Source organism: Blennius ocellaris (assembly GCF_963422515.1).
Source record: "Blennius ocellaris genome assembly, chromosome: 7".
NCBI lineage: Eukaryota > Metazoa > Chordata > Actinopteri > Blenniiformes > Blenniidae > Blennius > Blennius ocellaris.
The window spans coordinates 29,250,924-29,322,623 of NC_137656.1; the positions used below are offsets into that span (position 1 = coordinate 29,250,924).

Below are 71,700 nucleotides of genomic sequence, written 5' to 3' on the forward strand. Positions count from 1 at the left end.
TGTATATAACTAACTTATAAATAACTATATTTAAACTACAGTTTAAATATAGTATATTAAATTATAATTTGCTGAATACTTATTCTAATGTTTATGTTATTGTTTTCCTTAGTGATTCGCCAAGAGCAGAGGCAATGACAAGATGCGTGGAAGAAATTGTTTTGAAAGATGAGCTTTTATTTTTTTTTAATAAAAAAATACAGACATTCCAATATGTGGGACAAAATTGATTTCTTACTGTTTGAACACAAACATTTTTATCATGATAAAGTATTTTCTGTTTACCTGTAAACTCCAACTCTGTCCTAGGTTTTAACTCATCAATAAAGCAAAGGAAGTATTTTAAAGAAATATAAAGGTGTTACAGTGCGACTTCGGAGGTTCAGGTGTGAATAAACCAGCAGGAGACAGACGTGTACTCTGGTAAGAGTTTATTTAAAGGTCCCATATTCTACTAAATGGACTTTTCTGGTCTTTAAACATGATAAAAGTGCTATTTGGGGTTCATATAATCCCCAAAGTGTTTTTTCATTGATTCCCTCCAGCTTGAGTTCACAGTGATCTTTCTCTGTTCTACCTGGTGGGGGAGCTCAACACCTTGATTCTATTTGATGACGTCACAGAGCTGGAGAAGCCCCGCCTCCAGGAAGATTGACATGAGGAGAAACCAAAACAAGACACGCCCACATCTCAGTCTCTGCTGCTTCACATTGAACTGCTGTTTTTGTTGTTCCACATCTGTTTTCACCTTCATGTCCACTGGAGAAAATGTGTTTTCACCTTCATGTCCACTGGAGAAAATGTGTTTTCACCTTCATGTCCACTGGAGAAAATGTGTTTTCACCTTCATGTCCACTGGAGAAAATGTGTTTTCACCTTCATGTCCACTGGAGAAAATGTGTTTTCACCTTCATGTCCACTGGAGAAAATGTGTTTTCACCTTCATGTCCACTGGAGAAAATGTGTTTTCACCTTCATGTCCACTGGAGAAAATGTGTTTTCACCTTCATGTCCACTGGAGAAAATGTGTTTTCACCTTCATGTCCACTGGAGAAAATGTGTTTTCACCTTCATGTCCACTGGAGAACATGTGTTTTCACCATCATGTCCACTGGAGAAAATGTGTTTTCACCTTCATGTCCACTGGAGAAAATGTGTTTTCACCTTCATGTCCACTGGAGAAAATGTGTTTTCACCTTCATGTCCACTGGAGAAAATGTGTTTTCACCTTCATGTCCACTGGAGAAAATGTGTTTTCACCTTCATGTCCACTGGAGAAAATGTGTTTTCACCATCATGTCCACTGGAGAAAATGTGTTTTCACCATCATGTCCACTAGAGAAAATGTGTTTTCACCATCATGTCCACTTGGAGAAAATGTGTTTTCACCTTCATGTCCACTGGAGAAAATGTGTTTTCACCTTCATGTCCACTGGAGAAAATGTGTTTTCACCATCATGTCCACTGGAGAAAATGTGTTTTCACCATCATGTCCACTGGAGAAAATGTGTTTTCACCATCATGTCCACTAGAGAAAATGTGTTTTCACCTTCATCTCCACTGGAGAAAATGTGTTTTCACCTTCATGTCCACTGGAGAAAATGTGTTTTCACCTTCATGTCCACTGGAGAAAATGTGTTTTCACCATCATGTCCACTTGGAGAAAATGTGTTTTCACCATCATGTCCACTTGGAGAAAATGTGTTTTCACCTTCATGTCCACTGGAGAAAATGTGTTTTCACCATCATGTCCACTGGAGAAAATGTGTTTTCACCATCATGTCCACTAGAGAAAATGTGTTTTCACCTTCATCTCCACTGGAGAAAATGTGTTTTCACCTTCATGTCCACTGGAGAGAATGTGTTTTCACCTTCATGTCCACTGGAGAAAATGTGTTTTCACCTTCATGTCCACTGGAGAAAATGTGTTTTCACCATCATGTCCACTGGAGAAAATGTGTTTTCACCATCATGTCCACTAGAGAAAATGTGTTTTCACCTTCATCTCCACTGGAGAAAATGTGTTTTCACCTTCATGTCCACTGGAGAGAATGTGTTTTCACCTTCATGTCCACTGGAGAAAATGTGTTTTCACCTTCATGTCCACTGGAGAAAATGTGTTTTCACCATCATGTCCACTGGAGAAAATGTGTTGTCCACTGGAGAAAATGTGTTTTCACCTTCATGTCCACTGGAGAGAATGTGTTTTCACCTTCATGTCCACTGGAGAAAATGTGTTTTCACCTACATGTCCACTGGAGAAAATGTGTTTTCACCTTCATGTCCACTGGAGAAAATGTGTTTTCACCATCATGTCCACTGGAGAAAATGTGTTTTCACCATCATGTCCACTGGAGAAAATGTGTTTTCACCTTCATGTCCACTGGAGAAAATGTGTTTTCACCTTCATGTCCACTGGAGAAAATGTGTTTTCACCTTCATGTCCACTGGAGAAAATGTGTTTTCACCTTCATGTCCACTGGAGAAAATGTGTTTTCACCTTCATGTCCACTGGAGAAAATGTGTTTTCACCTTCATGTCCACTGGAGAAAATGTGTTTTCACTTTCATGTCCACTGGAGAAAATGTGTTTTCGCCTTCATGTCCACTGGAGAAAATGTGTTTTCACCTTCATGTCCACAGGAGAAAATGTGTTTTCACCTTCATGTCTACTGGAGAAAATGTGTTTTCACCTTCATGTCCACTGGAGAAAATGTGTTTTCACCTTCATGTCCACTGGAGAAAATGTGTTTTCACCTTCATGTCCACTGGAGAAAATGTGTTTTCACCTTCATGTCCACTGGAGAAAATGTGTTCTATTTCATCCCTGCTGACCGCCAGAGGCGGTGCTTAAGCACTGAATATTCTCCTTCGCGCATGCGCAGTGCGAGCATGTATACCAACAATGTCACCTGTGACCCCTGGATGACCCGGAGGAAGTTTATATCTTCAGGTGTCACTCCAGGGCACTTTCCTTTTTTTCTTCTCGCGAGCAGTTTTGCTGGAAGATTGTACAGCTGCCGTTGCTTGGAGCTCCGTGACCGTGGTAGGTCGGAGCAGCGATCATTCGCCCTCCAGGAGCTGCGACGGTGAGTGTTTGTGTAGCAGTAGCTTCACTCATTAGCAACCTCTGTTGGCATAGGCCGCGTTAGCGCCGCCTCCCCCCAGCATACGGTTTGTGTCTGGTCCTGCCGACGTGCGCTGGACGAGGTAAGTAGGTTCTTATTCGGCAGACCGGCGGTTTGTTTAAAAAAAAAAAAAAAAAAAAAGAGGGAGAGAGAGAGATTGTCGGCCGCGTTTGCACAGCCTCCTCCCGACGCTTAAGTTAGCGACTTTGTTTGCTGGTGGGCCGTGTGCGCACGCCCAGAACCCAGCGTGCGTTTTTTGTTTACATTAGCTTCACCGGCTGTAAGCTAGTGACATCCTCTGTTGGAAAGCCCGGTTCGGGTGAGGACCACGGTACGGTGGTTGTTTTTTGTTTGTTTTATTTGGGCTTCTACTGTGCAGGCAGCGTGCGCGCTCCCTTCCCCAGTATACTGTCCTTATACTCGCCCGCTCTGCGGCGGTCGCGCTCAGCTAAGCTGAGAAGTGTGTGGTATCACCGGACAGGCGGCGTACGCGCCCCCTCCCTCTGTTTAACGAGGACAGCTGTGAGTAGCGTCCTGTCAGTGCAGCTACAATGGATGGCTCTCACGGCTGCACATCCTGTGGGGCTTCTTTACAGCCAGAGGATGGCCACGACCTGTGCCCCGCATGTCTCGGTTCTGAGCATCTGCGGGAGGCGCTGTCGGCCAAACCCTGCATGAACTGCAGCTTTTTGCCTTGGGCAGTAAGAGTTGCCAGGTTGGCGGGGGTGGAAGGCTCAGTAGCTGAAGTCGACATCCCCCCGGGCCAGCCACCTCCGGCCCGTCGGACATGCTCTAAGCGGCGGGCAGAGGCTACGGCGGCTGCCCCCTCCAGGAGGAAAGCGAAGTCTGACCGTGATGGGTTATCCTCTAAAGTAGAGCAACTGTCTGCTGAATTGGCCCACATGAGATCGCTGCTGGCTGACAGCCAGCCAGTTGTCCCCCTGGTGGCTGAAGTGGCACTCTCGCCCGCAATGCCAGTGCTGCTGCCCGAGGAGGATACACTCTCTTTGGCAGCCTCGGCTAGCCATTTCTGCGATTATGGGGAGGATTTGGATGCTGGACCCCAGATGTCTGAGCAGGGCTCCCACTCCTCAGATCAGAGTTCAGGGGCTGAGGGGGAAGACAACTCCATGCGCGCCATCATGCGCCTGGCTCTACAGCAGTTGCACACAGCTGTCCCACAGCAGGCAGAGGCTGCACCGGCCAGCGCCTTCTTCAGACGCAGGCCCGCCCCCACAGCCTTCGCAATTCCACATTCAGAGGATTATCTGAAGGAGTTACAAGCCTGTTGGAGGGACAGTAAGGCTTGCTCCCGTCTCTCTGCAGACGGGCGGACCCTGGCCGCCATGCATGATGCAGCAGGGGCTGGCCTGGATCGTGCTCCGGCCATCGAGCCTGCCATTGCTTCTCTTATTGTTTCTCCAGATGAAGCACTGCGAAGGGATGCTCGGTGCCCTCGACCCCAGTGTCGAATAACTGATGACCTTCTTACGAGGGCTTATGATGCTGGAGCACGTGCTGGTCGCATGGGGAACTCCCTATCACACCTCATGTTGGCCCTCTCGGCATCACTGCAGGAGGGCAATGTAACTGCAGATGCGGCCGCCTTTTGTGATGCTTCATTGGAAGCTTTTGGGCTCATGTCTAGAGAGCTTGGTAGAATGATGTCCATTTTGGTCCAAACTCGTCGGCAGGTTTGGCTGTCCCAGTCGAACTTGACCGAGGCAGCCAGAAAAATGCTGCGCAGCCTTCCAGTAGAACCGGGGCAGATGTTTGGTTCTGCGGCCCAGGAAGCACTGGAACGGACCATCCAGGCGGGGCAGACCAGGCAGCAGCTTGCTGGGCTTAGCCGGATGCCTCCTCCTGATAGACCCCCGGCCAGCAGGCTTCGGGGTCCCCCGGCTGCTTTTCGCCCCCACGTGCTGCCGACAACCCGCTCCACTGGTCGTCGTGATGTCCAGCGTCCCGCACAGCGGCCAACCCGGGACTTTCGGGGCTCCGCTCGCTTGCCCCCCAGACGATTTCGAGCTCCGGAGCCGGTCCGACCCCCCGCTAGGGCCCCACGGGGCCGGGGGAATGGGGATTGAGGCCTTGGGGCCGGCGGTGGGGTATTTTTCGCATCAGCAGCTCCGACAGTGGGCTGCTCATGCTTCAGACCCATGGGTGGTTGCCACCCTGACCCACGGGTACAAACTTCAATTCCGCCGCCGGCCCCCCACATCCGGCCGGGTCAGAATGACATCCATCAGCGACCCGGCAAAGGCTCTCGCATTAGACCGGGAGTTGTCCTCCCTCCAGGCCAAAGGCGCCATCGAGCCTGTGGACCCTCGGTCTTATCACAGAGGGTTCTACTCAACGTATTTTCTGGTGGTGAAAAAAACTGGTGGGTTCCGCCCAATCCTGGACCTCAGAGGGTTGAACAAATTTATGAAGGTCATACCTTTCCACATGCTGACCACAGCAGATGTCCTGAGCACGGTGGCGCATGGGGACTGGTTCACGTCGATCGACCTCAAGGACGCGTACTTTCACGTACCAATAGCTTGGCATCACAGGCAGTTTCTGCGCTTCGCATACCGCGGCCGCCACTGGCAGTTCAGGGTGCTGCCCTTCGGGCTCTCTCTCTCCCCAAGGGTCTTCACAAGATGTGTGTCTGCAGCTCTTGCACCTCTACAGTCTCAGGGTTTGAAGGTTCTCCCGTACCTGGACGACTGGCTGATCTGTGCTCCATCCCGTGCCCAGGCGTCCCGGGACACGGAGCGTCTCCTGTCCCATGTGGCTCGACTCGGCCTCAAGGTGAATGTGGGGAAGAGTTGCCTGGTGCCTTCCCGGGTCACAGATTTTATTGGGGTTTCATTGAACAGCATAACAATGACAGCGAGACCCTCCCCCCACCGTGTAGACGATATTTATCACCAGCTGGCCTTATTCAGAGAGGACCGCTGGCTGACTTATGTCACATTCCTCCGTCTTCTGGGCAAGCTAACGTCAGTCTCGGGGGTAGTTCCTCTGGGCATGCTGTCGCTGCGCCCGCTACAGAGGTGGCTGAACAGCTTCCGCTTAGATGCCAAGCTGCACAGGCACAGAAAAATCAGGGTGTCACGGCGGTGTCTCTGCGCCCTGGCTCCGTGGAGGGACAGGGCTTACATGCTCAAGGGTGTCCCTATGGGCTCTGTTCCATCTCGCAGGGAGGTGATTACCACAGACGCGTGCCCCTCGGGATGGGGTGCGGTGTGGCAGAGCAGGACGGCCCATGGGCGATGGCCTGTGGAAGACCAAAATGCACACATCAATGTGTTGGAGCTGCGTGCAGTTCACCTGGCTCTCAGGAACTTCTTACCACACCTGAGGGACAAGCATGTCCTAGTGAGGTCGGACAACACGGCGACGGTGTATCACATAAACCATCAAGGTGGTACGAAGTCTGCACAGCTGCTGAAAGTGGCGAGGGAGCTCCTCACATGGGCGGCCCCCCGCTTAATCAGCATAAGGGCAATGCATATACCGGGGGAGCAGAACCACCTGGCAGACTTCCTCTCCCGGCAGAAACCTCCGTCAGGGGAGTGGCGCCTCCACCCGGAGGTAACACACATTATATGGAGCCTATTCGGCAGGGCAGAGGTGGACCTCTTCGCTTCGGAGCAGTCAACCCACTGCCCCCTGTGGTTCTCCTTGGCCGAGACAACCAGTCCCTTAGGCCAGGACGCGTTGGCTCATCCTTGGCCAGATGGCCTCTTGTATGCCTTCCCTCCGTTTCCTCTGATTCGGTTGGTACTCCACAGGGCCCTTCAGGGTGGCCACAGCATCCTACTTATAGCTCCCTTCTGGCCAGGAAGGAGCTGGTTTCCGCTGCTGCACAGCCTCTGTCGAGGCACGCCTTGGCGCCTTCCCGACAGGAGGGATCTCCTGTCCCAACTGGCAGGGCAGATATGGCACCCCAATCCGCAACGCCTTCAACTGTGCGTTTGGCTGCTGGGGGCCCCGAGGCGCTCCTGAGCGTCTGTGCCGACCCAGTTAGGAACACTATTATGAATGCAAGAGCGCCATCCACTCGCCTCCAGTATGAGAACAGATGGAAACTGTTTTCCGACTGGTGTGTGAGGCGGGATGAGGACCCAGTGCGCTGCTCTGTGCCAACTATTCTGGACTTCCTCCAGTCCCTTCTGGACAAAGGGCTTTCACATTCAACACTAAGAGTCTATGTCGCTGCAATATCTGGTCGACATATGATGGTTGACAATGGCGCTATTGGTAGCCACAAGCTGGTTTCCCTTTTCTTGAGAGGGGCTTGGAGGTTGCATCCTCCGAGAGCCATGAGGTCCCCGGCATGGGATCTTCCCCTGGTGCTGGAGACGCTACGCCTTCCGCCATTTGAGCCCTTGGCACAGGTAGCGCTGAAGTGGGTTACTCTGAAGTCAGCTTTCCTTCTGGCCATTTCCTCCGCAAAGCGTGTCAGTGAGCTGCACGCCCTGTCAATCAGCGACACATGTCTGAGGTGGAATTCGGATGGCTCAGGAGTCACTCTGTGGCCAAACACAGCTTTTCTTCCAAAGGTGCTGTCCCGTACCCACCTCAACCAGCCCATTCGGCTGGCACGGTTCGACCCTTCATCCGGGGAGCCAGAGGTTCAGCCTGAACTGTTGTGTCCAGTGCGAGCACTGAAGGCCTACATTGCAGCTACTGCGAAATTTCGGCGGTCTGATCAGCTCTTTCTCTGTTATGGTGGTCCTAACAGAGGCAATGCTGTCTCCAAACAGCGCCTGTCCCACTGGGTTGTCGACGTAATTGGCCATGCATATCGGGCAAGTAATCGTCACCTCCCATCTGGTGTGCGGTGTCACTCTACCAGGAGTGTGGCTACGTCATGGGCTTCCCTGAGGGGAGTGCCCCTGGAGGATATCTGTGCCGCGGCCTCATGGGCATCGCCGGGCACCTTCTCCAGATTCTACAGGGTGAATGTGGCCACACCCCATCCATTGGCTGTGGTCCTTCAGCCAGAGTCCTGTTAACCTACACACTGAGGAGTGGTGAGCAGAATTCTTCGTGACTTTTCTGGTATTAGTCATTCAGTGCTTAAGCACCGCCTCTGGCGGTCAGCAGGGATGAAATAGAACGAAGAGTTACGGATGTAACTATGGTTCTATGAATCCCGAATGACCGCCAGAGCTCTTTGTCACTCAGAATCCTCGTGTGCTTGCGAGAAGATTCTGTAGGAAAGTGCCCTGGAGTGACACCTGAAGATATAAACTTCCTCCGGGTCATCCAGGGGTCACAGGTGACATTGTTGGTATACATGCTCGCACTGCGCATGCGCGAAGGAGAATATTCAGTGCTTAAGCACCGCCTCTGGCGGTCATTCGGGATTCATAGAACCATAGTTACATCCGTAACTCTTCGTTTTCACCTTCATGTCCACTGGAGAAAATGTGTTTTCACCATCATGTCCACTGGAGAAAATGTGTTTTCACCTTCATGTCCACTGGAGAAAATGTGTTTTCACCATCATGTCCACTGGAGAAAATGTGTTTTCACCTTCATGTCCACTGGAGAAAATGTGTTTTCACCTTCATGTCCACTGGAGAAAATGTGTTTTCACCTTCATGTCCACTGGAGAAAATGTGTTTTCACCATCATGTCCACTGGAGAAAATGTGTTTTCACCTTCATGTCCACTGGAGAAAATGTGTTTTCACCATCATGTCCACTGGAGAAAATGTGTTTTCACCATCATGTCCACTGGAGAAAATGTGTTTTCACCTTCATGTCCACTGGAGAAAATGTGTTTTCACCTTCATGTCCACTGGAGAAAATGTGTTTTCACCTTCATGTCCACTGGAGAAAATGTGTTTTCACCTTCATGTCCACTGGAGAAAATGTGTTTTCACCTTCATGTCCACTGGAGAAAATGTGTTTTCACCTTCATGTCCACTGGAGAAAATGTGTTTTCACCTTCATGTCCACTGGAGAAAATGTGTTTTCACCTTCATGTCCACTGGAGAAAATGTGTTTTCACCTTCATGTCCACAGGAGAAAATGTGTTTTCAGGTACCAGTATGGTTCCTCACTATTTGTCTTGTGGAAGAAGAAGCACAGCGGCCAATGTGACTGGACTTGTTGTTGTTTTCCACAAACAATGTTTGTTTGTGAGCGACTCTTCACCAAAGAAGCTCCCAGAACTACGGTACTTTGAAACTGGACTTCCTCAGAAGCTCCTCTTGAAACCTGCTGCTATTCCCACAATAAAGACTAAGGAGGGCCGAGATGTGTCAGTACATTACTACAACTACCAGCTGAGCTGCTGGCTACGTCACCCAGGGGGTGGAGGAGGCGGCTGTGGGCTGGGCTGCAGTCTCCGTGAGGGTGGAGGAGGTGGAGGAGCTGAGAACCACCATCATGAGGTGACGTCAGCTCAGTCCAAGAAATACTAGAATTTCACTAGTTGTGAGTGTTTCTACTGGATCACCTACATTATTATCCACATGAGCAGAGGAGGGACTGTGAAACATGGAATATACACAATATGGTCCTTTAAGGGCAGACTTGAAGCTACGCGCTCGTCCTTGGATCCAGTCGATAGACCAAATAAAACCAGATTTATGAATAAAACAAGACGTGATGTTGTTGGCCGCGCTCTGTGAGCAGTTACTAACTGTTTTTTTTTTATTCTTATTAATTTGAGCACGATCGATGATCAATCACACTTTCAATTCATTCTACCAACATATCTCTGTCTACTCTACAGCTCTATGCTCCCCACTCCCTCAGAATCACATGACACCCACATCCAGCCAATCGACAAGGGAAAATGGCAGTCATTTCAGGAAATAAACAAAAGTTTACAAGTCTGAGTATTTCAGACGATGAACATTATCACGTAGATAACGACTTTAGAAGTGATCGAAGCAACTCCTCTTTGATTGTCCAGTTCATTCATTTTTGTAATCAGTTGGCGGAGTCATGCTGGTGGCAGAGTTAGATTTCTGATGGTGGCAGGGTTAGTACATGTACCTGCTGGGAGCTGAGCAAGCTGTCACTAAACCCTACTGATGAAAATCTGTTCTGCTCCTGGAATGGAGGTTCTCCCCCCTCGCTAGGGGAGGAGTTGACCTTACTCTGAGGGAGTAAACGGATTGAGTGGCTCTGCAGTGCAGGCCATGACAACACGGACCTCTTCTGGCTGGTCCAGAAGGTGCAGTGTAAGGTCATTTCTCTACCAGTCATTCTTTTGGAGGGAGTGGAACCTGTGGAGTGGTGTATGGTGGACCGATTGGTCACCAACACCCGTTGGAGGCTCCCATCTCCATCTGTACCACCACTGTTGCCATACCGGAGTATGTGGGTGGTGCTGTGGTTTACTCGGTCTACCTGGGAAGATCACTGGGAGTGGTATGGTGAATGGAGGTTGGCCTCCATTACCAAAATGTTGTACAGGGCAGCCATGACACTGGGTGTGGCATGTGTGCCTGTCTGAGTCGACAGAAGGGGGGAGGCTCCAGTGGCTAAACTCTTGGTCCAGAAGAAGGACAGCAGCTGGGGTGGCTGTGTCAAGATGGAACTGGAAGTCGTCGACATGAATGTTAAGTGCACCCTGACAGACATGTTCATCATGATTATGATGACGAGATGGAATGGTCTGAGTCGTGGCGAAGGCTTTCTCGCAGTGGGAGATCTGTGTCTCCTCACTGTTAAGCGGTCTGCTGGTGTGAGCCACAACTGTGTCTGGGTCATGTGACTGCGTGGGGGTAGCACTGAGACAATGAGTGGGAAATTCTGTCTCAAGGAGGAACTCTTTGTCCTGGTCTAGGTGGGCCAGACAGGATGCTGAGCAGAGTTTCTCTTGTGTGAGACAGAGAGATGTTTTTGTCTGAGTTTCTGACTCCCAGGGCCTATATTCACTAAAGAGCTCTTTGGGGGGGGGTCCATCACTCACTGCACAGTCCCTGGTGGATTGTGAGGAGTGGCTGCAGACCACATGGAGGCTCCCAAGTTCTGACACGTTAGTCGGGGCTCTGAGGTTTTGAATGGCGGGAACTCTCCCTGCTGGGGTTCAGTCCCATCAGCGCCACCTATGAGCCCGATGTATTCAACTTTGGTGCGGCGCCCCCGAACTGTGCTGAGAACATGTTTGGTTCCTGCTTCCAGAGGTTGATAAAGGACGTGTCGTGTTCCGGCTAAATGTTCCTTAAATGTGCAGTGAGGAAGTCATCTACATAGATGAGGTTGCTGTGAGCAGCAATGTTACTCATCATTGTGTGGAGAAGGATGGTAGACACTGATGATGGGTCTAAGTAGCCGAACTGGCACCGGTTCCAGGTGGACTGGTGGTTGCCAAAGCAAGAAACTAGCTGATACTTGAATGGGGACCACCTTCGTGGTCCAGAACCACTTTACCGTGTATGAAGCTAGAAGGAGTATGTACTGGTGTACAGAAGATGGTGATGCCACTAGGTCAGTGGGGACTCGTACCAGGTGGAGGTCTGTGACCCCCCCCTTTCATGCGAGTCCCGGGCGAAGATCTTGTGATAATCGCTGAAGACCTCAATGAATGCATCTCCTCGTTTGTGCGGTGGTAAAGCGCTAGCTTTAGCAGGGTGTGGCTCGGTCTTTGACTCAAAACCTCAATAAGGTTCTTCTGGTACAGACGCGGTCTGTTTACCTGAAGTGTCTGTATTCTCTGGTTGAGTCATCTGAGCGTCCACAACCATTTCACCTTCAGTGCTCGGTTTTGTACCATGGAAAACCTCTTCAAGGTTAACATGGCGAGCGCTGGTGATGGTTCTGGTTGGGAAAATGAGGAGAGCGGTGTGTGCTGTCACTGGTGAGAGACAAAGGCAGGTTGTCAATGAGAGGCACCATCAGGTCAAGATTGTGAAATGAACTGCCAGTTAACATCTCTAAAGGTGGACATGCGGTCACTTTAATCTGACCGTGTGTCAGATTGTGGACCCGCAGGTTCAGCTCAAGAAGAGATGTGTCACAGATGGTCAGGTCAAGATCTTGACCATGAGTCGAGGAGGCACATGAACCAGTGACCTTGGTTAAGGTCTGAAGTGACTCTGCTGAAAGTGAGCGGTGACTCGGAACTTTGAGCAGTTGGTGATAGATCTCTCTGACCAGTGCGCAAAAGGTGCCTCCGGAACCAAGGTTCCATTTATGTGTGCCCCCCCCCCCCCCCCCCACAGTGTGGTGGGTGTGCAAAGAAGTACTCATGTACAAAGAAGAGCTCAGGTCCTTCAGTGACAAGAGTAAAGAGTGGTGTGCTTGAAATGAGTCTCGACTCGTCACCTGCAGTGGTGGCTGACTGTCAGTGAGCCGTGAAGTGGATCGGCTGGGATCAGACTTTGGAATAGACCCCAGTATTGGTAGGGAACCTCTGGACAGGATGACAGCAACTCTGCTGTTGGAAGCTGAGTGGCCTGCTTCTGGGCCAAGGGGAGTCTGGCTGACTTGGGCCCAAAGGCGCCGTTGGTGGCAGTCAATCATTACAGCCAGTCGGTTCAGGAGGTCCTGACCAATAAGCAGTTCCTCTATGTCCAGATCAGTCACATAGATGGGATGTGCCACTGACATGTCCTGGAAAGCTGTCGACCCAGACATGTTGAGTGACGGGGTGCAAGTCCTGAGTGAAGCTTTGGATGGGACAGCTTCAAGCCTATACTCACCTGTGGTGGGCGGTCCACCTGACTGGACCACCTCAGGACTGTAGAGACCTGGAGGAGGTGGTCCACCTGACTGGACAGCTTCAAGAATGCCCATAACTGGGGTAATTCCTCCATCTGACTGGACATTTTCCAGACTGCGGAGATGTGCTGCGGCTCTGCCGCAGCAGGTTTTACCCCAATGTGGTTTGGCTCATTGTTTTGAGAGCCATAACCTGACTCATCGTCTGATGATTCATCAGATGATGTGTCTGTTTTGACTTCTTTCACAGAAGTTGGGTTAGTAGCCCAATAGGTTCCGTATAAGGAGCCTGATCGTCCCTGCCCTGGATCTCCTGTCGCAGGCGGGAGTTCTCCAGCTTCAGCTGGGCAGTGTTAATCCTCAGCTGCGAACTGTACAGTTGCAGCTGGGAGAGCTGCTCTTGAGCTTCTAGAGCTTGCAGCTCGGCCTTGCGCTGGTAGAGCAGTGCAATGTGGCCTAACACATCTGGAATGGTGAGCTCTACCTGACCAACCGGGTTCCTCATATAGCTTAACAGCTGCCTGATCTCTGCTTCACAGGTCTCTAAGCTGTAGCTGTTGAGGTTTCTTCTCTCCTGTGTGGAGAGGCATAGGAGACCAGCGACCACAGTCTGCAGGGCTGGGTCATGTGACTCCCGAGGAGTCTCTGCTCCGAGCACGCAGTGTCTCTGACTCCTCATGGTAGGAGTCACGCGAAAGCTGTGTTTTGAAAAGTGCCAAAATGTTGTTAATGCACAGGTGATGGTTACACCTGTGGCTTACAACTCTATAGGTCCCTAATTGCTCTAACTGTAACCTCTCTCAAGTTAACAGGGTGGTTTTAGCACCTTGGGTGAGAAATAGCTGGTTAAGTATACATTTATCTCTGCTGGAAACAAAAGATTTCATGAAAATGCAGGAAAAATCTCTAACCCCTTCACAAACGTTACAGCACTTTGCTTAGCAGTGCTGTAGCGTGTTCTTCGGAAACCAAGTTCTGCAAGAAACAAAGTTATCAGTTGGACAACTAAAAAGACAATTCTGGATAAATTATTTGATATTGTGACAATACTGGTGTTGGGCCCAGAATCCATGCTCTCCTTCAAGCAGTTCTCCCCCAAGAGAACAGGCTGCAGGAGCAATGGAAAGGTAAGAAAACAGCATTGGGAGAGGACAGGGCCACAAGCCCCAGGTTGGAAAAGCCCTATCATTGGTAGAACCCGAAATGCAGACTTGGTCAAACAACTGCCTCCCAACCAACTTCCCCAGGAGTTCCATTTGAGCTCTCAGCCCACTGGATCTCTGTGTGGAGAACCGAGTCTCAGAACTGAGCCTCGCCAGAACTTTGCTACTCTTTCCTCCTCTCTCTCTCTCTCTCTCTCTGCTTCATTAACCCCATGCACATGCGTGCCCTGTTCGTAACTCTCCGCAGCACACTGCTAGCTTGTGCCGCCGTGATACATCAGTATCGTCACCAGAGTTTGACTTTAAGTCTCAACCTCCAGTTAAACTCCAGTGCTACAGTAATGATTCTGCTCTGGTGAGACCAGTTGCTACAAGCGTCCCTCGCGCATGCGCATCACGGATGTCTTGTTTATCTGGTCGCCGAGCAACCACCGCATCCCCAGAAAGAGCAAGTCGAGCAAGTCTGGTGGCTGCATGGGTCATTGCAATCTCTCTTTACGCCATCTGGTGGTCACAGTGAGTCATTGCGCTCTCCCTCCGGGCGCCCCTCGTGGTCATCACGATCACCACCCCAAACCAGACGCCTGCCTCCCTCTGGCGTCTGTTCAAGATCATTACACCCACTAACCTGACCCTCCAAGGTACACCGCCACCTGGTGGACACTCGTGGTCATTACATCCTCCCCTTTAAAACATTGTAGTGGGAAGTAGAAGTGATGGTTTATGAGTATTTTAATCAACAGGCAAAAGCAATACTACACACACACACACACACACACACACACGCACACACACACACACACACACGCACACGCACACACACACACATGCACACGCACACACACACACATGCACACGCACACGCACACACACACACACACGCACACGCACACGCACACACACACACGCACACGCACACGCACACACACACACACGCTAACCCTGGGCCATCTGTGGACAATTCTGCTACCCTGACCACGGCAGCCAAGTGATGCAGCATCAGGGTCAACTACCTCCTCCTCATCTGTGCAGTCAAATGATGCACCCTGATGATCCTCTGCCTCCACATCTACAACACCACCAAGTGATTCTGCAGCATCTTCTGCTCCCTCCACCTCTGCACAGCTAAGTAATACAAAGGCAGCACCAAAAGACTCTGCAGACTGGCCATCTGATTTAACTGATGCAATTAGAACAGAGTTTGGTCAAAGAGGACCATATCGATCCAAAAATTATTTCACCTTTCTGAAAGAAAAAGATGGAAGAAGGTGTCAACATGATTTCTTCAGTAGAGTGTAATCAATGGAGAGAAAATCAAAAGAAGCTGGCTGATAAAAAAAAAAAAACCTGCATTATACTGCTTCTGCTGCAAAATGTTTTCTCAGAGAGATTTAAACTATTCAGAGAAGTTCTGAGTGACAGTAAAAATGCAAGAAATCTGCTTATTGTATTTATTTGAATTCTAATCTATTCTATGATAAATATAAGTGTTGTGATTTTGTTAATGTTGTTCACAGGCATTCTTTCATTTTAAAATAAAGAAATTGTGTTGTAAATGGAAAGCTGTATTTCATTTTTCTTTAAGTGTGTAAAAAAGCACTATTTATGGCAGAATTGGCTGCAATATGAGGGGCACCAGATGAACTCTTCCCTCGGGCACCAGGTCGTCTGGGGCCGCCTCTGCGCATCCAGCGAGAGAGGGCTTCAGAAGCCGCGCATGCGCAGTGAGGCAGCCAGCAGCTGAACAGTGTGTCAAAACACAGACGGAGAAGCAGCAGCAGCAGAGCTAACCTCGTCTCCGGCTTTCTGTCCCTCTTCTCACCGACTCTTTGTCTCCACACAGCGCCCCTCCAATCACGTCTGCGTACGATGACCGAACAATCAGCGCTGCTTCTTCGAAAACAACTGGCAGGTAACGAAGACGCGACATTTCCAATCAAATAAGCCGCGTCCCATGCTAGCCTCAGCGTTAGCTCTTTCTCTGGCTGTTGACGAGGAGCAGCGAGCTCCGGTCGCGAACCAGGCGACATACTGGGCTCTTCTGGCAGCACGACCAACTCGTCTGTAGTACTTATCCTCGGTGGGGAATTCTAACATTTATTCCAGTGCGTAACTGACAAATAGCAGCGGCGAGCGTGCTAGCAGGTTGGGTATTAGTGAGCAGGCGGAACAAAGGAATAATGAGTCCTGAGCTGTGAGGACTTCAGCCGGCGGAGGAAGGCTCGTTTACACGTTCATGGACTTCTACTGTCCAGCAGGGAGACACGAGCCTCCGATCTGAGCTGCTTGGAACGCGGCTTTTCACGGTTGAAGCCCCCAAAACGAAACTCTTATTGTTCTCCCGTCCGGCTGCTGTTGGACACTTGTCGCCGGTGATTGGTGTCTAGAATGTCCCTCCTGGATCTGGACCCCCTGGTGAGCCCCTGCTCCACAGCCCGGTTCAGACTGCAGCTCGATCCACCAGCCAATAAGTTCCATGTTCAAATCGGAGGGTTTTTTTGGCTTAAATTTCATACTTAAAATGTTTAAAATTGCGCCCCTGCCCTGTAAAAGCAGATATAAGCACATCTGTGTTGGTTTTCCATTCATTGTTTGGTGCTAATTAGTTTAGAACTTGTGCATAACTGGTTCCAAAGACCATAAATGACATTTAAAACTAGTTTGATTTGTCAGTTATCCCTCCATTTATTGTTCCTCTTATTCTATATGGTCCCGGTTGTTAAAAGCTTGGTTATCTTTTAACCAGCTGTTAAAAATCAATGGTCGGTTAAAAGTATTTAACAGCACTGTTTTCTTGTTCAAAACTGGGTTAACTTTAACCGGGTGTTATTTTTTTCGTGTTAAAGTTAACACGCTGCTAAATTTCTAACAGTGTGGTTAACTCAAGGAGGTTTTCCACCGTGAACAACTCGGTGCTGGTTCAGACCAGGGCCAGACTTGGTACCAGTTCTTTGTAGGGCTAGGTGATTTGGCCGGGGAAAAAATCTTCGATAAAAAACATTCAATTTTGGATTTTTTTTCTCTCTCAATGCACTGAAAAATGACTGCAGACATTATATGTATTGTCAAAAGTGCAACTTTATTGCTGTAATTGTCCTCAGAGTTAAAATGCACATAAACAGTCCAGTGTTTGGTGTAGGATGTTTTTCAGCAGCAGGTTGAAGCTCTCCCGAGCTGGAGTGGGGCGTTCACATACAGTCCACTTTCATCTTGAGTGGCTGGACTGGTAAAATATTGCTATAATAACTTTTGGATTTACACTTGAAATAGTTTCTTTGTTGTGGCCACAGTGTATGGGTTGAATTTTGAAAGATCACAGAACTAGTACTAAAAATTGACAACAATCTCAACATAAAGTCAATTTTAATTAAACATTCTACACAGAATCCTATATAAGCTCCTGCTTGGTGGTTTCTGGGGCTGATTGGACCTTTTAGTGGCCAGTTTTGATCCACAGGCCTCATGTTGGACTGAAGTAAGTTTAAGCGCAGTGGCCCCTGCTGGAGGCTGTCCCTTATTATGGTGTGTTAACAGTTAAAGTGTCCCTGAAATGTTTTTCAGATTTCATCTTTAGAAAGAAGAATAAATATGCTTTCGAAAGGTATATAACATTCCCAGATAAAAGTCCGAATTCCGACCCTTTTAATTGACTTTACATGATGCAGCAGACGACGGTATATTTGCGGGCCATAAATGTGAGCCGCCTGAGCTAGACCGGATATGACGTACGAGGGGTTATATGTCCCAGCCAAAACAACATCAGCTGATTGAAGAATGGAGGGGTTTGGCGATACAGAAGCACCTAGGAGCGATGTTAGCGAAGATTTAAGTGACGTATCGTTGGTTTTGGACGAAGATGAAGGAGAGGAATCATCGGAGGAAGAATTAGAAGAAAATCAAGGCGTTCAACCATACATGTTTGAGCCGTGAGTACATATTGTGTGTGACCGGGTATTTACCCGTGTGCACATATTGTGCGTGACCGGGTATTTACCCGTGTGCACATATTGTGCGTGACCGGGTATTTACCCGTGTGCACATATTGTGCGTGACCGGGTATTTACCCGTGTGCACATATTGTGCGTGACCGGGTATTTACCCGTGTGCACATATTGTGCGTGACCGGGTATTTACCCGTGTGCACATATTGTGCGTGACCGGGTATTTACCCGTGTGCACATATTGTGCGTGACCGGGTATTTACCCGTGTGCACATATTGTGCGTGACCGGGTATTTACCCGTGTGCACATATTGTGCGTGACCGGGTATTTACCCGTGTGCACATATTGTGCGTGACCGGGTATTTACCCGTGTGCACATATTGTGCGTGACCGGGTATTTACCCGTGTGCACATATTGTGTGTGACCGGGTATTTACCCTTGTGTCAGAGTGGGTGTTTTGCAAAGTTTATTGGTCTATTTGTCTTAAGTTTTAGCAGGTTTTAAAAAGACTTACTGAAGGTTGGGTTTAAAAATCCGTTAAAAAGCCGTTTAAAAATGGTGGGGACAGAACCAGGTTTCAGGATACGTTTCCTCTTCACAGCAAAACCAAGTGACTCGGATTGCGGGTGCTGTTTCGTAACAGTCATCTGTGAAATGTTGACTGCAGAGATAGGAGGCCTCTGTTGGTGTCCAGTTGGAGCGAGTGCGCTGCACTTGTTTTGTCCATAATCTCCTCAAAGTTTGATCTTTTGGGAATTTATGGACACTTACAGACGGACTGGGCATTTGGGAACACCCAGCCGCAACACAACGCTTAGGCATGGCTCTAAAAAACTGCTAAATAACGCGATAATGCAGAGCACATGTAAACAAGACGCTACGATCAGCTGTTGTGGGCGGAAGTAAATAACCCCTCATACGTCACAGCGCAAAACTACGGCAAGTTGGGAAAACTAGGTCAGATTCACAGGGCGGGAGATTTAAAGGCATATTTAGACGTTCGGCGCTCAAGAGCAAGATAGTGGTGTGATTGTCATTGGTGTGTCATATATCATTCGAAAGGGGGAAAATAATGCTAAATACTGGTGTATTTTAATAGAATTATTTCAGGGACACTTTAAATCCTCTCCATGGTCGAATATTTATCTGTTCTTACCGGGTTCCTAGTCCGAGGTTCTACTGGACACATTAGTTAGAGGCTTTCAACAAGGTGGTGCTATTTATTCGTCCGTCTTTTTCAAAGATTGACCGTCCAAATGACGTCTGGAGGCTCGCGGCTTTAAACTCCAGTGAAACGAAGCTGCTGCCACTTAAACTGTCTTTAGCAGACAAATACTGCCTGTGTTCAGGCTGTTCCACCGAGCCCCCTGCCCCAACGGGAGATGAGCTACCAGACCCAGTCGGACTGTGGTGAAGGTGGAGACTTGCGGTAGTGGAGGATTTGGGTCAATTAAGAAAGGAAAAGATTCACGCTTTAACCCAGGTTTAAACAAACAATGCACAACGGAAACCCCCAAGGATTGGTAGAACAGAACGTGAAAAATGCTGAAAAACTGAGGGTAAAAAAACTTGAACTTGCAAAATGAAAAATTGATTATAGCTACAAATTCGATAAATCGATAATTCTTTTGCCCAGCCCTAGTCCATTGTGTTTCCACAGCCAAAGCCCTGGCCAATCAGGGGCTAAACGGGTGCTAAGCCAGCCCCACTTCGTTGCTGGACCAGAGCGGGGCCAGACCAGGGCCTAACCAGGGCCAGACACATCATAAGCTGGGGGCGGAGTTATGGCTACCGTCAAGGCGGAAGAGATGCTGTACCGGCTTTCTGAAAATTACAGTAAACATAGAGCCCTGGAGTGGTTTAGAGAAAAATATAAAAATAACTCGTGGGAACAATATACAGGTACATCTCAAAAAATGTTTATATTGTGGAAATGTTCAATATTTCAGAAATATGTCCCTCATTTCAGAGAGTCAAACCCATAAATGATATAGGCTCATGACATGCAGAGTGAAATATGTCAAGCCTTTATTTCTTGAAATGTTGATGATTGTGGCTTACAGATAGTGAAAACTGAAAATTCAGTGTCTCAGAAAACTTTAATATTGTGGTAAAGTTCAGTTTTGGAAACTCATGGTGTCACACCCTAATAGGCCAATGAAGTCAAAATCCCTGCAAATGTTTCCTGAGCCTTTAAATGGTCTCAGTCTGGGTCAGTAGACTACACAATCATGGGGAAGACTGCTGACTGGACACATGTCCAGAAGACTGCACCGTCCACAAGGAGGGAAAGCCACAAAAGGTCATTGTTAAAGAAGCTGCTTGTTCACAGAGTGCTGGATCCAAGCATGTTCATTGGCATTTGAGTGGAAGAACAAAGTGTGGTAGGAAAAGGTGCAGCAGCAAAAGGACTGAGGCTGGAGTCAGCGCATCAAGAGCTGCTCCTCACTGACCAATCCTAGACAAGAGCTGCTCCTCACTGACCAATCCTAGACAAGAGCTGCTCCACACTGACCAATCCTAGACAAGAGCTGCTCCTCACTGACCAATCCTAGACAAGAGCTGCTCCACACTGACCAATCCTAGACAAGAGCTGCTCCTCACTGACCAATCCTAGACAAGAGCTGCTCCTCACTGACCAATCCTAGACAAGAGCTGCTCCTCACTGACCAATCCTAGACAAGAGCTGCTCCTCACTGACCAATCCTAGACAAGAGCTGCTCCTCACTGACCAATCCTAGACAAGAGCTGCTCCTCACTGACCAATCCTAGACAAGAGCTGCTCCTCACTGACCAATCCTAGACAAGAGCTGCTCCTCACTGACCAATCCTAGACAAGAGCTGCTCCTCACTGACCAATCCTAGACAAGAGCTGCTCCTCACTGACCAATCCTAGACAAGAGCTGCTCCTCACTGACCAATCCTAGACAAGAGCTGCTCCTCACTGACCAATCCTAGACAAGAGCTGCTCCTCACTGACCAATCCTAGACAAGAGCTGCTCCTCACTGACCAATCCTAGACAAGAGCTGCTCCTCACTGACCAATCCTAGACAAGAGCTGCTCCTCACTGACCAATCCTAGACAAGAGCTGCTCCTCACTGACCAATCCTAGACAAGAGCTGCTCCGCACTGACCAATCCTAGACAAGAGCTGCTCCGCACTGACCAATCCTAGACAAGAGCTGCTCCTCACTGACCAATCCTAGACAAGAGCTGCTCCTCACTGACCAATCCTAGACAAGAGCTGCTCCGCACTGACCAATCCTAGACAAGAGCTGCTCCACACTGACCAATCCTAGACAAGAGCTGCTCCTCACTGACCAATCCTAGACAAGAGCTGCTCCGCACTGACCAATCCTAGACAAGAGCTGCTCCACACTGACCAATCCTAGACAAGAGCTGCTCCTCACTGACCAATCCTAGACAAGAGCTGCTCCTCACTGACCAATCCTAGACAAGAGCTGCTCCACACTGACCAATCCTAGACAAGAGCTGCTCCTCACTGACCAATCCTAGACAAGAGCTGCTCCTCACTGACCAATCCTAGACAAGAGCTGCTCCACACTGACCAATCCTAGACATGGGGGACAAATGTGGCATTCCGACGTCAGAAGATCCTTCCTTACCTGGGCTGTGGAGAAAAAGACCTGGACTGTTGCTCAGTGCTCCAAAGTCCAAAGTTCTAAATGTTGCATCTCTCTTGTAAATCAAGGTCCCAGAGTGTGGAGGAAGAGGAGAGGCTCAGAATCTAGAGTGTGGAGGAAGAGGAGAGGCTCAGAATCTAGAGTGTGGAGGAAGAGGAGAGGCTCAGAATCTAGAGTGTGGAGGAAGAGGAGAGGCTCAGAATCTAGCGTGTGGAGGAAGAGGAGAGGCTCAGAATCCAGAGTGTGGAGGAAGAGGAGAGGCTCAGAATCTAGAGTGTGGAGGAAGAGGAGAGGCTCAGAATCTAGAGTGTGGAGGAAGAGGAGAGGCTCAGAATCTAGAGTGTGGAGGAAGAGGAGAGGCTCAGAATCTAGAGTGTGGAGGAAGAGGAGAGGCTCAGAATCTAGAGTGTGGAGGAAGAGGAGAGGCTCAGAATCTAGAGTGTGGAGGAAGAGGAGAGGCTCAGAATCTAGAGTGTGGAGGAAGAGGAGAGGCTCAGAATCTAGAGTGTGGAGGAAGAGGAGAGGCTCAGAATCTAGAGTGTGGAGGAAGAGGAGAGGCTCAGAATCTAGAGTGTGGAGGAAGAGGAGAGGCTCAGAATCTAGAGTGTGGAGGAAGAGGAGAGGCTCAGAATCTAGAGTGTGGAGGAAGAGGAGAGGCTCAGAATCTAGAGTGTGGAGGAAGAGGAGAGGCTCAGAATCTAGAGTGTGGAGGAAGAGGTCTGTAAGCCATAATCAACATTTCAAGGAATAAAGGTTAGAAATATTTCACTTTGTGTGTCATTAGTATCCTTTATGGGTTTGACTTTTTGAAATGTGCAACACAAAACATTGAACATTTTCATGATATTGTCATTTTTTGGGACGTCCCTGTAATAAGTCAAGTTAATAATGTAAGGGAATGAGATAATGTAACTGGCCGTCTCAGAGCCGTGGCTCTTTTTTTTTTCCAATATATTTTTATTCAATTTTACAAATAAAATCGCATCACATTGGTCACTCACACTTTGCTCACTCACACTGCATTCACACTCGCACACGTCCATTCAGGCACACACAGATGCACACTTGAGGAGAAAGGCGCACTAAAGATTTCACAAATCAAGGTTTTTGGGGTACAGGCATTGTTGGAAAAAGTTCCCAGATATTATCTATACTCATCCATCCTGCACTGGTTCAGGATCAGCAGACGATCCAGACCTTAGCAAGATGGATGAGTGTTGCTCGGCGTCAAGGCCCAGGAGGCAATCAGTGGATCACTTCCTGAGGACCCCTCCACCTTCACACTAAAATACAAAAACATAAGTACAAATATAATTACCTTCTTGACTATCATTTGAAACCATCGTACAGAAAAAAATGTGTAAAAATAAGAATAATAGAAAAGAAATACAAAAATAATGTGAAAAAAAAAAATTTGCCTATAAGTTATGACTCGATGTATTCCAGTAGGGGATTCCAGGTTGTTTCCCATTTATTCATATTTTTAGAGTTTATAAACCTTATTTTTTCCAAAGTTCTTACGTTCACCAGTTCATGTAGCCAGTTCCTGAAGTTGGGTGCAGATGAAGTTTTCCACTCTTTGAGGATGAGTCTTTTCGCCAAAACAGTCCCAAGAAGCCCTAATATGCTGTGGAAGATTTAGTGTTTCTGAGGACCACCCAAACAAGACCATACCTCTGTCAGGGACAAGGTTTCTCTGATACACCCCTGAATAAAAGAAGAAGACACTAGACCAAAATGGCTGAATAATAGGACATTCCCAAAACGAATGCGACAGTGATCCTTCAGCTGATTTACATTTATCACATAATGGAGATACAACGGGATAAAATGTATGTAACGAAACTTTGGAATAATAGAAACGATGAATCACTTTAAACTGCATGAGCCTATGTCTGCTGTTAATTGAGCAATTGTGAATTTGAGATAGTGTCCGTTCCCATTGTAGTTTTGGTATTGTTGTTCTTAGTTCCTTTTCCCATAGTTAATAATGTAAGGGAATGAGATAATGTAACTGGCCGTCTCAGAGCCACCTTGCTCTGGAGTGAGTGAGTGTGTATATTTGGAAAGCACAGTTTGACTCAGTGTAAAGGTACCCTCCAATCAGACCACATTTTGAAGAGCAGCTGCTGCAGATACAATGAGCCACAGGAAGTGAGATCAGAGGGGGTGGAGTTCAGACTGCTGCTTGGCTGGGGGGCAACAACTCACTCTCTCTTTGTGTTGAGTCTGTCACTCCTCCAGATTACATGTGGGATTAATCTGGAAATGATGCAAGATCACGGTTGTTTTAAACACTGAAAACCAAATGTGGATTGTCATTCCAGTGACTGTCAACTATCAGACTCCCAGTCCCAGGAGAATGTGGACTGGGAGTCCTGGCGCTCTGCAGGAAACACTGTTCTTATTGCTCTGCCACTGAGCATGTGCAGAACAAGGAGTTACTCTGGTGTGTGTGGGGGTCTGTTGGACCTTTATGATCAATACCCTGGTTCTGGTATAGGATTGGTTGGATCCCTGCTCGTGAGGAGGTGGACGTCTCATGACTGCCGTCCCCTTGCAGTAGTACCTTGTACTCACTGGGTAATGCTGGGTATGGTACGGCTGGTAGAGCTGCCAATTGGAAGGTTGCAGGTTCAATCCCATCTCTGCCTGCACACATGCCGAAGTGTCCTTGGGCAAGGCTCCGAACCCCAAACTGCCTGTGTGAATGTAGTGAGAGAGAGTGGTTGGTGGTGGTCAGAGGGTGAGAGAGAGAGAGAGAGAGTGGTTGGTGGTGGTCAGAGGGTGAATGTAGTGAGAGAGTGAGTGGTTGGTGGTGGTCAGAGGGTAAATGTAGTGAGAGAGAGAGTGGTTGGTGGTGGTCAGAGGGTGAGAGAGAGAGAGAGTGGTTGGTGGTGGTCAGAGGGTGAATGTAGTGAGAGAGAGAGTGGTTGGTGGTGGTCAGAGGGTAAATGTAGTGAGAGAGAGAGTGGTTGGTGGTGGTCAGAGAGAGAGAGAGAGAGAGTGGTTGGTGGTGGTCAGAGGGTGAGAGAGAGAGAGAGTGGTTGGTGGTGGTCAGAGGGTGAGAGAGAGAGAGAGTGGTTGGTGGTGGTCAGAGGGTGAGAGAGAGAGAGAGAGTGGTTGGTGGTGGTCAGAGGGTGAGAGAGGGAGAGAGAGAGAGTGGTTGGTGATGGTCAGAGGGTGAATGTAGTGAGAGAGTGAGTGGTTGGTGGTGGTCAGAGGGTGAGAGAGAGAGAGAGAGTGGTTGGTGGTGGTCAGAGGGTGAGAGAGAGAGAGAGTGGTTGGTGGTGGTCAGAGGGTGAATGTAGTGAGAGAGTGGTTGGTGGTGGTCAGAGGGTGAGAGAGAGAGAGAGAGAGTGGTTGGTGGTGGTCAGAGGGTGAGAGAGAGAGAGAGAGAGAGAGAGAGTGGTTGGTGGTGGTCAGAGGGTGAGAGAGAGAGAGAGAGAGTGGTTGGTGGTGGTCAGAGGGTGAATGTAGTGAGAGAGTGGTTGGTGGTGGTCAGAGGGTGAGAGAGAGAGAGAGAGAGTGGTTGGTGGTGGTCAGAGGGTGAGAGAGAGAGAGAGAGAGAGTGGTTGGTGGTGGTCAGAGGGTGAGAGAGAGAGAGAGAGTGGTTGGTGGTGGTCAGAGGGTGAATGTAGTGAGAGAGTGGTTGGTGGTGGTCAGAGGGTGAGAGAGAGAGAGAGAGTGGTTGGTGGTGGTCAGAGGGTGAATGTAGTGAGAGAGTGGTTGGTGGTGGTCAGAGGGTGAGAGAGAGAGAGAGAGAGTGGTTGGTGGTGGTCAGAGGGTGAGAGAGAGAGAGAGAGAGAGAGTGGTTGGTGGTGGTCAGAGGGTGAGAGAGAGAGAGAGAGAGAGTGGTTGGTGGTGGTCAGAGGGTGAGAGAGAGAGAGAGAGTGGTTGGTGGTGGTCAGAGGGTGAATGTAGTGAGAGAGAGAGTGGTTGGTGGTGGTCAGAGGGTGAATGTAGTGAGAGAGAGAGAGTGGTTGGTGGTGGACAGAGGGTGAATGTTGTGAGAGAGAGAGTGGTTGGGGGTGGTCAGAGGGTGAATGTAGTGAGAGAGAGAGTGGTTGGGGGTGGACAGAGGGTGAATGTTGTGAGAGAGAGAGTGGTTGGGGGTGGTCAGAGGGTGAATGTAGTGAGAGAGAGAGTGGTTGGGGGTGGTCAGAGGGTGAATGTAGTGAGAGAGAGAGTGGTTGGTGATGGTCAGAGGGTGAATGTAGTGAGAGAGTGGTTGGTGGTGGTCAGAGGGTGAGATAGAGAGAGAGAGAGAGAGAGTGGTTGGTGGTGGTCAGAGGGTGAGATAGAGAGAGAGAGAGAGAGAGTGGTTGGTGGTGGACAGAGGGTGAATGTTGTGAGAGAGTGAGTGGTTGGTGGTGGACAGAGGGTGAATGTTGTGAGAGAGTGAGTGGTTGGTGGTGGTCAGAGGGTGAATGTAGTGAGAGAGAGAGTGGTTGGTGATGGTCAGAGGGTGAATGTAGTGAGAGAGAGAGAGTGGTTGGTGGTGGACAGAGGGTGAATGTTGTGAGAGAGAGAGTGGTTGGGGGTGGTCAGAGGGTGAATGTAGTGAGAGAGAGAGTGGTTGGGGGTGGACAGAGGGTGAATGTTGTGAGAGAGAGAGTGGTTGGGGGTGGTCAGAGGGTGAATGTAGTGAGAGAGAGAGTGGTTGGTGGTGGTCAGAGGGTGAATGTAGTGAGAGAGAGAGTGGTTGGGGGTGGACAGAGGGTGAATGTTGTGAGAGAGAGAGTGGTTGGTGGTGGACAGAGGGTGAATGTTGTGAGAGAGAGAGTGGTTGGGGGTGGACAGAGGGTGAATGTTGTGAGAGAGAGAGTGGTTGGGGGTGGTCAGAGGGTGAATGTAGTGAGAGAGAGAGTGGTTGGTGGTGGTCAGAGGGTGAATGTAGTGAGAGAGAGAGTGGTTGGTGATGGTCAGAGGGTGAATGTAGTGAGAGAGTGAGTGGTTGGTGGTGGTCAGAGGGTGAATGTAGTGAGAGAGTGAGTGGTTGGTGATGGTCAGAGGGTGAATGTAGTGAGAGAGTGGTTGGTGGTGGTCAGAGGGTGAGAGAGAGAGAGAGAGTGGTTGGTGGTGGTCAGAGGGTGAGAGAGAGAGAGAGAGAGAGAGAGAGTGGTTGGTGATGGTCAGAGGGTGAATGTAGTGAGAGAGAGAGAGTGGTTGGTGGTGGACAGAGGGTGAATGTTGTGAGAGAGTGAGTGGTTGGTGGACAGAGGGTGAATGTAGTGAGAGAGAGAGAGAGAGAGTGGTTGGTGGTGGTCAGAGGGTGAATGTAGTGAGAGAGAGAGTGGTTGGTGGTGGTCAGAGGGTGAGAGAGAGAGAGAGAGAGAGTGGTTGGTGGTGGTCAGAGGGTGAATGTAGTGAGAGAGAGAGAGTGGTTGGTGGTGGTCAGAGGGTGAGAGAGAGAGAGAGAGAGAGAGAGAGTGGTTGGTGGTGGTCAGAGGGTGAATGTAGTGAGAGAGAGAGAGTGGTTGGTGGTGGTCAGAGGGTGAATGTAGTGAGAGACAGAGAGTGGTTGGTGGTGGTCAGAGGGTGAGAGAGAGAGAGAGAGAGAGAGTGGTTGGTGGTGGTCAGAGGGTGAATGTAGTGAGAGAGAGAGTGGTTGGTGGTGGTCAGAGGGTGAATGTAGTGAGAGAGAGAGTGGTTGGTGATGGTCAGAGGGTGAATGTAGTGAGAGAGTGAGTGGTTGGTGGTGGTCAGAGGGTGAATGTAGTGAGAGAGTGAGTGGTTGGTGATGGTCAGAGGGTGAATGTAGTGAGAGAGTGGTTGGTGGTGGTCAGAGGGTGAGAGAGAGAGAGAGAGTGGTTGGTGGTGGTCAGAGGGTGAGAGAGAGAGAGAGAGAGTGGTTGGTGATGGTCAGAGGGTGAATGTAGTGAGAGAGAGAGTGGTTGGTGGACAGAGGGTGAATGTAGTGAGAGAGAGAGAGAGAGAGTGGTTGGTGGTGGTCAGAGGGTGAATGTAGTGAGAGAGAGAGTGGTTGGTGGTGGTCAGAGGGTGAGAGAGAGAGAGAGAGAGTGGTTGGTGGTGGTCAGAGGGTGAATGTAGTGAGAGAGTGAGTGGTTGGTGGTGGACAGAGGGTGAATGTTGTGAGAGAGAGAGAGAGAGAGTGGTTGGTGGTGGTCAGAGGGTGAATGTAGTGAGAGAGAGAGTGGTTGGTGGTGGACAGAGGGTGAATGTAGTGAGAGAGAGAGTGGTTGGTGGTGGTCAGAGGGTGAGAGAGAGAGAGAGAGAGTGGTTGGTGGTGGACAGAGGGTGAATGTAGTGAGAGAGAGAGTGGTTGGTGGTGGTCAGAGGGTGAATGTAGTGAGAGAGAGAGTGGTTGGTGGTGGTCAGAGGGTGAATGTAGTGAGAGAGAGAGTGGTTGGTGGTGGACAGAGGGTGAATGTAGTGAGAGAGAGAGTGGTTGGTGGTGGTCAGAGGGTGAATGTAGTGAGAGAGAGAGTGGTTGGTGGTGGTCAGAGGGTGAATGTAGTGAGAGAGAGAGTGGTTGGTGGTGGTCAGAGGGTGAATGTAGTGAGAGAGAGAGTGGTTGGTGGTGGACAGAGGGTGAATGTAGTGAGAGAGAGAGTGGTTGGTGGTGGTCAGAGGGTGAATGTAGTGAGAGAGAGAGTGGTTGGTGGTGGACAGAGGGTGAATGTTGTGAGAGAGTGAGTGGTTGGTGGACAGAGGGTGAATGTAGTGAGAGAGAGAGAGAGAGAGTGGTTGGTGGTGGTCAGAGGGTGAATGTAGTGAGAGAGAGAGTGGTTGGTGGTGGTCAGAGGGTGAGAGAGAGAGAGAGAGAGAGAGAGTGGTTGGTGGTGGTCAGAGGGTGAATGTAGTGAGAGAGTGAGTGGTTGGTGGTGGTCAGAGGGTGAGAGAGAGAGAGAGAGAGAGAGAGAGTGAGTGGTTGGTGGTGGTCAGAGGGTGAATGTAGTGAGAGAGAGAGTGGTTGGTGGTGGTCAGAGGGTGAATGTAGTGAGAGAGAGAGAGTGGTTGGTGGTGGTCAGAGGGTGAGAGAGAGAGAGAGAGAGAGAGAGAGTGGTTGGTGGTGGTCAGAGGGTGAATGTAGTGAGAGAGAGAGAGTGGTTGGTGGTGGTCGAGGGGCCAATGGTCCAAAATGGCCGCCTCTCTTCCGTCAGTCTCCAGAGCAGCTGAGGCTACAGACGTAGTTCACCACCATCCAGTATGGAGTGAATGAATAATGCAATGTAAAGTGTCTGTGAGTGTGTAGAAAACCAATGTGTTATTATTATTATTATTATTATAATGCGCCGCCAGAATGAACCCATTATTATTGATCGATTGGCTGATTGTCAACACACATGGTCTTGCTTATGATTTTATTTCAACATATTAAAAACCCTCTTCTCTTCTCCCAGAGCTCAACAAGAACCCTGTGGAGGGCTTTTCAGCTGGTCTGATAGACGACGACGACATATACAAATGGGAGGTTGTGATCATCGGCCCACAAGACACTCTGTTGTAAGTGAGAGGACCATTCAAAAAGTCCACAGTCACGAATTGGATGTATATATATTTAGTTAACTTCTCTGTTTTGTTTTCCTTCTGCAGTGAAGGAGGGTTTTTCAAAGCGTACCTCACCTTTCCTTATGACTATCCTTTACGGCCGCCAAAGATGAAGTTCATCACTGAAATCTGGCACCCAAACGGTAAAACTGTGCTGAAGTTCCCTCAGTCTGTCTGTCGTCATCTACCGTTGTAAAAAGATTTGTAACGCATTTTATTTTTTGTTACTTTTGCAGGGTTTTTGTGGCGTAACGGTATTAGAATGCATTATTGTGCTTTTTTTGTATTTTTCTGAAACACTATAACACAGTTCTATTTGCGGCTTGTTTGATCCCAGCTGACATTAGATTCTTCTGAGCAGTGGCAGACGTCCATCGCCAGACCCAGGCCTTCACCGCTCGGCTGACTCAATCCACCCCTCAATCAATTCTTCTGGCTGCAGAAACCATGTTACTGCAGAAATGCAGTATAAAAAGCCTTTGCATTACAGACGGATACTCGAGTATCCAGAATAAATACCTTTAGAATAAAAAAATCCAAGTTCACGTCCCTTCTCCTGCTGCTGCTGCATAAAAAAGCGGTTTGTTTTCCTGAAACGTCTGGGGCTCCAGGAGGGAGACAAACATCAGCTTTGGTGGTCTTGAAAATAATAGAATGGTAAATCATATAATCCTGAATCCTGCATGGAGTTTGTAGTGAACAAGAGTAAATTGCACCGGACATGTGCTCGGAGTGTTGCGGTGCGTTCAAAGACCTCTTGAAAAGTTGGTCTTGAAATTTGTTTTGACATTAAATCTGCATCCAAATGTCTTTATCTTCTCTTTTAGTCATTGTTGGTTGACAAAACCGCTATCAAATAAACACAACTACGTTTTTGTCGGTGCAGCTGCTACAGATGCTTCTCGCTAGCTGGAGAGTGACTCTGATCATCCAATCAGAGGGCTTGAATACAGTGACATCACACTAGGCCTGCTAGAAGGCTCTGAGTCACCAAGATCAAAATTGGTTGAAGCAGCAGCGTGACGACACAAGTTTTACACTGCAGACGCCTGCAGAATTGACTCTGAAGACCGAGGGCAGATATATTTACCCGGCAACAGGTGATGCTGAAATGTGATTGGTTGAAAGCTTCAATCTGGAAGTTGGAGCCTGGAAGCAGCGCAGCCGGGGAGAAGCTGTGAGAAGAAGCAGACAGACCATTTGGAATGATTTCATAAGTGTTCATGGACAAAATAAAACATCAGCATCCGTCTGTGATTCAGATCTTTTTCTTAGGCCCTGACGGCCCACCACTGCTTATAAGTCTTTCACACTATTAGGATGCTGACGTCAAATTACAAGCAGTAAGTAGAAGTTTCAATACATACCTGGCTGGAATGTTCAGTTTCAGACTTGAACAAACAAGTGATCAGATTTGGTAGTTCCCATTTGAATTAATCTTTCTTCCAAAGTCGGCCACAGAGAACAAAGAGGCGAAAATAACTGGAAAACAGGAGCGACGCGTCTCCTTAAAGTTGGATCCCATGAAACCCATCTTCTCATACTGGCTGCTGTTAAACCCGCTCTCGTTCTCCACAGTGGCGAAGAACGGTGACGTGTGCATCTCGATCCTGCACGAGCCCGGGGAAGACAAGTTTGGCTATGAGAAGCCGGAGGAGCGCTGGCTGCCCATCCACACAGTAGAGACAATCATGATCAGCGTCATCTCCATGCTGGCAGACCCCAACAGCGACTCGCCGGCTAACGTGGACGCTGCGGTGAGTTGACGCGCCTGAAGTGCTCCCTCACCCTGAGGTCTTGTCTAGTGAGTAAACTGAGGCTGTGGTTGCTGCAGAAAGAGTGGAGGGAGGATCCCAACGGAGAGTTCAAGAGGAAGGTGGCTCGCTGTGTAAGAAAAAGTCAAGAGATGGCATTCGATTAGACGTCAGCTGTAAATTCCAGGGTAAGTAAACCTGCTGTGAGAAAGAAGAATATCTGACCCCGAAGGAAAGGAACTAATCCCTCCTTTCTCTCTGTCCAGTTCAAGGAAATGCCTTCAGAGGGAAACTTTCAGCGAAAGGCTTTTGCACCCCTTGTTTTGCCAGTCCAAGGACTTGGTTGGCTTCAACCACGTTTCTGTGAACGGTTGTCATTTTCCGTCTGATGAGCCAATTTGAGAAAACCCTACCAGCGAAAATTCACCCGTTTCCTACCTGGAATTTGATATTTAATTGTATTTATTTTGGGGGAGGGGAAAACTCAATGATGTAAGATATGTCACTACTGTAAATGACCTTGCTTTTTTTATCTGCTGCTGAACAGTTTCTACTTTATACCAGGTTTCTTATGCAATTCAGTGGTGAAGATTGTGTAAAAATAAAAAAAACAAAAGCCTGTCATTAGGTCATCTCTCCTCCTCTGTGCTTCATACTTACCAGATGGACATCAGCCCAATGAATCCCTGTCAGCACCTCTTATTTTAATTCAGTCACCGTTGCCTTTTGTTGGCTTCTCTTCCTCGCGGTTCCGGCAATATTCCATCAAAGTGTTTCACCATCTGATTGGAAAATGGCCTCCTGTTGGTGTTTCCCACCAGGTTCCAGTGGAGATGATAAAGCATACCTCTCAAACCTGCATGGTCCCCCTCCAGCAGCTGTGTCATGTATTATTTCTAGCTGTGGATGTGCATGGAATGGCTTTCTCCGTGATTTGAGAGTTATTGTTTCATGTGTTAAATGCCAACAGAAGACCTGTGCCAACTTCTCAGGATTAGTGCTTCTTTTTAATCCCTGATGTTCATCATTCTTTCCCTTTTTAACTTCACCCCTTGGTCAACAAAGACACGTTTTAATTGACTAAACATGGAGGATAACCACATGCAGTCTGAAGAAAAGCCTAAGCTGTGATTGTTCCCCATGTGGTCAACTGGTGTCTGAGCTGACTTACCTCAATATGAACACATCTGATCAGATTCATGGTAGAGGAGTTGTAGATCTGCCGGTGGGAGGGGGGGAGGGGGGGGGGGGGGGGGGGTATGGGCTCCATAGTTAGAGTTAGGCTAGTTACTGTTTGTGGTGGCACATTTGGCTGTGTGGGAAAAAGTCACTCTTGTGGACTTTGGGTAGATCAAAAAATGACACTCCTGGACTTCTATTGATGTCTTTGGATTTTAATTGGTGCAAATTTAGATAATATTTATCTCCTTTACTAAATCCGGGTCTGGATCCTCCACACAATCTGGACTCGCCACTTGGAGAATTATTGGGAAATCTCACTTTCTTTTTCTTTTCCTGAAGGTTTATAGTTTGTTTGGGTGGACTCTGGAGAACCACTGACTTTCATTCACTCTCACCGACGGTGTTGCTGAAAATTTAAGCCATGATGACATTTATCAAGAATTATGTTATACATGATTGATTTGTGACTGACACTGAAGAAAGAAAAAGAACAAAACCACCATCTCGCTAACCATTTTTTTTGGCGCATGCAATCAGGTTTGAGGGAGTTTGGTACGTTTACGTAGGAAACCATTATTGGAACATTCTGGGTGGATGTGACATGTACAGTGAAGTATATTTTCTGTTGACTTGATCACGTAACTGCTGTCCACGTTACACTTTTGAGTCTGAGTTTTCTAACCTGACCTCCTCTGACCGGTGTTCACTGTATTTGCACAGATTTGGTGCGTTTGAAATGTCATGAAGCAATACGCTCTGAAAACGGTGTGTCCAGGTAATCCACTCTAACGCCATGATATGTTTTGGGCTTGTTTTTGTTTTCCATTTTGTGTCGATGCAATGTATATTGGACTTGATTCTCAATAAAGTTGTGTAAACTGAGTCGCCTGTGAGTTTTGTTTGCGTTTTACATTTAGGAAGAGAACATGGTCCCGGTTGGACCTCTGCTCTGTACCTGGCAGCCAGGGGAAGAGGGTGGCCTTTCAGGGGCTGGCCTCACTTCACACACTGGGGGGGTCGCTGGCTCTCTGAGTTCAGGAAGACTTCCACAGGAAACATCGCTGTTGCAACCAACAATGAGGAAGAGTAACGTTTGTAGATTGGCTGAAAAATGAAAAGCTGTTCACGTCCTTGTGAGGTCTTCAGAATCGGTGTAGATGGTGGATTTCTGCACTACTCAAACTGGGATTCTTTATCTCGTAGGTCTGCCGAGTCGAAGAAATTTATTTATTTTATTCTTATTTATTTTATTGCTTTTTAAGCATTTTTATATTTCTATTTATTCTTTTAAATTGTTGTATTCTTATTTGTAGTTTTTTTTAATGTGTTTGTAGTTTTTAATCTGTTTTTATTTTAATTTTATGGTTTTATACTTATTTAGTGTTGGACTGTTTAGTTTAGTTTTTTATGTGCAGTCACATGTGCAGCACTTTGGAAACACGTTGTTGTTAAAATGTGCTATACAACACAGTGCTATTTACTCTATAAATAAAGTTTTACTTTACTTACTTACTTACAAATAAAGTGGATTGGATGGATTGGAAAAAAGTAATTGAAATCTATGAGTCTGGAAAAGGTTCTACAGATGTTTGTAAAGCTCTGGGACTGTAGAGAACCACAGAGAGAACCATGATCCACAAATGGCTGGAACACAGAACAGTGGTGACCTTTCCTAGGAGGGGCCAGCCCAATGTCGCAGTGGCGACTCTCCAAGAGGTGGCAGAAGACCCACACCCAGGCCCGCCCCTCCCTACACGCAGAACACGCGCTGTGCGTAGGGCCCCGCGATCCATGGGGGCCCCATTTTGCGCAAGTGAATTGAATTTCCCTCGGGATCAATAAAGTATCATCATTCTCTGCAAATGCGCAAAGGATGCACTGCATTTTGCCGAGAGGCGGCGTAGAACACCACCACCAAGTCAGCCTGAGGCAGGAGAGAGAGAGAGAGAGAGAGAGAGAGAGAGAGAGTAGAGAGAGAGAGAGAGAGAGAGAGAGAGACGCAATGATTGAAAGCGCGAAGCGTCACCATCTGACCAATCAGCGGTCAGATGGGCCGGCAGGCAGTTGTTTACAGGTAGAAAGTACAGAGAGAGAGAGAGAGAGAGAGAGAGAGAGAGAGAGAGAGAGAGAGAGAGCGAGCGAGAGAGAGCGAGCGAGAGAGAGAGAGAGAGAGAGAGAGAGAGACGCAATGATTGAAAGCGCGAAGCTTCACCATCTGACCAATCAGCAATCAGATGGGCCGGCAGGCAGTTGTTTACAGGTAGAGAGTAGAGAGAGAGAAAGAGAGAGAGAGAGAGAGAGAGAGAGAGAGAGAGAGAGAGAGATGGCTTCCAAACGTCAATACGATTCAGGAGCTAGCAAAAGAAAGAAAAAGTCCAAACAGTCAGAGGCTCGTGCTTCACTTGAAGGTGGGATGTTGTTGACATAAAAAAGAAAAAACTTTGTGGCATAAACTGTTTATGCCACAAAGTTTTTTCAGACGTGTGCATCTGTATAGTTATTGTTCCACTGTTGATCTGTAAAGTTCTTGTTCCACTGTTGATCTGTAAAGTTATTGTTCCACTGTTGATCTGTAAAGTTCTTGTTCCACTGTTGATCTGTAAAGTTATTGTTCCACTGTTGATCTGTAAAGTTATTGTTCCACTGTTGATCTGTAAAGTTATTGTTCCACTGTTGATCTGTAAAGTTCTTGTTCCACTGTTGATAGAGGCTGTTCATTTGATTCGTTAGTAATTGTAATTTATTATTATTATTATTATTATTATTATTTATTATTATTATTATTATTATTATTATTATTATTATTATTATTATTATTATTATTATTATTATTATTATGTTATTGGAAGGGGGCCCCCAAAATAAAATCCTGCTTAGGGCCCCTACTTGGCCAGGGGCGGCCCTGCCCACAACAACATTCTCAAGTGTTCTCATCCAGCACAGGAATTACACAGTTCAAAGAAGAATGGTGTTCAGAGACCTGGAGCTGCTGGAGAAACGCTTTTTAATCTGTACACATTGCTCAACCTGGATAACTGGACTCGAATGAAGGAACTGTTGGATTACCTACATTGCTATGGATTGCGCCGGAAAAAGGAATGTTAATAACGGCCTGTAGAGGGCAGCACGACGCCGTTACAGCGTCGAGACTGCATGACACCAGAGAAGAAGAAGAAGACGCGTGGGGGAAACATGACGTGTGTCCTGGAAGGGAGCCGCTCCATTAAAGGTCGTGGTGAATGTGATAAATGATGACAAAGTTACACAGAACTTTTTTTTAGCACGTGTATAATAATTCTGTTTGAGTTAGTTTTCATTTTAAAGTTCCTCCTGAGGCTCGCTTGCTGATGTGCTAGTTAGCAACACTGGCTAGCAACACGAAGGTGAAGGCTCACTTGACAGAAAACGATGTGCCTCTAGAAAGTTAAAGTAATTGTTTTGGATTTCCTGAGAACATTTTTGGGGGATTCTCAGGCGCTGGCTGCTCAATGTAGTTTAGCATTAGCTGAACTAGTTGGTTTTGGTATGAGAATCACTTTTGAAGCAGTACTAACTCTCTCCACTGGGGGTGCTGTGGTGCGTTGTAGCCGTCGGGAAGGCCGTTCATGCTCTGGCAAGGATTGGAGACGAGCTGTGGCTGGATCGGACCTCCACAGGGGTGAGAGACACGACTGACACTGAGAAGAACCATAAGTAGGTCAGTATTGGACCTCCACAGGGGTGAGAGACACGACTGACACTGAGAAGAACCATAAGTAGGTCAGTATTGGACCTCCACAGGGGCGAGAGACACGACTGACACTGAGAAGAACCATAAGTAGGTCAGTTGTTCCAGTCATGTAGGACAAACAGCAGCACCAAGGGCATGTGCATGTGTACTGCTGCTTCTATGCTGATCTGCTGCTTCCAAGTACATAATTATATATAATTAAAAATAATATCTATAAAAACAAATTAACTAATGTTATGCGAATGCAAGAAGGATTGTAATAAATGACAAGAAAATAACAAAAATAATAAAGGTGTATAGAATGTATTAAACTATTATCAGAAATGCTCCCAGAAACGAAAATTACCCAAATTATTTTATTGAAAATGACAATATCAGCCACACGGACTGAACAAAATGACTTCACTTCCGCCGGCGGGCTCCTTCTGGCCCAACAAATTCATATGGGCAGTGCCAACGGTCCTGGCCGAACTCTGTCGGAGCCGCACCGCCAAAACTTCACCACTGACGTGTGCTGCTCATGGAGTTCCAGCTCTCTAATCACGATCAATCACATTTTAATCATATTGAGCTTCTCACATCACTACTGTCTGAGCGCCGCAGCTCGTTAAAATGTCGTGATGCACCTGAACACATCACTCAAAGCCGTCAGCTCCTGCAGTTAAAACCAGACCAACAAAACTCGTACAAAACTTTCCTTTTTATTACTGAAACACCTCAGAGAAATGATTCTGACAGCACAGGAGTGACTAAGAAGTGACTTCTGACTGATTCTTGAGAAATGCAATAGTTCATGTTTGTGAGGGCTCCATTGTTCAGTGGAGAATATTGCATCGAAATGCACCACAGTTTATTATTAGCATCTGTGCAACCGTTGTGTAAAATGTAGTTTTAAGTCATTGTTGTCACAGTGGGTGACGGGATATGTTTGAGTGGTAGGAATGAATAAGTGTTTTACATTTTCCTACACCTTTTTGATCATGCTAATGTAGATCAAGTGGACTGAGTTGTTTCTTTGTTTTTGTTTTGTTCATCTAAAGCAGGGGTCTCAGACTCGCGGCCCGGGGGCCAATTGCGGCCCTCGGGTCAATATTTTGTGGCCCTCTGCTTCTAATCAAAGCTTTGTGTCAGTGCGGCCCACGCATTTTTTTCTCGCACGCATCTGGGGGTTTTATATTTTTTAACACCTGTGGGCTCCCGTAGCTCAGGCTCGCGAGAACAGCGCCAATCACTTTAAAATGTTTGGATGAACGATTGGAAGTAAAATATGCTATACGGTTTTATTTAGCCCCAGCCATGTCTTTTTCAAAACCTGTCGTGAAGAGAAAAGTTGGCGATGAGCACAGACAATTTCAGGAGAAGTGGGAGCTGCAATATTTTTTTGTTGAGCACAGGGGCATCCCAACGTGTCTAATATGCACGGATAAAGTTGCGGTGCACAAGGAGTATAACATTCAACGTCATTACTCAACTAAACACGCTGAGGAGTATGCAAAATACCTGGGAGATGAGCGAGAGGACCGGGTCGCCAAACTTAAAACATGTCTACTGAGGCAACAAGACTTTTTTCAAGAAAGCCAGCAAAGAGAGTGAAGCGGCTGTCAAAGCGAGCTACGTGGTGAGTGAGATGATCGCTAAAGCAGGAAAGCCGTTCAAAGACGGCGAGTTCATCAAACAATGCATGTCACAGGCTGCCCTGTGTATAGTCTGTATAGTATAGTCTGCCCGGAAAAAAAGGCTCAGTTTAGCTTTCTCACGCAGTTGATCATAAATGTTCCCTGACATGTCAGAAATGCGCTCTGCCACTGTGTTGGCTGAAAAGCTGATGTGACTAAACATTTCCATTCTTACTCACTCGCTCTTGATGAGAGCACAGACGTCACTGACACGGCGCAGCTCGCAATACATGTCCGTGGTGTTGGTAACAATTAGGAAGTTACGGAGGAGTTGCTCACAGTGATTGCAATGCAGGGCCAGACCACCGGTCAGGAGATACTCTGCCAGCTGTGCGATTGCATTGAGGATGCCGGCTTGCAATGGAAGTGTTTGGCTGGAATAACTACCGATGGAGCGCCATCAATGACAGGGAGGAAAAACGGACTTGTAGCACTTGTTGGAAGAAAACTGGAAGAGGAGGGTGTGGAAGATGCCATTGCTCTGCACTGCATTATCCATCAGCAGGCCCTTTGCAGCAAAATCCTGAGGTTTGACAATGTGATGTCTGACGTCGTGAAATTCATCAACCATATCAGATCCGGGGCTTTAAAGCACCGGCAGTTCCGCGACTTTTTGGTGGAAGTAGAGTCAGAATATGAGGACGTGCTCTACTTCACCGAGGTACGTTGGCTCAGCAGGGGGGAGGTCTTGAAGAGGTTTTTGGAGTTGAGGGCACAAGTGAAAGCCTACATGGAGAAGGATGGGATGACTGTTCCTGTGCTAAGTGATCCTAAATGGCTAATGGACTTAGCTTTTCTTGTTGACATCACACAGGAGCTGAATGTGCTGAACAAGAAGTTACAAGGCCAGGGCCAGCTTGTCAGTGTTGCATATGACAGCGTCAGAGCATTTTCCACAAAACTTGTGTTATGGAAAGCCCAGCTTTCCCAGACAAACCTCTGCCATTTCCCAGCATGCAAGGCACTCATGGATTCAGGCACACCATTCAGTGGTGAGAAGTACGCTGATACTATGCTGATACTATCGGAAAGCTACAAGAAGAATTTGATCACAGGTTTGCAGACTTCAAGACACACAGAGCCACTTTTCACATTTTTACTGACCCCTTCTCCTTTAATGTGGAGGATGCCCCCCCCCCCCTGTCCTGCAGATGGAGCTAATTGACCTGCAGTGTAATACTGAACTCAAAGCCAAGTTCAGGGAGGTGAGTGGAAAAACAGTGGAGCTTGAACAATTTTTGAGAAAACTGCCCCCCCCCTTCCCTGAGCTTTCCAGGATGTTCAAGCAGACCATGTGCCTTTTTGGCAGCACCTCTGTGTGAAAAGCTCTTCTCCACAATGAACTTCAATAAGTCAAAGTTCAGGTCCAGACTTAAAGAAGAGCACCTTAAAGCTACACTGAGGTTGTTGCCTCCTCCCTCAAGCCAGATGTGGCTCAGCTGTGTGAGAGGAAGCGCTGCCAAGTCTCTGGTAGCAAGGAGTAGAAGGAAGTAAATGAAGCCTATGTTCTGAAGAACTGTTCGTGTTCTGCGTGTTCTGACTTGTTAAGATTGAGAAGATTGGATCAGTTGATCTTTTTTTTGGAATACTTGAAGCCTTTTTTTTGTGATGCGGCCCAGCCTCACCCAGACTCTACCTCCAGCGGCCCCTAGGTAAGTTGAGTTTGAGACCCCTGATCTAAAGGTTTTCTTTCTTTCCTATTTGTATGTTCATATCATTTCATATATCCTCTTGTAGTCACTATCATAATTCTTCTAGTGTACATCCTGACAGGCCCACAGGCCATGAGCGTCCACAATGGGGCAGAAAGGTGTTAAATGACCATGAACATGGTTCTTGATACCAGACTGGCTGGTCTGAGTACATGTCAATCAGCAAACCCTCTCAATGAAGACCTTTAGTGTGTGTGTATATATTCCCTTCTTTATTCAGTCTGTTTGCTCATGCAAACTGAAACGTGATTAAAAATGGATGGTATTTAATTGTGATTAATCAGAAATTATCCACAGCAACCCTGTGATTAATCGGATTAAAATATTTTCTTTGTTTGATGGCACTAATATGTTGTACATTTTCAAGAGGAATTTCTGACTGTCCCAAGCTGTGTAAAAGTGATATTTTGCTGCACTGCTGTCCTGGATCACTTTAGATTCTCAAGCACGATTGAAATGGCTGGTGACTTCATGTGATCTGTTTGGACAGTTGTCTGAAAATATAAACTGCATGTCACAGCATGGGTAAGACTGCATATCTCTGACAAATCTCACGGTAAAAGGATGTTTTAAGATGCCACACGTGTTGCTTTAAAGGACCCATGTTGTCTATATTTCATGTTTATATGAAATATAAGTCCAGTTTCAAAGTACCGTAGTTCTGGAAGCTTCTTTCGTGAAGAGTCGCTCACAAACAAACATTGTTTGTGGAAAACAACAACAAGTCCAGACACATTGGCCACTGGGCTTCTTCTTCCACAAGACAAATAGTGAGGAACCATACTGGTACCTGAAAACACATTTTCTCCAATGGACATGAAGGTGAAAACACATTTTCTCCAGTGGACATGAAGGTGAAAACACATTTTCTCCAGTGGACATGAAGGTGAAAACACATTTTCTCCAATGGACATGAAGGTGAAAACACATTTTCTCCAGTGGACATGAAGGTGAAAACACATTTTCTCCAGTGGACATGAAGGTGAAGACACATTTTCTCCAGTGGACATGAAGGTGAAAACACATTTTCTCCAGTGGACATGAAGGTGAAAACACATTTTCTCCAGTGGACATGAAGGTGAAAACACATTTTCTCCAGTGGACATGAAGGTGAAAACACATTTTCTCCAGTGGACATGAAGGTGAAAACACATTTTCTCCAGTGGACATGAAGGTGAAAACACATTTTCTCCAGTGGACATGAAGGTGAAAACACATTTTCTCCAGTGGACATGAAGGTGAAAACACATTTTCTCCAGTGGACATGAAGGTGAAAACACATTTTCTCCAGTGGACATGAAGGTGAAAACACATTTTCTCCAGTGGACATGAAGGTGAAAACACATTTTCTCCAGTGGACATGAAGGTGAAAACACATTTTCTCCAATGGACATGAAGGTGAAAACACATTTTCTCCAGTGGACATGAAGGTGAAAACACATTTTCTCCAGTGGACATGAAGGTGAAGACACATTTTCTCCAGTGGACATGAAGGTGAAAACACATTTTCTCCAGTGGACATGAAGGTGAAAACACATTTTCTCCAGTGGACATGAAGGTGAAAACACATTTTCTCCTGTGGACATGATGGTGAAAACACATTTTCTCCTGTGGACATGATGGTGAAAACACATTTTCTCCTGTGGACATGAAGGTGAAAACACATTTTCTCCTGTGGACATGAAGGTGAAAACACATTTTCTCCAGTGGACATGAAGGTGAAAACACATTTTCTCCAGTGGACATGAAGGTGAAAACACATTTTCTCCAGTGGACATGAAGGTGAAAACACATTTTCTCCTGTGGACATGAAGGTGAAAACACATTTTCTCCTGTGGACATGAAGGTGAAAACACATTTTCTCCAGTGGACATGAAGGTGAAAACACATTTTCTCCAGTGGACATGAAGGTGAAAACACATTTTCTCCAGTGGACATGATGGTGAAAACACATTTTCTCCAGTGGACATGAAGGTGAAAACACATTTTCTCCAGTGCACATGAAGGTGAAAACACATTTTCTCCAGTGGACATGAAGGTGAAAACACATTTTCTCCAGTGGACATGAAGGTGAAAACACATTTTCTCCAGTGGACATGATGGTGAAAACACATTTTCTCCAGTGGACATGAAGGTGAAAACACATTTTCTCCAGTGGACATGAAGGTGAAAACACATTTTCTCCAGTGGACATGAAGGTGAAAACACATTTTCTCCTGTGGACATGAAGGTGAAAACACATTTTCTCCAGTGGACATGAAGGCGAAAACACATTTTCTCCAGTGGACATGAAGGCGAAAACACATTTTCTCCTGTGGACATGAAGGCGAAAACACATTTTCTCCTGTGGACATGAAGGCGAAAACACATTTTCTCCAGTGGACATGAAGGCGAAAACACATTTTCTCCTGTGGACATCAAGGCGAAAACACATTTTCTCCAGTGGACATGAAGGTGAAAACGCATTTTCTCCAGTGGACATGATGGTGAAAACACATTTTCTCCAGTGGACATGAAGGTGAAAACACATTTTCTCCAGTGGACATGATGGTGAAAACACATTTTCTCCAGTGGACATGAAGGTGAAAACACATTTTCTCCAGTGGACATGAAGGTGAAAACACATTTTCTCCAGTGGACATGAAGGTGAAAACACATTTTCTCCAGTGGACATGAAGGTGAAAACACATTTTCTCCAGTGGACATGAAGGTGAAAACACATTTTCTCCAGTGGACATGAAGGTGAAAACACATTTTCTCCAGTGGACATGAAGGTGAAAACACATTTTCTCCAGTGGACATGAAGGTGAAAACACATTTTCTCCTGTGGACATGAAGGTGAAAACACATTTTCTCCTGTGGACATGAAGGTGAAAACACATTTTCTCCAGTGGACATGAAGGTGAAAACACATTTTCTCCAGTAGACATGAAGGTGAAAACACATTTTCTCCAGTGGACATGAAGGTGAAAATACATTTTCTCCAGTGGACATGAAGGTGAAAACACATTTTCTCCAGTGGACATGAAGGTGAAAACACATTTTCTCCAGTGGACATGAAGGTGAAAACACATTTTCTCCAGTGGACATGAAGGTGAAAACACATTTTCTCCAGTGGACATGATGGTGAAAACACATTTTCTCCAGTGGACATGAAGGTGAAAACACATTTTCTCCAGTGGACATGAAGGTGAAAACACATTTTCTCCAGTGGACATGATGGTGAAAACACATTTTCTCCAGTGGACATGATGGTGAAAACACATTTTCTCCAGTGGACATGAAGGTGAAAACACATTTTCTCCAGTGGACATGAAGGTGAAAACACATTTTCTCCAGTGGACATGAAGGTGAAAACACATTTTCTCCAGTGGACATGAAGGTGAAAACACATTTTCTCCTGTGGACATGAAGGTGAAAACACATTTTCTCCTGTGGACATGAAGGTGAAAACACATTTTCTCCAGTGGACATGAAGGTGAAAACACATTTTCTCCAGTGGACATGAAGGTGAAAACACATTTTCTCCAGTGGACATGATGGTGAAAACACATTTTATCCAGTGGACATGAAGGTGAAAACACATTTTCTCCAGTGGACATGAAGGTGAAAACACATTTTCTCCAGTGGACATGAAGGTGAAAACACATTTTCTCCAGTGGACATGAAGGTGAAAACACATTTTCTCCAGTGGACATGATGGTGAAAACACATTTTCTCCTGTGGACATGATGGTGAAAACACATTTTCTCCTGTGGACATGAAGGTGAAAACACATTTTCTCCTGTGGACATGAAGGTGAAAACACATTTTCTCCAGTGGACATGAAGGTGAAAACACATTTTCTCCTGTGGACATGAAGGTGAAAACACATTTTCTCCTGTGGACATGAAGGTGAAAACACATTTTCTCCAGTGGACATGAAGGTGAAAACACATTTTCTCCAGTGGACATGAAGGTGAAAACACATTTTCTCCAGTGGACATGATGGTGAAAACACATTTTCTCCAGTGGACATAAAGGTGAAAACACATTTTCTCCAGTGCACATGAAGGTGAAAACACATTTTCTCCAGTGGACATGAAGGTGAAAACACATTTTCTCCAGTGGACATGAAGGTGAAAACACATTTTCTCCAGTGGACATGATGGTGAAAACACATTTTCTCCAGTGGACATGAAGGTGAAAACACATTTTCTCCAGTGGACATGAAGGTGAAAACACATTTTCTCCAGTGGACATGAAGGTGAAAACACATTTTCTCCAGTGGACATGAAGGTGAAAACACATTTTCTCCAGTGGACATGATGGTGAAAACACATTTTCTCCAGTGGACATGAAGGTGAAAACACATTTTCTCCAGTGGACATGAAGGTGAAAACACATTTTCTCCAGTGGACATGAAGGTGAAAACACATTTTCTCCAGTGGACATGAAGGCGAAAACACATTTTCTCCTGTGGACATGAAGGCGAAAACACATTTTCTCCTGTGGACATGAAGGTGAAAACACATTTTCTCCAGTGGACATGAAGGTGAAAACACATTTTCTCCTGTGGACATGAAGGTGAAAACACATTTTCTCCAGTGGACATGAAGGTGAAAACGCATTTTCTCCAGTGGACATGAAGGTGAAAACACATTTTCTCCAGTGGACATGATGGTGAAAACACATTTTCTCCAGTGGACATGATGGTGAAAACACATTTTCTCCAGTGGACATGAAGGTGAAAGCACATTTTCTCCAGTGGACATGAAGGTGAAAACACATTTTCTCCAGTGGACATGAAGGTGAAAACACATTTTCTCCAGTGGACATGAAGGTGAAAACACATTTTCTCCAGTGGACATGAAGGTGAAAACACATTTTCTCCAGTGGACATGAAGGTGAAAACACATTTTCTCCAGTGGACATGAAGGTGAAAACACATTTTCTCCAGTGGACATGAAGGTGAAAACACATTTTCTCCTGTGGACATGAAGGTGAAAACACATTTTCTCCTGTGGACATGAAGGTGAAAACACATTTTCTCCAGTGGACATGAAGGTGAAAACACATTTTCTCCAGTAGACATGAAGGTGAAAACACATTTTCTCCAGTGGACATGAAGGTGAAAATACATTTTCTCCAGTGGACATGAAGGTGAAAACACATTTTCTCCAGTGGACATGAAGGTGAAAACACATTTTCTCCAGTGGACATGAAGGTGAAAACACATTTTCTCCAGTGGACATGAAGGTGAAAACACATTTTCTCCAGTGGACATGATGGTGAAAACACATTTTCTCCAGTGGACATGAAGGTGAAAACACATTTTCTCCAGTGGACATGAAGGTGAAAACACATTTTCTCCAGTGGACATGATGGTGAAAACACATTTTCTCCAGTGGACATGATGGTGAAAACACATTTTCTCCAGTGGACATGAAGGTGAAAACACATTTTCTCCAGTGGACATGAAGGTGAAAACACATTTTCTCCAGTGGACATGAAGGTGAAAACACATTTTCTCCTGTGGACATGAAGGTGAAAACACATTTTCTCCTGTGGACATGAAGGTGAAAACACATTTTCTCCAGTGGACATGAAGGTGAAAACACATTTTCTCCAGTAGACATGAAGGTGAAAACACATTTTCTCCAGTGGACATGAAGGTGAAAATACATTTTCTCCAGTGGACATGAAGGTGAAAACACATTTTCTCCAGTGGACATGAAGGTGAAAACACATTTTCTCCAGTGGACATGAAGGTGAAAACACATTTTCTCCAGTGGACATGAAGGTGAAAACACATTTTCTCCAGTGGACATGAAGGTGAAAACACATTTTCTCCAGTGGACATGAAGGTGAAAACACATTTTCTCCAGTGGACATGAAGGTGAAAACAGATGTGGAACAACAAAAACAGCAGTTCAATGTGAAGCAGCAGAGACTGAGATGTGGGCGTGTCTTGTTTTGGTTTCTCCTCATGTCAATCTTCCTGGAGGCGGGGCTTCTCCAGCTCTGTGACGTTATCAAATAGAATCAAGGTGTTGAGCTCCCCCACCAGGTAGAACAGAGAAAGATCACTGTGAACTCAAGCTGGAGGGAATCAATGAAAAACCACTTTGGGGATTATATGAACCCCAAATAGAACTTTTATCATTAAACTCTGGACGGGTCACCAGTACTGCTTTATTTAGGTTAAACTGGACGGGTCACCAGTACTGCTTTATTTAGGTTAAACTCTGGACGGGTCACCAGTACTGCTTTATTTAGGTTAAACTGGACGGGTCACCAGTACTGCTTTATTTAGGTTAAACTGGACGGGTCACCAGTACTGCTTTATTTAGGTTAAACTGGACGGGTCACCAGTACTGCTTTATTTAGGTTAAACTGGACGGGTCACCAGTACTGCTTTATTTAGGTTAAACTGGACGGGTCACCAGTACTGCTTTATTTAGGTTAAACTGGACGGGTCACCAGTACTGCTTTATTTAGGTTAAACTGGACGGGTCACCAGTACTGCTTTATTTAGGTTCAACTGGACGGGTCACCAGTACTGCTTTATTTAGGTTAAACTGGACGGGTCACCAGTACTGCTTTATTTAGGTTAAACTCTGGACGGGTCACCAGTACTGCTTTATTTAGGTTAAACTGGACGGGTCACCAGTACTGCTTTATTTAGGTTAAACTGGACGGGTCACCAGTACTGCTTTATTTAGGTTCAACTCTGGACGGGTCACCAGTACTGCTTTATTTAGGTTCAACTCTGGACGGGTCACCAGTACTGCTTTATTTAGGTTCAACTCTGGACGGGTCACCAGTACTGCTTTATTTAGTTTAAACTCTGGACGGGTCACCAGTACTGCTTTATTTAGGTTAAACTGGACGGGTCACCAGTACTGCTTTATTTAGGTTTAACTCTGGACGGGTCACCAGTACTGCTTTATTTAGGTTAAACTGGACGGGTCACCAGTACTGCTTTATTTAGGTTCAACTCTGGACGGGTCACCAGTACTGCTTTATTTAGGTTAAACTGGACGGGTCACCAGTACTGCTTTATTTAGGTTAAACTCTGGACGGGTCACCAGTACTGCTTTATTTAGGTTAAACTGGACGGGTCACCAGTACTGCTTTATTTAGGTTAAACTGGACGGGTCACCAGTACTGCTTTATTTAGGTTAAACTGGACGGGTCACCAGTACTGCTTTATTTAGGTTCAACTCTGGACGGGTCACCAGTACTGCTTTATTTAGTTTAAACTCTGGACGGGTCACCAGTACTGCTTTATTTAGGTTAAACTCTGGACGGGTCACCAGTACTGCTTTATTTAGGTTAAACTGGACGGGTCACCAGTACTGCTTTATTTAGGTTAAACTGGACGGGTCACCAGTACTGCTTTATTTAGGTTTAACTCTGGACGGGTCACCAGTACTGCTTTATTTAGGTTAAACTGGACGGGTCACCAGTACTGCTTTATTTAGGTTCAACTCTGGACGGGTCACCAGTACTGCTTTATTTAGGTTAAACTGGACGGGTCACCAGTACTGCTTTATTTAGGTTAAACTCTGGACGGGTCACCAGTACTGCTTTATTTAGGTTAAACTGGACGGGTCACCAGTACTGCTTTATTTAGGTTAAACTGGACGGGTCACCAGTACTGCTTTATTTAGGTTAAACTGGACGGGTCACCAGTACTGCTTTATTTAGGTCAAACTGGACGGGTCACCAGTACTGCTTTATTTAGGTTAAACTCTGGACGGGTCACCAGTACTGCTTTATTTAGGTTAAACTTGACGGGTCACCAGTACTGCTTTATTTAGGTTAAACTGGACGGGTCACCAGTACTGCTTTATTTAGGTTAAACTGGACGGGTCACCAGTACTGCTTTATTTAGGTCAAACTGGACGGGTCACCAGTACTGCTTTATTTAGGTTAAACTCTGGACGGGTCACCAGTACTGCTTTATTTAGGTTAAACTTGACGGGTCACCAGTACTGCTTTATTTAGGTTAAACTTGACGGGTCACCAGTACTGCTTTATTTAGGTTAAACTCTGGACGGGTCACCAGTACTGCTTTATTTAGGTTAAACTGGACGGGTCACCAGTACTGCTTTATTTAGGTTAAACTCTGGACGGGTCACCAGTACTGCTTTATTTAGGTTAAACTGGACGGGTCACCAGTACTGCTTTATTTAGGTTAAACTGGACGGGTCACCAGTACTGCTTTATTTAGGTTAAACTGGACGGGTCACCAGTACTGCTTTATTTAGGTCAAACTGGACGGGTCACCAGTACTGCTTTATTTAGGTTAAACTCTGGACGGGTCACCAGTACTGCTTTATTTAGGTTAAACTTGACGGGTCACCAGTACTGCTTTATTTAGGTTAAACTTGACGGGTCACCAGTACTGCTTTATTTAGGTTCAACTCTGGACGGGTCACCAGTACTGCTTTATTTAGGTTAAACTGGACGGGTCACCAGTACTGCTTTATTTAGGTTAAACTCTGGACGGGTCACCAGTACTGCTTTATTTAGGTTAAACTCTGGACGGGTCACCAGTACTGCTTTATTTAGGTTAAACTGGACGGGTCACCAGTACTGCTTTATTTAGGTTAAACTGGACGGGTCACCAGTACTGCTTTATTTAGGTTAAACTGGACGGGTCACCAGTACTGCTTTATTTAGGTTAAACTCTGGACGGGTCACCAGTACTGCTTTATTTAGGTTAAACTGGACGGGTCACCAGTACTGCTTTATTTAGGTTAAACTCTGGACGGGTCACCAGTACTGCTTTATTTAGGTTAAACTCTGGACGGGTCACCAGTACTGCTTTATTTAGGTTAAACTGGACGGGTCACCAGTACTGCTTTATTTAGGTTAAACTGGACGGGTCACCAGTACTGCTTTATTTAGGTTAAACTCTGGACGGGTCACCAGTACTGCTTTATTTAGGTTAAACTCTGGACGGGTCACCAGTACTGCTTTATTTAGGTTAAACTCTGGACGGGTGTTCACAGGGCAAACTGAGAGACAGACATATGGGCAATTTAGTGTCACCCCTTAGCCCAACATGCATGTCCTGTGGGAGGAAACCACACAACCCCTAGAAAAGCCACCCCTGCACAGGGAGAACATGCAATCCAAATAGCCCCCCCTGCTGGACGTGAGCAGCACTGTGACCCAATCTGTCTCTGTGTGTCTCTTCCTTTCAGTTGGCACTGAGATCAGTGAATTGCACTCAGTCTGCGTACGCCTGCTTCCTCTTCCCACCGATGTTCTTCAAGCAGTACGGTCCAGGCTCCCAGCAGGGCAGGGAACCCGCCACATGCCAGTTGGTGATGAAGGTACGGCACTTGTCCGCCTGTTCGCCTCCCATTCATTACTCCGTCTGGATGATGTGAGAAGAGGTGAACTCACACTAGGAAATGGACATCAGTTAAAAAGAGAAAAGGCTGACTTGCATGAGTTTTTTGTCTTGAAGCATGTGCTGCCACTTTTCCGAAGTTCGAGCTACGTCCAGGGTAACGTGGTGAGATGTGAGATATCCATGAGCCCTTCTTTTGACCGACTGAGGATCAAGTTTTTCTGCAGACATGGTAGGAAATGCATTCATCATCAATTGTTTGTTGTTCAAAGGAGTTTTTGGGGATAATTTGTATTTATTCATTCATTAAAACAAGTAAATCCTCCTTTAATGAATGACTATATGAAAGGCTGTAGTCATGGTGTTGCGTATGGTGAACACTTGGTGGCAGCGTGCACCTGATGTCCTGTTTCTGCTTGTGGAACAGGCGTCACTAAAACCTACAGCCTCAGATACCAGGAGAGCGAGGCTCTGCAGGCAGTGTTCCACCCACACCTCTGTGCCAATGTGCTGAAGGCCCCTGCCAGGTTAGTGCTTCACTACCAGGATGGGCAGCAGCTGGAACTTGACATGGACATGTGTTTCATTCAGAGAACTCCACTGGTTGTTCTGCTCATAAAAGGCCAGTGTTTCTTGTATTTGAAGCTGATTTATGCCAAATAAGGTAATAATTGGATGCATACTGACTCCTAACTGGATGTATCAGCATGCACTGCTCAATAGAGCGCTTGCAGCCAGTATGTGTGCGTCCAGCTGCTCAGAGCAGTCGTCTGACTCTTGTGAAACACAGGACCAGAAGGCGGGCTCGCCTCTGGAAAACCAGCGTGGCTCTCTTTGCTGGAGCGTGTGGATTGTGTTCCTCTGTGCTCGTCTCTGTGTGTGCAGGCTTCTCGCTGACATGGTGAAGCATTTCCCAATGTCCCAGGAGGAAGTCACTCTGTCCATAACTCCTCTGAAAGTCCACATGAGAAGTTACTTGGAGTGTGGGAGTGGTGAGTTGACGTCACATCAGAAGTGGAAACGGCACATACAAATGACACATTCTTGGTTAAGAAAAACAAATCGGGACTTTTGTACTGGCTCCTTCAGCTGGGAGAACTTTTGTCAAAGATGGTGGATGGCGGATGATTCTTAACGTGTGTAATGTGATTGACTGTCCCTGTCACAAACGTCCCCACGAAACTCGTCTTCAACTCGCCTTCCTCTCGTCTTGTGATGTAATGATTCATTTGCATGTCACCAGATGACGCAATCAAATGTTCCCTGTGTGACCATGACTTCAATTTGAGCTCAAAAAGATGCTTTTATAAAACACAAAGTGAATACTTTCTGTATAGTGAACCTTTTTGAAGACAAAATACAGAGATGTATGACAAATATATGCAAATAAAGGAAGGATGTACTTGGTTGCTGTAAATTCCGGAGGTTACTGTAAATTCCAGAGGTTACTGTAAATTCTGGAGGTTACTGTAAATTCCAGAGGTTACTGTAAATTCCAGAGGTTACTGTAAATTCCGGACTCCAGAGCCACCTGATTAAAAGCCGCATGCTCTAATTTTAGAAAGAAAATAAATGTTGTTCTTGTACAAGCCGCAATGGATTTTAAGCCGCATGTGTCCCATGTTGTAATATGAGATATTAGCTCAAAAACGTTCATCATGTCTTCTTACTATTGTAAACATGTTGTTGTTCTCTCTATTAAGACACAAGAGTGAAAAGAGTAGAGCACGTCCAGGTGTCACGTCACCCCTCAAACACAAAGCTACAGCGCAACATCTATTCTTTTCACTTTTATGTCTCAACAGAGAACCAAAAACACCTTTATAATATGAGAATTTACACAGAAAGATATTACACGGAGGATTTTTTAACTTTTACTTTAATCAACATGGTAACATAAGCAAATACTGTACATATTGCAGATTGTTTCAAACAGTGCCTGTAACACGGCTCCTTTAAATATACGTAGGTATCGGTAACACACAAATTATGTTCTTATGCCTTTTTACTGAACAATGAACAACATTCTACTAGGAGATATCTCCATGACGACTGGTAACAATATCTAGTGTCTACTGCAGCCTACCAGGAACCGTGGTCTTCATCTTCCTCCTGCACTGAAACCATCAGTCCTCTAATTCACTGTCCCAATTAAACATCCTCTTCGTTGTCGCTGTCACCTGGACGCACGCCGTCCTCTTCATCACCAGCAGTCCGTCCTCTTCATCACGCAGCAGTCCGTCCTCTTCATCACGCAGCACGCCGTCCTCTTCATCACGCAGCACGCCGTCCTCTTCATCACGCAGCACGCCGTCCTCTTCGTCACGCAGCACGCCGTCCTCTTCGTCACGCAGCACGCCGTCCTCTTCGTCACGCAGCACGCCGTCCTCTTCATCACGCAGCACGCCGTCCTCTTCATCACGCAGCAGTCCGTCCTCTTCATCACCAGCAGTCCATCCTCTTCATCACCAGCAGTCCATCCTCTTCATCACGCAGCAGTCCGTCCTCTTCATCACCAGCAGTCCATCCTCTTCATCACGCAGCAGTCCATCCTCTTCATCACCAGCAGTCCATCCTCTTCATCACGCAGCAGTCCATCCTCTTCATCACCAGCAGTCCATCCTCTTCATCACCAGCAGTCCATCCTCTTCATCACCAGCAGTCCATCCTCTTCATCACGCAGCAGTCCATCCTCTTCATCACCAGCAGTCCATCCTCTTCATCACCAGCAGTCCGTCCTCTTCATCACGCAGCAGTCCATCCTCTTCATCACCAGCAGTCCATCCTCTTCATCACGCAGCAGTCCATCCTCTTCATCACCAGCAGTCCGTCCTCTTCATCACGCAGCAGTCCATCCTCTTACTCACCAGCAGTCCATCCTCTTCATCACCAGCAGTCCATCCTCTTCATCACGCAGCAGTCCATCCTCTTCATCACGCAGCAGTCCATCCTCTTCATCACCAGCAGTCCATCCTCTTCATCACCAGCAGTCCAGCCTCTTCATCACGCAGCAGTCCAGCCTCTTCATCACCAGCAGTCCATCCTCTTCATCACCAGCAGTCCATCCTCTTCATCACGCAGCAGTCCATCCTCTTCATCACGCAGCAGTCCGTCCTCTTCATCACGCAGCACGCCGTCCTCTTCATCACGCAGCACGCCGTCCTCTTCGTCACGCAGCACGCCGTCCTCTTCGTCACGCAGCACGCCGTCCTCTTCGTCACGCAGCACGCCGTCCTCTTCATCACGCAGCACGCCGTCCTCTTCATCACGCAGCAGTCCGTCCTCTTCATCACCAGCAGTCCATCCTCTTCATCACCAGCAGTCCATCCTCTTCATCACGCAGCAGTCCGTCCTCTTCATCACCAGCAGTCCGTCCTCTTCATCACCAGCAGTCCATCCTCTTCATCACGCAGCAGTCCATCCTCTTCATCACCAGCAGTCCATCCTCTTCATCACGCAGCAGTCCATCCTCTTCATCACCAGCAGTCCATCCTCTTCATCACCAGCAGTCCATCCTCTTCATCACCAGCAGTCCATCCTCTTCATCACGCAGCAGTCCATCCTCTTCATCACCAGCAGTCCATCCTCTTCATCACCAGCAGTCCGTCCTCTTCATCACGCAGCAGTCCATCCTCTTCATCACCAGCAGTCCATCCTCTTCATCACGCAGCAGTCCATCCTCTTCATCACCAGCAGTCCGTCCTCTTCATCACGCAGCAGTCCATCCTCTTACTCACCAGCAGTCCATCCTCTTCATCACCAGCAGTCCATCCTCTTCATCACGCAGCAGTCCATCCTCTTCATCACGCAGCAGTCCATCCTCTTCATCACCAGCAGTCCATCCTCTTCATCACCAGCAGTCCAGCCTCTTCATCACGCAGCAGTCCAGCCTCTTCATCACCAGCAGTCCATCCTCTTCATCACCAGCAGTCCATCCTCTTCATCACGCAGCAGTCCATCCTCTTCATCACGCAGCAGTCCATCCTCTTCATCACCAGCAGTCCATCCTCTTCATCACCAGCAGTCCGTCCTCTTCATCACGCAGCAGTCCGTCCTCTTCATCACCAGCAGTCCATCCTCTTCATCACCAGCAGTCCATCCTCTTCATCACCAGCAGTCCATCCTCTTCATCACCAGCAGTCCGTCCTCTTCATCACCAGCAGTCCATCCTCTTCATCACCAGCAGTCCATCCTCTTCATCACCAGCAGTCCATCCTCTTCATCACGCAGCAGTCCATCCTCTTCATCACGCAGCAGTCCATCCTCTTCATCACCAGCAGTCCCTCCTCTTCATCACCAGCAGTCCATCCTCTTCATCACGCAGCAGTCCAGCCTCTTCATCACGCAGCAGTCCATCCTCTTCATCACGCAGCAGTCCATCCTCTTCATCACCAGCAGTCCCTCCTCTTCATCACCAGCAGTCCATCCTCTTCATCACGCAGCAGTCCGTCCTCTTCATCACCAGCAGTCCGTCCTCTTCATCACCAGCAGTCCGTCCTCTTCATCACGCAGCAGTCCGTCCTCTTCATCACCAGCAGTCCATCCTCTTCATCACCAGCAGTCCATCCTCTTCGTCACGCAGCACGCCGTCCTCTTCGTCACGCAGCACGCCGTCCTCTTCGTCACGCAGCACGCCGTCCTCTTCGTCACGCAGCACGCCGTCCTCTTCATCACGCAGCAGTCCGTCCTCTTCATCACGCAGCAGTCCGTCCTCTTCATCACGCAGCAGTCCGTCCTCTTCATCACCAGCAGTCCGTCCTCTTCATCACCAGCAGTCCATCCTCTTCATCACGCAGCACGCCGTCCTCTTCGTCACGCAGCACGCCGTCCTCTTCGTCACGCAGCACGCCGTCCTCTTCGTCACGCAGCACGCCGTCCTCTTCGTCACGCAGCACGCCGTCCTCTTCGTCACGCAGCACGCCGTCCTCTTCATCACGCAGCACGCCGTCCTCTTCATCACGCAGCACGCCGTCCTCTTCATCACGCAGCAGTCCGTCCTCTTCATCACCAGCAGTCCATCCTCTTCATCACCAGCAGTCCATCCTCTTCATCACGCAGCAGTCCGTCCTCTTCATCACCAGCAGTCCATCCTCTTCATCACGCAGCAGTCCATCCTCTTCATCACCAGCAGTCCATCCTCTTCATCACGCAGCAGTCCATCCTCTTCATCACCAGCAGTCCATCCTCTTCATCACCAGCAGTCCATCCTCTTCATCACGCAGCAGTCCGTCCTCTTCATCACCAGCAGTCCATCCTCTTCATCACCAGCAGTCCATCCTCTTCATCACGCAGCAGTCCATCCTCTTCATCACCAGCAGTCCATCCTCTTCATCACGCAGCAGTCCGTCCTCTTCATCACGCAGCACGCCGTCCTCTTCATCACGCAGCACGCCGTCCTCTTCATCACGCAGCACGCCGTCCTCTTCGTCACGCAGCACGCCGTCCTCTTCGTCACGCAGCACGCCGTCCTCTTCGTCACGCAGCACGCCGTCCTCTTCATCACGCAGCACGCCGTCCTCTTCATCACGCAGCAGTCCGTCCTCTTCATCACCAGCAGTCCATCCTCTTCATCACCAGCAGTCCATCCTCTTCATCACGCAGCAGTCCGTCCTCTTCATCACCAGCAGTCCATCCTCTTCATCACGCAGCAGTCCATCCTCTTCATCACCAGCAGTCCATCCTCTTCATCACGCAGCAGTCCATCCTCTTCATCACCAGCAGTCCATCCTCTTCATCACCAGCAGTCCATCCTCTTCATCACCAGCAGTCCATCCTCTTCATCACGCAGCAGTCCATCCTCTTCATCACCAGCAGTCCATCCTCTTCATCACCAGCAGTCCGTCCTCTTCATCACGCAGCAGTCCATCCTCTTCATCACCAGCAGTCCATCCTCTTCATCACGCAGCAGTCCATCCTCTTCATCACCAGCAGTCCGTCCTCTTCATCACGCAGCAGTCCATCCTCTTACTCACCAGCAGTCCATCCTCTTCATCACCAGCAGTCCATCCTCTTCATCACGCAGCAGTCCATCCTCTTCATCACGCAGCAGTCCATCCTCTTCATCACCAGCAGTCCATCCTCTTCATCACCAGCAGTCCAGCCTCTTCATCACGCAGCAGTCCAGCCTCTTCATCACCAGCAGTCCATCCTCTTCATCACCAGCAGTCCATCCTCTTCATCACGCAGCAGTCCATCCTCTTCATCACGCAGCAGTCCGTCCTCTTCATCACGCAGCACGCCGTCCTCTTCATCACGCAGCACGCCGTCCTCTTCATCACGCAGCACGCCGTCCTCTTCGTCACGCAGCACGCCGTCCTCTTCGTCACGCAGCACGCCGTCCTCTTCGTCACGCAGCACGCCGTCCTCTTCATCACGCAGCACGCCGTCCTCTTCATCACGCAGCAGTCCGTCCTCTTCATCACCAGCAGTCCATCCTCTTCATCACCAGCAGTCCATCCTCTTCATCACGCAGCAGTCCGTCCTCTTCATCACCAGCAGTCCATCCTCTTCATCACGCAGCAGTCCATCCTCTTCATCACCAGCAGTCCATCCTCTTCATCACGCAGCAGTCCATCCTCTTCATCACCAGCAGTCCATCCTCTTCATCACCAGCAGTCCATCCTCTTCATCACCAGCAGTCCATCCTCTTCATCACGCAGCAGTCCATCCTCTTCATCACCAGCAGTCCATCCTCTTCATCACCAGCAGTCCGTCCTCTTCATCACGCAGCAGTCCATCCTCTTCATCACCAGCAGTCCATCCTCTTCATCACGCAGCAGTCCATCCTCTTCATCACCAGCAGTCCGTCCTCTTCATCACGCAGCAGTCCATCCTCTTACTCACCAGCAGTCCATCCTCTTCATCACCAGCAGTCCATCCTCTTCATCACGCAGCAGTCCATCCTCTTCATCACGCAGCAGTCCATCCTCTTCATCACCAGCAGTCCATCCTCTTCATCACCAGCAGTCCAGCCTCTTCATCACGCAGCAGTCCAGCCTCTTCATCACCAGCAGTCCATCCTCTTCATCACCAGCAGTCCATCCTCTTCATCACGCAGCAGTCCATCCTCTTCATCACGCAGCAGTCCATCCTCTTCATCACCAGCAGTCCATCCTCTTCATCACCAGCAGTCCGTCCTCTTCATCACGCAGCAGTCCGTCCTCTTCATCACCAGCAGTCCATCCTCTTCATCACCAGCAGTCCATCCTCTTCATCACCAGCAGTCCATCCTCTTCATCACCAGCAGTCCGTCCTCTTCATCACCAGCAGTCCATCCTCTTCATCACCAGCAGTCCATCCTCTTCATCACCAGCAGTCCATCCTCTTCATCACGCAGCAGTCCATCCTCTTCATCACGCAGCAGTCCATCCTCTTCATCACCAGCAGTCCCTCCTCTTCATCACCAGCAGTCCATCCTCTTCATCACGCAGCAGTCCAGCCTCTTCATCACGCAGCAGTCCATCCTCTTCATCACGCAGCAGTCCATCCTCTTCATCACCAGCAGTCCCTCCTCTTCATCACCAGCAGTCCATCCTCTTCATCACGCAGCAGTCCGTCCTCTTCATCACCAGCAGTCCGTCCTCTTCATCACCAGCAGTCCGTCCTCTTCATCACGCAGCAGTCCGTCCTCTTCATCACCAGCAGTCCATCCTCTTCATCACCAGCAGTCCATCCTCTTCATCACGCAGCACGCCGTCCTCTTCGTCACGCAGCACGCCGTCCTCTTCGTCACGCAGCACGCCGTCCTCTTCGTCACGCAGCACGCCGTCCTCTTCATCACGCAGCACGCCGTCTTCATCACGCAGCAGTCCGTCCTCTTCATCACGCAGCAGTCCGTCCTCTTCATCACGCAGCAGTCCGTCCTCTTCATCACCAGCAGTCCGTCCTCTTCATCACCAGCAGTCCATCCTCTTCATCACGCAGCACGCCGTCCTCTTCGTCACGCAGCACGCCGTCCTCTTCGTCACGCAGCACGCCGTCCTCTTCGTCACGCAGCACGCCGTCCTCTTCGTCACGCAGCACGCCGTCCTCTTCGTCACGCAGCACGCCGTCCTCTTCATCACGCAGCACGCCGTCCTCTTCATCACGCAGCAGTCCGTCCTCTTCATCACCAGCAGTCCATCCTCTTCATCACCAGCAGTCCATCCTCTTCATCACGCAGCAGTCCGTCCTCTTCATCACCAGCAGTCCATCCTCTTCATCACGCAGCAGTCCATCCTCTTCATCACCAGCAGTCCATCCTCTTCATCACGCAGCAGTCCATCCTCTTCATCACCAGCAGTCCATCCTCTTCATCACCAGCAGTCCATCCTCTTCATCACGCAGCAGTCCGTCCTCTTCATCACCAGCAGTCCATCCTCTTCATCACCAGCAGTCCATCCTCTTCATCACGCAGCAGTCCATCCTCTTCATCACCAGCAGTCCATCCTCTTCATCACGCAGCAGTCCATCCTCTTCATCACCAGCAGTCCCTCCTCTTCATCACCAGCAGTCCGTCCTCTTCATCACGCAGCAGTCCAGCCTCTTCATCACCAGCAGTCCATCCTCTTCATCACCAGCAGTCCATCCTCTTCATCACGCAGCAGTCCATCCTCTTCATCACCAGCAGTCCATCCTCTTCATCACCAGCAGTCCATCCTCTTCATCACCAGCAGTCCATCCTCTTCATCACCAGCAGTCCGTCCTCTTCATCACGCAGCAGTCCAGCCTCTTCATCACCAGCAGTCCATCCTCTTCATCACCAGCAGTCCAGCCTCTTCATCACGCAGCAGTCCATCCTCTTCATCACCAGCAGTCCATCCTCTTCATCACCAGCAGTCCATCCTCTTCATCACGCAGCACGCCGTCCTCTTCGTCACGCAGCACGCCGTCCTCTTCGTCACGCAGCACGCCGTCCTCTTCGTCACGCAGCACGCCGTCCTCTTCGTCACGCAGCACGCCGTCCTCTTCATCACGCAGCACGCCGTCCTCTTCGTCACGCAGCAGTCCGTCCTCTTCATCACGCAGCAGTCCGTCCTCTTCATCACCAGCAGTCCATCCTCTTCATCACCAGCAGTCCATCCTCTTCATCACGCAGCAGTCCATCCTCTTCATCACCAGCAGTCCGTCCTCTTCATCACGCAGCAGTCCGTCCTCTTCATCACGCAGCAGTCCGTCCTCTTCATCACCAGCAGTCCATCCTCTTCATCACCAGCAGTCCATCCTCTTCATCACGCAGCAGTCCGTCCTCTTCATCACCAGCAGTCCATCCTCTTCATCACGCAGCAGTCCGTCCTCTTCATCACGCAGCAGTCCGTCCTCTTCATCACGCAGCAGTCCGTCCTCTTCATCACGCAGCAGTCCGTCCTCTTCATCACGCAGCAGTCCATCCTCTTCATCACCAGCAGTCCATCCTCTTCATCACGCAGCAGTCCGTCCTCTTCATCACCAGCAGTCCATCCTCTTCATCACCAGCAGTCCATCCTCTTCATCACGCAGCAGTCCGTCCTCTTCATCACCAGCAGTCCATCCTCTTCATCACGCAGCAGTCCATCCTCTTCATCACCAGCAGTCCATCCTCTTCATCACGCAGCAGTCCATCCTCTTCATCACCAGCAGTCCATCCTCTTCATCACCAGCAGTCCATCCTCTTCATCACGCAGCAGTCCGTCCTCTTCATCACCAGCAGTCCATCCTCTTCATCACCAGCAGTCCATCCTCTTCATCACGCAGCAGTCCATCCTCTTCATCACCAGCAGTCCATCCTCTTCATCACGCAGCAGTCCATCCTCTTCATCACCAGCAGTCCCTCCTCTTCATCACCAGCAGTCCGTCCTCTTCATCACGCAGCAGTCCAGCCTCTTCATCACCAGCAGTCCATCCTCTTCATCACCAGCAGTCCATCCTCTTCATCACGCAGCAGTCCATCCTCTTCATCACCAGCAGTCCATCCTCTTCATCACCAGCAGTCCATCCTCTTCATCACCAGCAGTCCGTCCTCTTCATCACGCAGCAGTCCAGCCTCTTCATCACCAGCAGTCCATCCTCTTCATCACCAGCAGTCCAGCCTCTTCATCACGCAGCAGTCCAGCCTCTTCATCACCAGCAGTCCATCCTCTTCATCACGCAGCAGTCCATCCTCTTCATCACGCAGCAGTCCGTCCTCTTCATCACCAGCAGTCCGTCCTCTTCATCACGCAGCAGTCCGTCCTCTTCATCACGCAGCAGTCCAGCCTCTTCATCACGCAGCAGTCCATCCTCTTCATCACCAGCAGTCCCTCCTCTTCATCACCAGCAGTCCGTCCTCTTCATCACGCAGCAGTCCGTCCTCTTCATCACGCAGCAGTCCAGCCTCTTCATCACCAGCAGTCCATCCTCTTCATCACCAGCAGTCCATCCTCTTCATCACGCAGCAGTCCATCCTCTTCATCACCAGCAGTCCATCCTCTTCATCACCAGCAGTCCGTCCTCTTCATCACGCAGCAGTCCATCCTCTTCATCACCAGCAGTCCATCCTCTTCATCACGCAGCAGTCCATCCTCTTCATCACCAGCAGTCCATCCTCTTCATCACCAGCAGTCCGTCCTCTTCATCACGCAGCAGTCCATCCTCTTCATCACCAGCAGTCCATCCTCTTCATCACCAGCAGTCCATCCTCTTCATCACGCAGCAGTCCATCCTCTTCATCACGCAGCAGTCCATCCTCTTCATCACCAGCAGTCCATCCTCTTCATCACCAGCAGTCCAGCCTCTTCATCACGCAGCAGTCCAGCCTCTTCATCACCAGCAGTCCATCCTCTTCATCACCAGCAGTCCATCCTCTTCATCACGCAGCAGTCCATCCTCTTCATCACCAGCAGTCCGTCCTCTTCATCACCAGCAGTCCAGCCTCTTCATCACCAGCAGTCCATCCTCTTCATCACGCAGCATGCCGTCCTCTTCATCACCAGCAGTCCATCCTCTTCATCACGCAGCAGTCCATCCTCTTCATCACCAGCAGTCCATCCTCTTCATCACCAGCAGTCCGTCCTCTTCATCACCAGCAGTCCGTCCTCTTCATCACGCAGCAGTCCGTCCTCTTCATCACCAGCAGTCCATCCTCTTCATCACCAGCAGTCCATCCTCTTCATCACCAGCAGTCCATCCTCTTCATCACCAGCAGTCCATCCTCTTCATCACCAGCAGTCCATCCTCTTCATCACCAGCAGTCCGTCCTCTTCATCACCAGCAGTCCATCCTCTTCATCACCAGCAGTCCATCCTCTTCATCACCAGCAGTCCATCCTCTTCATCACGCAGCAGTCCATCCTCTTCATCACGCAGCAGTCCATCCTCTTCATCACCAGCAGTCCCTCCTCTTCATCACCAGCAGTCCATCCTCTTCATCACGCAGCAGTCCAGCCTCTTCATCACGCAGCAGTCCATCCTCTTCATCACGCAGCAGTCCATCCTCTTCATCACCAGCAGTCCCTCCTCTTCATCACCAGCAGTCCATCCTCTTCATCACGCAGCAGTCCGTCCTCTTCATCACCAGCAGTCCGTCCTCTTCATCACCAGCAGTCCGTCCTCTTCATCACGCAGCAGTCCGTCCTCTTCATCACCAGCAGTCCATCCTCTTCATCACCAGCAGTCCATCCTCTTCATCACGCAGCAGTCCGTCCTCTTCATCACCAGCAGTCCAGCCTCTTCATCACGCAGCAGTCCATCCTCTTCATCACGCAGCAGTCCATCCTCTTCATCACCAGCAGTCCCTCCTCTTCATCACCAGCAGTCCCTCCTCTTCATCACCAGCAGTCCCTCCTCTTCATCACCAGCAGTCCGTCCTCTTCATCACCAGCAGTCCAGCCTCTTCATCACGCAGCAGTCCATCCTCTTCATCACGCAGCAGTCCATCCTCTTCATCACCAGCAGTCCATCCTCTTCATCACCAGCAGTCCATCCTCTTCATCACCAGCAGTCCCTCCTCTTCATCACCAGCAGTCCCTCCTCTTCATCACCAGCAGTCCCTCCTCTTCATCACCAGCAGTCCAGCCTCTTCATCACGCAGCAGTCCATCCTCTTCATCACGCAGCAGTCCATCCTCTTCATCACCAGCAGTCCATCCTCTTCATCACCAGCAGTCCATCCTCTTCATCACCAGCAGTCCAGCCTCTTCATCATGCAGCAGTCCAGCCTCTTCATCACCAGCAGTCCATCCTCTTCATCACCAGCAGTCCAGCCTCTTCATCACCAGTAGTCCATCCTCTTCATCACCAGCAGTCCATCCTCTTCATCACGCAGCAGTCCATCCTCTTCATCACGCAGCAGTCCATCCTCTTCATCACCAGCAGTCCATCCTCTTCATCACCAGCAGTCCGTCCTCTTCATCACGCAGCAGTCCGTCCTCTTCATCACCAGCAGTCCATCCTCTTCATCACCAGCAGTCCATCCTCTTCATCACGCAGCAGTCCATCCTCTTCATCACCAGCAGTCCATCCTCTTCATCACCAGCAGTCCATCCTCTTCATCACCAGCAGTCCATCCTCTTCATCACCAGCAGTCCGTCCTCTTCATCACGCAGCAGTCCATCCTCTTCATCACCAGCAGTCCATCCTCTTCATCACGCAGCAGTCCATCCTCTTCATCACCAGCAGTCCATCCTCTTCATCACCAGCAGTCCCTCCTCTTCATCACCAGCAGTCCAGCCTCTTCATCACGCAGCAGTCCATCCTCTTCATCACGCAGCAGTCCATCCTCTTCATCACCAGCAGTCCCTCCTCTTCATCACCAGCAGTCCCTCCTCTTCATCACCAGCAGTCCATCCTCTTCATCACGCAGCAGTCCATCCTCTTCATCACGCAGCAGTCCATCCTCTTCATCACCAGCAGTCCATCCTCTTCATCACGCAGCAGTCCGTCCTCTTCATCACCAGCAGTCCAGCCTCTTCATCACGCAGCAGTCCATCCTCTTCATCACGCAGCAGTCCATCCTCTTCATCACCAGCAGTCCCTCCTCTTCATCACCAGCAGTCCCTCCTCTTCATCACCAGCAGTCCATCCTCTTCATCACGCAGCAGTCCGTCCTCTTCATCACCAGCAGTCCAGCCTCTTCATCACGCAGCAGTCCAGCCTCTTCATCACGCAGCAGTCCGTCCTCTTCATCACCAGCAGTCCGTCCTCTTCATCACGCAGCAGTCCGTCCTCTTCATCACGCAGCAGTCCAGCCTCTTCATCACGCAGCAGTCCATCCTCTTCATCACCAGCAGTCCCTCCTCTTCATCACCAGCAGTCCGTCCTCTTCATCACGCAGCAGTCCGTCCTCTTCATCACCAGCAGTCCATCCTCTTCATCACGCAGCAGTCCATCCTCTTCATCACGCAGCAGTCCATCCTCTTCATCACCAGCAGTCCATCCTCTTCATCACGCAGCAGTCCGTCCTCTTCATCACCAGCAGTCCAGCCTCTTCATCACGCAGCAGTCCATCCTCTTCATCACGCAGCAGTCCATCCTCTTCATCACCAGCAGTCCCTCCTCTTCATCACCAGCAGTCCCTCCTCTTCATCACCAGCAGTCCATCCTCTTCATCACCAGCAGTCCCTCCTCTTCATCACCAGCAGTCCATCCTCTTCATCACGCAGCAGTCCAGCCTCTTCATCACGCAGCAGTCCATCCTCTTCATCACGCAGCAGTCCATCCTCTTCATCACCAGCAGTCCATCCTCTTCATCACGCAGCAGTCCATCCTCTTCATCACCAGCAGTCCGTCCTCTTCATCACCAGCAGTCCGTCCTCTTCATCACGCAGCAGTCCGTCCTCTTCATCACCAGCAGTCCATCCTCTTCATCACGCAGCAGTCCGTCCTCTTCATCACCAGCAGTCCAGCCTCTTCATCACGCAGCAGTCCATCCTCTTCATCACGCAGCAGTCCATCCTCTTCATCACCAGCAGTCCCTCCTCTTCATCACCAGCAGTCCATCCTCTTCATCACGCAGCAGTCCAGCCTCTTCATCACGCAGCAGTCCATCCTCTTCATCACGCAGCAGTCCATCCTCTTCATCACCAGCAGTCCATCCTCTTCATCACGCAGCAGTCCATCCTCTTCATCACCAGCAGTCCGTCCTCTTCATCACCAGCAGTCCGTCCTCTTCATCACGCAGCAGTCCGTCCTCTTCATCACCAGCAGTCCGTCCTCTTCATCACGCAGCAGTCCGTCCTCTTCATCACCAGCAGTCCGTCCTCTTCATCACCAGCAGTCCATCCTCTTCATCACCAGCAGTCCATCCTCTTCATCACGCAGCAGTCCGTCCTCTTCATCACCAGCAGTCCATCCTCTTCATCACCAGCAGTCCCTCCTCTTCATCACCAGCAGTCCATCCTCTTCATCACCAGCAGTCCCTCCTCTTCATCACCAGCAGTCCATCCTCTTCATCACCAGCAGTCCATCCTCTTCATCACCAGCAGTCCATCCTCTTCATCACCAGCAGTCCATCCTCTTCATCACCAGCAGTCCGTCCTCTTCATCACCAGCAGTCCGTCCTCTTCATCACCGGCAGTCCATCCTCTTCATCACCGGCAGTCCGTCCTCTTCATCACCGGCAGTCCATCCTCTTCATCACGCAGCAGTCCATCCTCTTCATCACCAGCAGTCCATCCTCTTCATCACCAGCAGTCCATCCTCTTCATCACCAGCAGTCCATCCTCTTCATCACCAGCAGTGCATCCTCTTCATCACCAGCAGTCCAGCCTCTTCATCACCAGCAGTCCAGCCTCTTCATCACCAGCAGTCCATCCTCTTCATCACGCGGCAGTCCATCCTCTTCATCACGCAGCATGCCGTCCTCTTCATCACCAGCAGTCCATCCTCTTCATCACGCAGCATGCCGTCCTCTTCATCACCAGCAGTCCATTCTCTTCATCACCAGCAGTCCGTCCTCTTCATCACCAGCAGTCCGTCCTCTTCATCACCGGCAGTCCATCCTCTTCATCACCGGCAGTCCGTCCTCTTCATCACCAGCAGTCCATCCTCTTCATCACGCAGCAGTCCATCCTCTTCATCACCAGCAGTCCATCCTCTTCATCACCAGCAGTCCATCCTCTTCATCACCAGCAGTCCATCCTCTTCATCACCAGCAGTGCATCCTCTTCATCACCAGCAGTCCAGCCTCTTCATCACCAGCAGTCCAGCCTCTTCATCACCAGCAGTCCATCCTCTTCATCACGCGGCAGTCCATCCTCTTCATCACGCAGCATGCCGTCCTCTTCATCACCAGCAGTCCATCCTCTTCATCACCAGCAGTCCATCCTCTTCATCACCAGCAGTCCATCCTCTTCATCACCAGCAGTCCATCCTCTTCATCACGCAGCATGCCGTCCTCTTCATCACGCAGCAGTCCATCCTCTTCATCACCAGCAGTCCATCCTCTTCATCACCAGCAGTCCATCCTCTTCATCACCAGCAGTCCATCCTCTTCATCACGCAGCATGCCGTCCTCTTCATCACCAGCAGTCCATCCTCTTCATCACCAGCAGTCCATCCTCTTCATCACGCAGCAGTCCAGCCTCTTCATCACCAGCAGTCCATCCTCTTCATCACCAGCAGTCCATCCTCTTCATCACGCAGCATGCCGTCCTCTTCATCACCAGCAGTCCATCCTCTTCATCACGCAGCATGCCGTCCTCTTCATCACCAGCAGTCCATCCTCTTCATCACCAGCAGTCCATCCTCTTCATCACGCAGCATGCCGTCCTCTTCATCACGCAGCAGTCCATCCTCTTCATCACCAGCAGTCCATCCTCTTCATCACCAGCAGTCCATCCTCTTCATCACCAGCAGTCCGTCCTCTTCATCACGCAGCAGTCCATCCTCTTCATCACCAGCAGTCCATCCTCTTCATCACCAGCAGTCCATCCTCTTCATCACGCAGCAGTCCATCCTCTTCATCACCAGCAGTCCATCCTCTTCATCACCAGCAGTCCAGCCTCTTCATCACGCAGCAGTCCAGCCTCTTCATCACCAGCAGTCCATCCTCTTCATCACCAGCAGTCCATCCTCTTCATCACGCAGCAGTCCATCCTCTTCATCACGCAGCAGTCCATCCTCTTCATCACCAGCAGTCCGTCCTCTTCATCACCAGCAGTCCATCCTCTTCATCACCAGCAGTCCATCCTCTTCATCACCAGCAGTGCATCCTCTTCATCACCAGCAGTCCAGCCTCTTCATCACCAGCAGTCCAGCCTCTTCATCACCAGCAGTCCATCCTCTTCATCACGCGGCAGTCCATCCTCTTCATCACGCAGCATGCCGTCCTCTTCATCACCAGCAGTCCATCCTCTTCATCACGCAGCATGCCGTCCTCTTCATCACCAGCAGTCCATTCTCTTCATCACCAGCAGTCCGTCCTCTTCATCACCAGCAGTCCGTCCTCTTCATCACCGGCAGTCCATCCTCTTCATCACCGGCAGTCCGTCCTCTTCATCACCAGCAGTCCATCCTCTTCATCACGCAGCAGTCCATCCTCTTCATCACCAGCAGTCCATCCTCTTCATCACCAGCAGTCCGTCCTCTTCATCACCAGCAGTCCGTCCTCTTCATCACCGGCAGTCCATCCTCTTCATCACCGGCAGTCCGTCCTCTTCATCACCGGCAGTCCATCCTCTTCATCACGCAGCAGTCCATCCTCTTCATCACCAGCAGTCCATCCTCTTCATCACCAGCAGTCCATCCTCTTCATCACGCGGCAGTCCATCCTCTTCATCACGCAGCATGCCGTCCTCTTCATCACCAGCAGTCCATCCTCTTCATCACGCAGCATGCCGTCCTCTTCATCACCAGCAGTCCATTCTCTTCATCACCAGCAGTCCGTCCTCTTCATCACCAGCAGTCCGTCCTCTTCATCACCGGCAGTCCATCCTCTTCATCACCGGCAGTCCGTCCTCTTCATCACCAGCAGTCCATCCTCTTCATCACGCAGCAGTCCATCCTCTTCATCACCAGCAGTCCATCCTCTTCATCACCAGCAGTCCATCCTCTTCATCACCAGCAGTCCATCCTCTTCATCACCAGCAGTGCATCCTCTTCATCACCAGCAGTCCAGCCTCTTCATCACCAGCAGTCCAGCCTCTTCATCACCAGCAGTCCATCCTCTTCATCACGCGGCAGTCCATCCTCTTCATCACGCAGCATGCCGTCCTCTTCATCACCAGCAGTCCATCCTCTTCATCACCAGCAGTCCATCCTCTTCATCACCAGCAGTCCATCCTCTTCATCACCAGCAGTCCATCCTCTTCATCACGCAGCATGCCGTCCTCTTCATCACGCAGCAGTCCATCCTCTTCATCACCAGCAGTCCATCCTCTTCATCACCAGCAGTCCATCCTCTTCATCACCAGCAGTCCATCCTCTTCATCACGCAGCATGCCGTCCTCTTCATCACCAGCAGTCCATCCTCTTCATCACCAGCAGTCCATCCTCTTCATCACGCAGCAGTCCAGCCTCTTCATCACCAGCAGTCCATCCTCTTCATCACCAGCAGTCCATCCTCTTCATCACGCAGCATGCCGTCCTCTTCATCACCAGCAGTCCATCCTCTTCATCACGCAGCATGCCGTCCTCTTCATCACCAGCAGTCCATCCTCTTCATCACCAGCAGTCCATCCTCTTCATCACGCAGCATGCCGTCCTCTTCATCACGCAGCAGTCCATCCTCTTCATCACCAGCAGTCCATCCTCTTCATCACCAGCAGTCCATCCTCTTCATCACCAGCAGTCCGTCCTCTTCATCACGCAGCAGTCCATCCTCTTCATCACCAGCAGTCCATCCTCTTCATCACCAGCAGTCCATCCTCTTCATCACGCAGCAGTCCATCCTCTTCATCACCAGCAGTCCATCCTCTTCATCACCAGCAGTCCAGCCTCTTCATCACGCAGCAGTCCAGCCTCTTCATCACCAGCAGTCCATCCTCTTCATCACCAGCAGTCCATCCTCTTCATCACGCAGCAGTCCATCCTCTTCATCACGCAGCAGTCCATCCTCTTCATCACCAGCAGTCCGTCCTCTTCATCACCAGCAGTCCATCCTCTTCATCACCAGCAGTCCATCCTCTTCATCACCAGCAGTGCATCCTCTTCATCACCAGCAGTCCAGCCTCTTCATCACCAGCAGTCCAGCCTCTTCATCACCAGCAGTCCATCCTCTTCATCACGCGGCAGTCCATCCTCTTCATCACGCAGCATGCCGTCCTCTTCATCACCAGCAGTCCATCCTCTTCATCACGCAGCATGCCGTCCTCTTCATCACCAGCAGTCCATTCTCTTCATCACCAGCAGTCCGTCCTCTTCATCACCAGCAGTCCGTCCTCTTCATCACCGGCAGTCCATCCTCTTCATCACCGGCAGTCCGTCCTCTTCATCACCAGCAGTCCATCCTCTTCATCACGCAGCAGTCCATCCTCTTCATCACCAGCAGTCCATCCTCTTCATCACCAGCAGTCCATCCTCTTCATCACCAGCAGTCCATCCTCTTCATCACCAGCAGTGCATCCTCTTCATCACCAGCAGTCCAGCCTCTTCATCACCAGCAGTCCAGCCTCTTCATCACCAGCAGTCCATCCTCTTCATCACGCGGCAGTCCATCCTCTTCATCACGCAGCATGCCGTCCTCTTCATCACCAGCAGTCCATCCTCTTCATCACCAGCAGTCCATCCTCTTCATCACCAGCAGTCCATCCTCTTCATCATGCAGCATGCCGTCCTCTTCATCACCAGCAGTCCATCCTCTTCATCACCAGCAGTCCATCCTCTTCATCACGCAGCATGCCGTCCTCTTCATCACGCAGCAGTCCATCCTCTTCATCACCAGCAGTCCATCCTCTTCATCACCAGCAGTCCATCCTCTTCATCACCAGCAGTCCATCCTCTTCATCACGCAGCATGCCGTCCTCTTCATCACCAGCAGTCCATCCTCTTCATCACCAGCAGTCCATCCTCTTCATCACGCAGCAGTCCAGCCTCTTCATCACCAGCAGTCCATCCTCTTCATCACCAGCAGTCCATCCTCTTCATCACGCAGCATGCCGTCCTCTTCATCACCAGCAGTCCATCCTCTTCATCACGCAGCATGCCGTCCTCTTCATCACCAGCAGTCCATCCTCTTCATCACCAGCAGTCCATCCTCTTCATCACGCAGCATGCCGTCCTCTTCATCACGCAGCAGTCCATCCTCTTCATCACCAGCAGTCCATCCTCTTCATCACCAGCAGTCCATCCTCTTCATCACCAGCAGTCCGTCCTCTTCATCACGCAGCAGTCCATCCTCTTCATCACCAGCAGTCCATCCTCTTCATCACCAGCAGTCCATCCTCTTCATCACGCAGCAGTCCATCCTCTTCATCACCAGCAGTCCATCCTCTTCATCACCAGCAGTCCAGCCTCTTCATCACGCAGCAGTCCAGCCTCTTCATCACCAGCAGTCCATCCTCTTCATCACCAGCAGTCCATCCTCTTCATCACGCAGCAGTCCATCCTCTTCATCACGCAGCAGTCCATCCTCTTCATCACCAGCAGTCCGTCCTCTTCATCACCAGCAGTCCGTCCTCTTCATCACGCAGCAGTCCCTCCTCTTCATCACCAGCAGTCCCTCCTCTTCATCACCAGCAGTCCAGCCTCTTCATCACGCAGCAGTCCATCCTCTTCATCACCAGCAGTCCATCCTCTTCATCACCAGCAGTCCATCCTCTTCATCACCAGCAGTCCAGCCTCTTCATCACGCAGCAGTCCATCCTCTTCATCACGCAGCAGTCCATCCTCTTCATCACCAGCAGTCCATCCTCTTCATCACCAGCAGTCCGTCCTCTTCATCACGCAGCAGTCCGTCCTCTTCATCACCAGCAGTCCATCCTCTTCATCACCAGCAGTCCATCCTCTTCATCACGCAGCAGTCCATCCTCTTCATCACGCAGCAGTCCATCCTCTTCATCACGCAGCAGTCCATCCTCTTCATCACCAGCAGTCCATCCTCTTCATCACCAGCAGTCCATCCTCTTCATCACCAGCAGTCCATCCTCTTCATCACCAGCAGTCCGTCCTCTTCATCACGCAGCAGTCCATCCTCTTCATCACCAGCAGTCCATCCTCTTCATCACGCAGCAGTCCATCCTCTTCATCACCAGCAGTCCATCCTCTTCATCACCAGCAGTCCATCCTCTTCATCACCAGCAGTCCCTCCTCTTCATCACCAGCAGTCCAGCCTCTTCATCACGCAGCAGTCCATCCTCTTCATCACGCAGCAGTCCATCCTCTTCATCACCAGCAGTCCCTCCTCTTCATCACCAGCAGTCCCTCCTCTTCATCACCAGCAGTCCATCCTCTTCATCACGCAGCAGTCCATCCTCTTCATCACGCAGCAGTCCATCCTCTTCATCACCAGCAGTCCGTCCTCTTCATCACGCAGCAGTCCATCCTCTTCATCACCAGCAGTCCATCCTCTTCATCACGCAGCAGTCCATCCTCTTCATCACCAGCAGTCCATCCTCTTCATCACCAGCAGTCCATCCTCTTCATCACCAGCAGTCCCTCCTCTTCATCACCAGCAGTCCAGCCTCTTCATCACGCAGCAGTCCATCCTCTTCATCACGCAGCAGTCCATCCTCTTCATCACCAGCAGTCCCTCCTCTTCATCACCAGCAGTCCCTCCTCTTCATCACCAGCAGTCCATCCTCTTCATCACGCAGCAGTCCATCCTCTTCATCACGCAGCAGTCCATCCTCTTCATCACCAGCAGTCCATCCTCTTCATCACGCAGCAGTCCGTCCTCTTCATCACCAGCAGTCCAGCCTCTTCATCACGCAGCAGTCCATCCTCTTCATCACGCAGCAGTCCATCCTCTTCATCACCAGCAGTCCCTCCTCTTCATCACCAGCAGTCCCTCCTCTTCATCACCAGCAGTCCATCCTCTTCATCACCAGCAGTCCCTCCTCTTCATCACCAGCAGTCCATCCTCTTCATCACGCAGCAGTCCAGCCTCTTCATCACGCAGCAGTCCATCCTCTTCATCACGCAGCAGTCCATCCTCTTCATCACCAGCAGTCCATCCTCTTCATCACGCAGCAGTCCATCCTCTTCATCACCAGCAGTCCGTCCTCTTCATCACCAGCAGTCCGTCCTCTTCATCACGCAGCAGTCCGTCCTCTTCATCACCAGCAGTCCATCCTCTTCATCACGCAGCAGTCCGTCCTCTTCATCACCAGCAGTCCAGCCTCTTCATCACGCAGCAGTCCATCCTCTTCATCACGCAGCAGTCCATCCTCTTCATCACCAGCAGTCCCTCCTCTTCATCACCAGCAGTCCAGCCTCTTCATCACGCAGCAGTCCAGCCTCTTCATCACCAGTAGTCCATCCTCTTCATCACCAGCAGTCCATCCTCTTCATCACGCAGCAGTCCATCCTCTTCATCACGCAGCAGTCCATCCTCTTCATCACCAGCAGTCCATCCTCTTCATCACCAGCAGTCCGTCCTCTTCATCACGCAGCAGTCCGTCCTCTTCATCACCAGCAGTCCATCCTCTTCATCACCAGCAGTCCATCCTCTTCATCACGCAGCAGTCCATCCTCTTCATCACGCAGCAGTCCATCCTCTTCATCACCAGCAGTCCATCCTCTTCATCACCAGCAGTCCGTCCTCTTCATCACGCAGCAGTCCGTCCTCTTCATCACGCAGCAGTCCGTCCTCTTCATCACCAGCAGTCCGTCCTCTTCATCACCAGCAGTCCATCCTCTTCATCACCAGCAGTCCATCCTCTTCATCACGCAGCAGTCCGTCCTCTTCATCACCAGCAGTCCATCCTCTTCATCACCAGCAGTCCATCCTCTTCATCACCAGCAGTCCGTCCTCTTCATCACGCAGCAGTCCATCCTCTTCATCACCAGCAGTCCATCCTCTTCATCACGCAGCAGTCCATCCTCTTCATCACCAGCAGTCCATCCTCTTCATCACCAGCAGTCCATCCTCTTCATCACCAGCAGTCCCTCCTCTTCATCACCAGCAGTCCAGCCTCTTCATCACGCAGCAGTCCATCCTCTTCATCACGCAGCAGTCCATCCTCTTCATCACCAGCAGTCCCTCCTCTTCATCACCAGCAGTCCCTCCTCTTCATCACCAGCAGTCCATCCTCTTCATCACGCAGCAGTCCATCCTCTTCATCACGCAGCAGTCCATCCTCTTCATCACCAGCAGTCCGTCCTCTTCATCACGCAGCAGTCCATCCTCTTCATCACCAGCAGTCCATCCTCTTCATCACGCAGCAGTCCATCCTCTTCATCACCAGCAGTCCATCCTCTTCATCACCAGCAGTCCATCCTCTTCATCACCAGCAGTCCCTCCTCTTCATCACCAGCAGTCCAGCCTCTTCATCACGCAGCAGTCCATCCTCTTCATCACGCAGCAGTCCATCCTCTTCATCACCAGCAGTCCCTCCTCTTCATCACCAGCAGTCCATCCTCTTCATCACGCAGCAGTCCATCCTCTTCATCACGCAGCAGTCCATCCTCTTCATCACCAGCAGTCCATCCTCTTCATCACGCAGCAGTCCGTCCTCTTCATCACCAGCAGTCCAGCCTCTTCATCACGCAGCAGTCCATCCTCTTCATCACGCAGCAGTCCATCCTCTTCATCACCAGCAGTCCCTCCTCTTCATCACCAGCAGTCCCTCCTCTTCATCACCAGCAGTCCATCCTCTTCATCACCAGCAGTCCCTCCTCTTCATCACCAGCAGTCCATCCTCTTCATCACGCAGCAGTCCAGCCTCTTCATCACGCAGCAGTCCATCCTCTTCATCACGCAGCAGTCCATCCTCTTCATCACCAGCAGTCCATCCTCTTCATCACGCAGCAGTCCATCCTCTTCATCACCAGCAGTCCGTCCTCTTCATCACCAGCAGTCCGTCCTCTTCATCACGCAGCAGTCCGTCCTCTTCATCACCAGCAGTCCATCCTCTTCATCACGCAGCAGTCCGTCCTCTTCATCACCAGCAGTCCAGCCTCTTCATCACGCAGCAGTCCATCCTCTTCATCACGCAGCAGTCCATCCTCTTCATCACCAGCAGTCCCTCCTCTTCATCACCAGCAGTCCAGCCTCTTCATCACGCAGCAGTCCAGCCTCTTCATCACCAGCAGTCCATCCTCTTCATCACCAGCAGTCCATCCTCTTCATCACCAGCAGTCCGTCCTCTTCATCACCAGCAGTCCATCCTCTTCATCACCAGCAGTCCATCCTCTT

General features: G+C 49.1%; 2 protein-coding genes across 2 annotated transcripts; both read left to right on the top strand.

The window, feature by feature from the left end:
• Window positions 1-15,734: 15,734 nt before the first annotated feature.
• LOC308132035 (ubiquitin-conjugating enzyme E2 G1-like) lies at window positions 15,735-32,044 on the top strand. Its single transcript, XM_080498974.1, has 6 exons — window positions 15,735-15,882; window positions 28,925-29,027; window positions 29,118-29,215; window positions 30,651-30,829; window positions 30,907-31,014; window positions 31,093-32,044. The coding sequence occupies exons 1-5, from the start codon at window positions 15,840-15,842 to the stop codon at window positions 30,991-30,993; spliced, it is 510 nt and encodes a 169-aa protein (XP_080355100.1). The 5' UTR covers window positions 15,735-15,839; the 3' UTR covers window positions 30,994-31,014; window positions 31,093-32,044.
• Window positions 32,045-35,161: 3,117 nt separating this feature from the next.
• On the top strand, window positions 35,162-49,722 carry rad9b (RAD9 checkpoint clamp component B; the record flags this gene model as incomplete). Its single annotated transcript, XM_080499232.1, has 7 exons — window positions 35,162-35,243; window positions 35,596-35,666; window positions 48,324-48,455; window positions 48,593-48,707; window positions 48,903-49,002; window positions 49,361-49,456; window positions 49,719-49,722. 7 exons carry the CDS (start codon window positions 35,162-35,164, stop codon window positions 49,720-49,722), a joined length of 600 nt encoding a protein of 199 aa, XP_080355358.1.
• Window positions 49,723-71,700: the final 21,978 nt, after the last annotated feature.

Excerpts from the sequence above, each read along its gene's own strand:
- LOC308132035 (XM_080498974.1), top strand. The coding sequence starts at position 15,840 with ATGACCGAACAATCAGCGCTGCTTCTTCGAAAACAACTGGCAG. Across the intron at positions 15,883-28,924 it reads TCTTCGAAAACAACTGGCAG|AGCTCAACAAGAACCCTGTG; the intron begins GTAACGAAGACG and ends CTCTTCTCCCAG. Across the intron at positions 30,830-30,906 it reads CGGCTAACGTGGACGCTGCG|AAAGAGTGGAGGGAGGATCC; the intron begins GTGAGTTGACGC and ends TGGTTGCTGCAG.